This window comes from Lineus longissimus, chromosome 6 (assembly GCF_910592395.1).
Source record: "Lineus longissimus chromosome 6, tnLinLong1.2, whole genome shotgun sequence".
In the NCBI taxonomy this organism is placed as follows: domain Eukaryota; kingdom Metazoa; phylum Nemertea; class Pilidiophora; order Heteronemertea; family Lineidae; genus Lineus; species Lineus longissimus.
This window is the reverse complement of record NC_088313.1, coordinates 12256592-12317539: the sequence shown is the minus strand read 5'-3', so window position 1 is coordinate 12317539 and position 60948 is coordinate 12256592. Positions and strand designations below refer to the sequence as shown.

Below are 60948 nucleotides of genomic sequence, written 5' to 3'. Positions count from 1 at the left end.
ACAAGGAACCGTCCTAGGCCCTCTGATGTTCCTTGTGTACATCAATGACATAGGAGCAGACATCAGCAGCTACATCCGCCTCTTCGCAGACGACTGCCTACTCTACCGCAGGATCAATTCGCCGGAGGACGCCGAAAAGCTCCAAGAAGATCTAGACAAACTCATAAGCTGGGCCAACAAATGGTAGATGAGTTTTAATCCAACAAAATGTAACATCTTAAGAATATCTAGGAAAAAGAAAGTAACGAAAAACAGCTACACCATGCTAGGCCACACACTAGAGCTAATTGACAGGGGGAAATACCTGGGCGTACAGCTTGATAGTGACCTCAGCTGGGACCCCCACATCGCCCAAGTTACGCAAAAGGCAACAAGATCTATCAACTTCCTCCGGAGAAACATAGGGAAATGCTCCAGAACAACTAAAGATAAAGCATACACATCAATGGTCCGGCCACACCTCGAATACGCAAGCAGCGCATGGGATCCCCACAAACAGAAGCAAATAGATCAGCTCGAGAAAGTGCAATCCAAAGCAGCCAGATTCGTGACAGGGAACCATCGACGAGAGGCCAGCGTCACATCAATGAAAGAAGAACTAGGATGGCCGAGCCTCCAGCAACGCCGTTTCGTCAGCCGCACCTGCCTCTTCTACAAAGCCCTCAACAACAATGTAGCCCTGCCAATACCATCCGGCATCCACCACCTGAAACCATCAAGAGTAAACCACCAATTCTCCTTCACCATCCCAACAGCAAAAACAGATCTTTACAAAAACAGCTTCTTCCCTCGCACTATCAGAATATGGAACATCCTACCAGTTACACTTCTACAGCTACCAAACCCCAACCTCTTCAAGACACACCTTATTCAAGAATTCAAGACAGGACATCTAGTCATCGTACCACCGAGAGGGCATTACAACTGGCCGCGCCTGGGTAGCCCAACACGATCAGAGTTACCCCAGGCAGTCTACTAGACTTTTAAATCACTGTACATATGTTCCAAGTTTTCAAGTTCCAAGTTTACAAGTTGCAAGTTTCAAGTTTACAAGATTACAAGTTTCAAATTTACAAGTTTAAGTTCGATGAGGAACCGAACCCGCCACACACCGGGACCCTGGTTACAATGCTTTAGCCCAAACCAGTACAAGATAGATGTAGATGTTTCGCATCTGACATATCGGCGATTTCATGTTATCGCCTCGCGTTTGGCGGTCGAATTTCGGACAGATTTCGCAGGCGAAATACTGTAGGGTGAATTTCGCCGGGGCAAACGAACAGTGACATGGAAAAGGTGGTTGAAGTACAAGTTCATCTTGTCGGTGACAACCTGGCAATCTCTCCGGAAAAGCGCAAGCAATTTCAGGCAGCCACCCTCAATGACGCTGTATTGGTCAAGCTGATGGACTATATCAAAAACGACTGGCCCAAGTATCGTCGTATCTTGATCTGATCTTGATTCCGATCTACGATCTGTATTGTCATGACAGAGAGGAATTTCACATTCTAGATGACATGGTACTAAGATTCGCGCATAACAGTGCCTAAATCTATGCAGAGTGAAATGACTGAACTGGTCCATGACAGCCATCTAGGTCGTTAACTATGTAGCCGAAGGGTTAAAGAAGTTCTATTCTGGCCTGGAATAATCGCACAAATCGAGGACAAAGTAGACAAATGTGCTGTATGTCAGAAATACGCGCGAAAAAACCGCAAGGAGCCGCTGATGCCACGTGAAACGCCAACACGTCCATGGCAAGGATGTTTCATCCGATCTATTCTTCTTTCATTGCAAAGATCACTTGCTTGTCGTTGATGCATTCTCAGAATATTTCGAGGTGGAATTGCTTGAAAACACTTCCGCAAACACCGTAATCGCACTCATCAAGAAAATATTTGCGAGACATGGCATTCCAGAAACACTCCTATCTGACAACGGCCCGCATTACAGTAACAGACAATTTAAGGAATTCTCTGACAATAGGAACTTCACGCACAAAACATCCAGTCCTATGTATCTAAGGTCATACGGACTAGCCGAACGTACTGTTCAAACAGTGAAAAAACCTGCTGAAGAAAGCAAAGACAAACGGTAAAGACCCCTACTTTGCTCTTCTTGCCTACCACGACTCGCCACGTGATGGTTTGCCATCGCCAGCTCAATTGCTGTTCGGGAGGAAACTCAGGACACAGCTGCCCATCACTGCAAGAGCTTTAACTCCCAACATCCCGAACGATCGTGAAACTCGAAAAAAAACTCATTGAACGCAAAGACACTGCAAAACGCTATCATGACGCGCACGCCAACAAATCCGAATTCACCACGCTAAAACATGGGGATAATACATCCGCATTCAAAACCATCAAGGGAAGGACTGGTTACCCGGAGAAGTAGTCTCCACAACTCAATATCCACGGTCGTACAATGTTCGTACACAGAATGGAACAACACTACCGAGGAACCGATCGCAGCTGAGGAAAGTTCCTCAGGATAGTGAAAGAGAGGCGACCATGCCTAATCACAACCTGGAGGACTCTCCTGAACAAATCGCTGAACAATCTAATGATCAATTATTAATTTAATTTAATTTAATTTATTCGTGTAAAATACATGTACAATATTAAAATTAACATAACAAGACATTTACAATCCGCTACTAGCTCCGCTAACATGACTCAAACCGCTCTGTAGTGACCACCAGGTCTGGTCGGATCTCTATATATAGACCAAACCAAAAGTACAATGACTTTGTGTAGTTTTGAGATACAGTGGTAGACAATTTTTATGGACTAATCACAAGACTCAAAAGATTGATATTATTGACATCAAGGACGTCATTTCATGCAATCTAGTATAATCATTCACACTAACAGGACGAATAGATAACCATGTGTATCCAGGATTTTACTATGTCATTAGCAATGTAAACAATTACTCATCTAATTTTGCATCATGAACAGGTCACAGTAGCTTCAGACACAACACTGGTCAGCTGGTTTGAACTAATTCATATTCATGTATTTATTACTACCTATACTCAAGCGTGGGCAGGGGACGTCAGTCTGGGCTCATAAGGACACGGCTCCAGCAGTTCTAAAAGCAACTAATTGGTAGTTCCTATTGCAACAACTCTGAAATTAGTAAAAACTAACCAATAATTAGTTGTTCCAACTAAAACGGTAGTAAAACTACCATTAAAATGGTTAATAATTACCATGTTGATAGTTAAAACAACTAATTTCACAGTCAGTGGAATAGCAACTACATGTACCAGAGCAGTAAAACATAACTATAATTAGTCACTTCTCCTATTTAAGAGTACTGACCACTCTCCAACCGTATGATGATTGTGAGGATCAGCGCAAAACCATTCAACCTGTCAGCTGTCCAGATCTACGCGCCAACAAGCGATGGCTCCGAAGACAGGCTGAATGGCATTTATGAAGACTCCGTGGCTACCATGCAGTGTCTTCCAAAGCAGGATATAATCTGGTAGTATGAGCCTGTAACGCAAAAATCGGCATCGATGCCTCGGACCAATAGAAAGGCAACGTCACGAGATTTTGCTTAGGAGTAACAAACAAGAGGGGGCTCCGGCTACTTGAATTTGCTCGATTCCACGAACTAGTCATCGCCAACACCTCCCAGCCTCAAAAACTCTGTCGAAAGGCAACCTGGCATTCCCCTAGCGGTAACACATATGTTCCGAACTCCCCTGTGAGTTCAAGTGGGTTGTTGGTTCTATGCAAGATGCTACACTTCTGTGTATGAAGAAACTGAACGAGACTGATTTTAAATGTAAACAAATATAAGTTTAATACAAAATATATACAGGAATTCTATTCAAGAGTCACTTCAGAATGAGTTTCGGCGCTTGTCGTATTGCGTTTCGCGAAAGGGAGCAGACTTCGATACTGGCTATATTTTGGCGTTAAGTTCAGAATATTGAGTTACCTCAGCATACAGGCTAGACACGCCTCGTGGCTTCCAGAATCATTCGTGCACGCGCAGCTACATTCGGTTCCCTCGTGGACGTCTCGTAACACTCCCGAACGATTCTTTCTCGTACAGCATGCTTTTTCATTTCAACCGTTGGCGGCACTCGGCCTCAGCACTGAGCTGGCTTCCTTGTACGGTACCCAACCTAACTCCGGGGCAGTAGTAGGTATAATGTCCCTTTCAACGCCCGAAATACGAGGCCCAAAGTCCGAGGGTCCCGGGGCGTTGAAAGGTGCATCATTGACGCCCGCGACAAATGCCCTCCCGTGATATTGTGCTTGAAGAATTTTTTCCGCGCTTCGTGTAAGCGCTCAAAAATTCGGCGCTATCCGTCTGCGCTGTCCACGGGAGTGCATTCGTCGCGTAGCAGAGTACAAGCAGCCCGATGCCGCAACGAGCACAGATTAATGTGCACTCTTATTCGCGCTGCTCCTGAGGTTTTACGGGCTGCTGTCAAAAGCCGAGCGGAGCGAAGAATGTGGATCAATTAGGGTCTCCACCATCGGGGAAATCTGTTCGGGGCAAGTAGCCTACTGAAGCATTCTGTTGCTATAACTGGGATGTTATCAGTGTCTAGGCAATCCTTGTCATTGACTATGCATAGAGACTGCTCATCCTATCTAAAATTATGACGCGAATTGCCTCGACTCGTCGCCACATTTTAGGGGTCCCGTCTCCTCAATGTCCGTTTAGCTCCAAAGCAACGAGGTCTGTACATGTCCTCTAGCTTCGTCTCGCATGGTGGCCGGGTTCGTATAGCGCGGGAAGAGCAGGACAGGACAACTCTCCGATCCACCATCGGGAAAGTCTGTTCGGGGCAAATAGCCTACTGAAGCATTCTGTTGCTATAACTAGGATGTTATTCCTTGTCATTGACTCTGCATAGAGACTGCTCATCCTAGCTAAAATTATGACGCGAATTGCCTCGACTCGTCGCCACATTTTAGGGGTGCCGTCTCCTCAATGTCCGTTTAGCTCCCAAGCAACGAGGTCTGTACATGTCCTCTTCGTCTCGCATGGTGGCCGGGTTCGTATAGCGCGGGAAGAGCAGGACAGGACAACTCTCTTGCGCCACCCTTTTCCTGATGGAAGGGTGGATATTTTGACATGCACATGAAGAAAGAATAACTGATGGAAGGGTGGATATTTTGACATGCACATGAAGAAAGAATAACTCATATACGACGTATTTGTGATATGAAAAAACACTTTTATTTCTGTTGTCTTTTCACATCGTTTTGTTAGATTTTTCTTCATGCATAACATTTTTATATGCTCAAAGACCCAGGCGCGTCCGACCTCGTGACAAAAATGCAGTTTTAGACATGCTTATGCATTTTTATTCTGTTTCCCTGATTGGGTTTTTGATGACGACAACACATGTACATTGTATGTGTGCCCGGGCTGAGAGTTTGCCTAACTCACTATATAGAGGAATACATCTTATTCTTAATGCTCTTGGTCTACGTACATGTTCACCGCTCGAGTATACGCGTTTTATTTTTATAAACGCCCTATAGAATGTTTAATATATTCCGATTCTAAAATCAACACTCAATGGAAGATGCCTGCCGTACATGGCGCATTTTGCTATGTTTTTCGGGAGAAGCTCACCCGTCATGAAAATAGTTGTCTCAAGTTGGCTTTGCTTATAATATAAAGTTGGTCGGCATTTTCCATTGATCTTTGTTATACAAGAGTATACCTTTCTTATGAAGGTCTATAAGAGTATACAATGGCCTGTATATATTTGCATTCAATATTTTTGTGTTAAATAAGCACCATCATAATGAAACTGATGATGAAGCTACTGTTATTCTGAGTCTAGAATGCAGCAATGAAGGATGTCTGAAGCGGCGTTGCTTTTTCCTAATACGCTCCGATGTTTTGCGGGAACAATCTCCCGATCTTTAGCGTGACAATTTTAGCGTCTGATCGACTGCATCCTTCACAACAGCAAAGGTAAGAAACATTTCATTTTCTTCATCGGTCTTACTCTTTTGACATTTACATAAGTTGCATAGTAAGCAATGAAACCTATATCGGGGTTTCAGATGAGCTCTAAATAAACCGTTGTTGTGACGATCAGTGATCGTTTGTTATTGCGATCAGCTGACTTCTCCCTTGACCCGGTTTGACCCCGTTATTGTATTATTATTTCCGCGCCAAAAAATTGTTTACCGAGATTTTGCGAGATGTTGGCGAGACTTAGGTAACACCCATGGGCATGTGTGTTCAAGACAGCACTTCGACTCCGTCCGCGATTGAGTGAGGATCGCCGCCGGTTCTGTTCTATTCTATAGATGACAACGCCCAGAAGTTCGTAGCGAGATGGTTGAAATGGTTGAAGCAGCGTTGAAATGGTGGTAACGTTTTTATGATTGATTCACGCCGTACTTTACCGATAGAATGGAAAATGCCATAATTTTACCGGTGTGAAGCCTTTCACGCTTTACGTACATTTGTATACGGCCGATGCACTGACCGTGTGTATCGTGCTGTGTTTGTAAACGTATCACCAGTTTGTGTCTTCCTCTCGCTAATGTATAGCTATCTGTGCATTTAATTGACATGGTTTTCTATAGTTTGAGAAGGGGTCTAAAAGGGGGGTGTATTAATGTTTGAAGGTGCATTCTGGTCTTTGCGGACCAGGTGCTTCGAATAGGCTCGCGTAGATCAGGTCGACCTGAGCAACTTTCCACTCCACTCTTTTAGGCCTATTTTCGATGAATGGGCTGTAATGTTGTTGATTCTCGGTTAGAATGAATCGTTATCGTTTAGTATTTTAGTCCATTGGTGTTATTGGACATACTCGAACCTGTTATATAGACTTTAAAAATTATAGACCGTGCGAACGGATTTCTGGAAAACCATTATATAAAACCCAGTTGTATTTTGGGACTAAAAAGATGTTGTGTTAACCCACGTTTTAATCTGTGTATGTTGAATTCAGGTGACTGTTTGATAGTTATATAGTTAGAAGCCAGTGGGTGTGATTCCATCACTGTCTCTCCGCTTACGCCAGAAGCCGTGTTGACGATTTGGACGAATCCGCCCTGCAGAGATCGAGAAGGACGAGGCCTTGCTGTTGACGTCCCTCCCCGTTTATAGAATACCCGTGGCGGTATAGTATTCTTAATTTACTGGCTAGTTTATTGTTACGACCTGCCGGCTAGTTAGGACTAGTCTGTTGCCATCTGGGCAGAACCGGTTGAGTCAAAGTCATTTATATAGTCCTAGCTAGCGGTCAGATTGCTTCAGTCAGCCTGAGTCAATGTTACAGACTGTTTGTGTTGTAGCACGCTTTGAGTTGTGAGAAGCATTTTAGTATATATCCCTTAGCGGAAAAAACTTGTATTGATATATTCCCCTTGGTGGGAAGATAATTTGATATATATATATAATCTACTACGCCCTTCTACTGACGTTCCGGGCTGGAATACCGAAGTCTGCAATCGAACACGAGACGGAGGATAGCCTGTTGTAGATGCCGGAGAAGAGACACCGCAATCGTGTGTAAAACTAGTACGGAGCCGCTGGCTCTAGGCTGAAGCATTTACAGCTGTAGTGAATTGTAGGTATCTTATGATAGCTTGTACCATATAGATATACAGTCCTCTTCATAAAGTAATTAACCTCTGGCATAGTTCTTATCGTCATCTTGTCAATTCGTTGATCGCCAGAACATGGTCTCTCCGACCGGATTGTTTTGATTGCTCCTTTGTTATTCATTGATGATTGAGATACCTACAATTTACACTTTCTCTGTGAAGTCAGTAGTTGTTGGATGACCGTGGTGCTTTGATGCACTGTTACCAAGATATTGAGAGTATTACTGCCGTTATTTGAGGGTCAATTGTACATCCTAGTATTCCCAATACTGCATAGTATTAGCAGTGGAGTTCGTATATAGTGTGCATCCACGTATATTTGGTGTACATTGTGAATTTGCAGTTGGTATAAGCGATGTCTGGTGCTGTTCGGAGGTCGACGCGAATCAAGAAGAAGCCTGCATATCTTCAAGATTACGAGTGGGAAAATATCCGAGAAGATCAACCTGAGATGGAACCGAAGCAGCCACAAACATTGGATCTCCGTCCAGGTGAGGTACTTGAAACACAACCTTCGACCACGTCACAACCCGGTAGTAAGATGACCGCGGCAACTACGTCTGGAACCAGTAATAGAGGGCAGTTTGCTGCTGCTTTAGACCCTGAGAACTCGGACGCGATCGCTTGTTGGTTAGAAGATGAGCGGCAGTTGTTAGGTGCCAGAATTAATGACATGTCGTCTGAGTTGAGAAAGCTTTTAGGAGATCGTGGTAGTAGAACTAAGATGCAGAGATTGGTAGAACGCTTGAAGTCATCTTCTCGTGATGTTTATTCTGTAGTTGACAGACTGACACAGTTGACTACGAGCGTGGACCGGATGAAGCGCCTTGTAGACTGGGGCCGTCAGGCTAATAGCATCGTCGAGCAGTTAGAAGATGAGGTCATCGACCAGATTGAAGAGCGTGCAGACGAGGCTCCTTCAGTGACGCCGTCATTGCTTGCTCAGGGTGACCCAGACACCAGACACCAGAAACCAGAAGAAGATAATCTTCCTGAAGATGAAGAAGATGAAGACGACTTTGATGACGCGAAGAGTGACCAGTCACATCAGTCAACGCAGTCTAACCGTTCACAGTTGGCGAAAGTAAAGGCAGAGTTGGCGATGCTGAAGGTCAAACAAGAGAAGCAGAGGTACGTCGAACAGCTGCGCATCCAGGAAGCTCAACAGAAGTTGGCCTTGGCGAAGGCCGAGGATGAGGCTGAGAGCGCGAAGTTAGAGGCTCAGCTGCTGGCCGAGTTGGATGGCAGAGGCATCGCTAAGCCTACCATGCATACCAAGCCTGTCGTCTTCACGTTACCGCCTAGAAAGCAAAGAGCGACTCAATTTTTTCCTGTAGATTTCAGCTCAGCAGGGGAAAAGCACCAGATGACAGGGAAGAGACGGTCTGCATCCGCACACAATAGTTGGATCCAGCAGGTTCAAGCTCAGGACCTGGCGAGCTTGAAGTTTCCTATCCTATCCAGCAGTAATGAGAAGGTGGGTGAGAAGCCTGTTTTGCAGCCCTTTGGTGTCCTAGCAGCTTCAAAGTTGAACCCGATTGACGAGTTAGTGCAGTCGATTGAGGAATCTACACCGATGCCAAGACCACAGCATTCCTCCACTCCAGCCAAAGATGTTCCAGAAGTTACACCTGCCGAGACGAAAGAGATACAGCGTTTCTTCCAGGGTCTGGCAAAACCTCATCTACCGAAATTCGATGGCAACAGAGACCGATTCGAAGACTGGAGGGCGCAGTACGAAGTATTTGTTGAACAATCTCAGGTACCAGTAAAATTCAAGATGATAATGTTGAAAAATGCCTTGTCGGGTCATCCGCTTAGGTTAATCAGCAACCTGGGGTATACGGCAGCACAATATAAGATGGCTATTTTTAAACTTGACCAGCGCTATGGGGGGGAAACTCGTACACTAAAGAAATACTTAGATCGGTTGCTAACTTGGAAGGAGGTGTCCGAGGGTGACTTGCGAGCCTTAGAAGAATTGTCTAACCAGATGTGCGATGTAATCTCCAAACTCGATGACACTGACCATGCCCGGGAGTTAATTGGTAACACCGTCTTGTATACTTTAGTGAAGCAAAAGGTTCCACACTCTCTCCTAGTGAAGTATGCAGAGCAGCGCAGTACAAATGCCCAGGATGGTTTGGCTGTATTCACGAAGTGGTTCAACCGGCAAGTTTGCTTGATGTTGGAGATGTCCGAGCTGCGTGCTCCTCGTACCAAGGAAAAAACTGCTGAACAGCCACACAGTAAAAGAAAGTCTGAGAGTAATAAAAGCCATTCTTATGCCGTTTCAGCCACTGACTCTAAGAAGACAACTACTTCCCAGTCGAAGCCTGCCGAACAGAAGGATGACAAGCACCAGGGAACAGAGTTCGAATGCCCATTATGCAAGGGCAGTCATCATGTGGTGAGATGCCAGTTGTGGAAGCCAGCCTCCACCGAAGAGCGATGGAAAATAGCGAAGGAAAAAGCCTTATGTTACAAGTGCCTGTGTGGGAAACACCTGGCGAAGAATTGCACGAAGGAGCCCCGGAAGTGCGAGATAGACGGATGCCAGCGGACCCACCATCGACATCTGCACAAGAAAGAAACCAAGACAGAAGCTGCCAAGAAGAACACACCTGAGCCTGTTGGGTGTTTTGGAATTGCTGGGAATGGTCAGGTACGTCTGAATAAAGTATCATTAAGAGTTTTACCTGTTCTTGTTGCAGATGTTGATGGTCAGATGAGAAGATTGAACGCCTTCCTCGATGATGGGTCCGACTCCTCCTACGTTCGTCGATCCGTCCTGTCTGAGCTGGGGATTTCCAGAATTGAGGACCACACGATCACCATGTCAACTATGACGACGACTGGTACAAAGGTCAAGAGTGGTACAGTAACCCTGTCGGTGGAGAGTTTGAATGGCAACCTAAGGGTAAGACTGGGCTGTAGAATTTTGGATCGCCTATGCGAGGGGGTGCGTCCTCAGAATTGGGGCATGAACAAAAATAGATGGTCTCATTTGGCAGATATTGCCTTCCCGAGAATTGATGGTGCAGAGACTGTAGACATAGTAATAGGATCCGATCATCCCGAGCTGACGATGTCTTTAGAGGAGGTCGCAGGACAACCAGGAGAGCCGGTAGCACGTCTTACTCCCCTTGGTTGGACTTGCACTGGGATGCTAGGGACGTCTTCCCAGGACCAGGATGAGATAGGTGGCTATGCAGCCACTTGTTCAGTTATGTCAGATATTCACTTAGATAGCTGTTAACGTGCGTTATGGAACCAAGATTTGATGACCGATGGTAAAGAGACAGAGTTTACACCCGAAGAGCAGAGGATTATAGATGGTGTTGAAGCTTCAAAGGTGTACCACAGGGAGCAGGGATGTTACGAGGTTTCCATCCCATGGATAGATGGCAGTCCGGAACTTCCATGTAACTACGAGATCGCCCGTCGCCGCCTGGTGTCCTTGGAGAGAACCTTGATGAAGAAACCGAAACTGGCGGAGAAGTACAAAGACGGGATGAAGCAAAACATCGAGAAGGGATACCTGAAAAAGGTGCCAGATGCAGACATTGCTACTGGGTGGTATCTTCCGCACTTTCCGGTGGTTCGGGAGGACAAGGAGACTACGAAGGTGAGGATAGTGTTTGATTCTGCAGCCCAGTATCAAGGAGTCTCCTTGAATGATAAGATGCATGCTGGTCCCAAGCTTCAAAGAGAAATCTTCGACATCTTGGTGAGATTTCGCGTGGGTCAAGTTGGTCTGGCTGGAGACATCAAGGAGATGTTCTCCCAAGTTTTGCTGTCTGAGAGAGATCGCAAATTTCACAGAATCTTATGGAGAGATCTAAATGTCTCACAAGCCGTTGAAGTTTATGAGTCGACCAGACTAACTTTTGGGGATAAAGCGTCTCCTTTTCTTGCCATTCATGTCTTGCAGACTCACGCCAGAGATCACCAGGATGTGTGCCCAGCTGTTGCCTTTGTGTGCCTGTACTGCACATATATGGATGATGCGATTACCTCGATTGATGGGACTTGGGAGGCCAAACAGCTACGGAAAGATTTGGCTGCCATTTTGATTAAGGCCGGATTCTACATTCGGAGATGGTGCAGTAACGTCCTACTGGCATTGGAGGGAGTACCTGCCGAAGATAGAGCTAGTGGACAGTTGGAGGTGAGCGATTCCACTTTACCAAGCATCAAGACGTTGGGGATCAGGTGGGATGCCGAGCCCGACTGTTTTGGGTTTGCTGCCCAGAAGATTGTCGTCCCAGAGGTCGTTACCAAGAGGTCGCTCTTGAGTCGCATTGCTACACTGTTCGATCCCTTACAGTGGTTGGCACCTTTCACCATCCGTGTAAAGATGACGTTACAGCAGTCCTGGGTTTTGGGATTGGGCTGGGATGAACCTATGCCTGAGGCCCTGGTGATAGAAGCAACAGAATGGTTCGAGGAGTTACCGAGGATAGAACAGCTAGTCATCCCAAGGCGATACTTTACCCAGCCATCAAATGAGGGAGTTGTTACCATTCACACTTTTTCCGATGCCAGTTCGAAAGCATATGCCGCCGTGAGTTATGCCCGTTATGTCTCAGCTGGCGGAGAGATAGAGCTGTCATTGGTCGCAGCAAAAGCCAGAGTCGCGCCCTTGAGAGCAGTGAGTATTCCGCGACTTGAATTGATGGGAGCCGTGCTAGGCTATAGACTCACGCTGAAGATTACTACCTTGCTGAAGTGTCCCATAGAAAAGGCAACATTTTGGACCGACTCACTAGATGTGGTTCATTGGGTACGGAATCAGTCGAGGCGATTTAAGCCGTTTGTGGCCAATCGTATTGCTGAGTTGCAAACTGAATCTAATCCTCACCAATGGCGTTTTGTTCCAGGCAAAGAGAATCCTGCAGATGTAGCCACGAGAGGGATGTCGGTGGAGGATCTGACCAGTCCGAATGTATGGTTCCAGGGCCCGGAATTCTTACATAAGGAAGAGAGCCAGTGGCCGACGTGTAAGACTCTGATCAACCCTACAGACCAAGCTGTAATCGAGTCTTCCAAGTCGTGTGTGCAGACAAATGCCATGGTTGCAGTTTCAACACCAGAACTTCTCGAAAGAATGAACTACACCAAGTACTCCACATGGAATCGATTGGTCCGTGTGATGGCTTGGATGATAAGGTTTGTCCACATTGTTAGAAGAGGACCTCAGCAGAGGGTGAATCGACAGGAACCTGACAAGAATGGGTGCAATTCCAGCGAGTTAGATGGGTCTGATCGACAGTATGATGGTCACACTTCAAAATGTAAGAATTCCGGTGATAGACAAGCTGATACTGACGAAATTCCGAATGATGCCTTATCACGTGACGAGTACCAAGAATCTGAGCTCGCCATTGTGAGAATGGTACAGCGGGCCTGCCTGTTTGAAGACTACAACGCGTTGCTGGTAGGTAATAGTGCGAGGGTGATGAAGAAAAGCGCATTAAGAAGTCTTAACCCATTCCTAGATGCTGATGGTGTGATGAGAGTGGGAGGTCGTTTGCAGCATGCCGACCTACCATACGATGTTAGACATCCAATCATTCTTCCTAGTTCACATCACATTTCAGTACTGATTGTGAGAAGAGCCCACCTGTATGCCGGGCATTCACGTGGAGTGAATGCTACCCTGGCTGATATAAGGCTGCGATTTTGGATCTTGAATGGGCGAGAAGCCGTCAAAAAGGTGGCTTATTGCTGTTACCAGTGTAGAAAGATGAAGGAACAACCAGCAACCCAGATGATGGCTCCGCTACCAGCCTCCAGAGTTATGATGTCTCTCAGGGCCTTCTCCTACTGCGGTGTTGATTTTGCTGGCCCCTTTGTTACTAAGATCACTAGATTCAAATCTGCTAAGAGGTACATGTGTTTGTTTACTTGTTTGCAGACTAGAGGCGTTCACTTGGAGATGGCCTACTCGTTGGATACGGATGGATTCTTGATGGCCTTTTCAAGAATGGTAGCACGCAGAGGGAAACCGATAGAAGTCGTCAGTGATAACGGAGGGTGCTTGGTAAAAGGAGAGAGTACCCTGAGAGAATTCGTGGAGGGCATGGATCGGACGAAGATAGTCGACTCTGTGAGTAATCAGGGCATCCGTTGGAAGTTCAACCCTCCGTATGGCTCCCACCATGGTGGGGTGTTTGAGTCGCTCATTAAGTCTGCCAAGAAAGCCTTGTATTCGATTTTTGGAGAAGCCCGCCTGACTGACGAAGAGTTGCTGACAGGGATTGTCGAAGTAGAAGGTATGCTGAACTCCAGGCCGTTGACGTATGTTAGCTCCGACCCTAAAGATTTAGAAGTGTTGACGCCTAATCATTTCCTGGTAGGACAGTGCGGTGGACAGTTGGCTCCCCAGATCGTGGATGAGACTGACTACAACCCACGACATCGATGGCGCCTAGTCCAAGACATGTTGTACAGGTTCTGGGTTAGATGGCAGAAGGAGTATTTGACTCTCCAACAGCAGAGAGGAAAATGGAGAGAAGTCCATTCTGATTTGGCAGTCGATGATGTCGTTGTCCTGCAGGAGCAAGGTTGCCCCCGTTGGAGCTGGCCGATTGGAAAAGTCACTGAAGTAGAGAGAGGTTCTGATGGTCATATAAGAACAGCGACAGTCTTGTCCAGAGGAAAAACGTATCGACGTCCTATCACGCGCCTTGTTCCGTTGATTGCAGCCGATGGTGAGACGACTACCGAAAAAGCAGACGACAAGAAGTAGGTTAAGTTCTGAGGAACTACATGTATATATATATTGTGACATGGCTAACTCGGATCATGTCACGGGGAGGGGTGTTGTGACGATCAGTGATCGTTTGTTATTGCGATCAGCTGACTTCTCCCTTGACCCGGTTTGACCCCGTTATTGTATTATTATTTCCGCGCCAAAAAATTGTTTACCGAGATTTTGCGAGATGTTGGCGAGACTTAGGTAACACCCATGGGCATGTGTGTTCAAGACAGCACTTCGACTCCGTCCGCGATTGAGTGAGGATCGCCGCCGGTTCTGTTCTATTCTATAGATGACAACGCCCAGAAGTTCGTAGCGAGATGGTTGAAATGGTTGAAGCAGCGTTGAAATGGTGGTAACGTTTTTATGATTGATTCACGCCGTACTTTACCGATAGAATGGAAAATGCCATAATTTTACCGGTGTGAAGCCTTTCACGCTTTACGTACATTTGTATACGGCCGATGCACTGACCGTGTGTATCGTGCTGTGTTTGTAAACGTATCACCAGTTTGTGTCTTCCTCTCGCTAATGTATAGCTATCTGTGCATTTAATTGACATGGTTTTCTATAGTTTGAGAAGTGGTCTAAAAGGGGGGTGTATTAATGTTTGAAGGTGCATTCTGGTCTTTGCGGACCAGGTGCTTCGAATAGGCTCGCGTAGATCAGGTCGACCTGAGCAACTTTCCACTCCACTCTTTTAGGCCTATTTTCGATGAATGGGCTGTAATGTTGTTGATTCTCGGTTAGAATGAATCGTTATCGTTTAGTATTTTAGTCCATTGGTGTTATTGGACATACTCGAACCTGTTATATAGACTTTAAAAATTATAGACCGTGCGAACGGATTTCTGGAAAACCATTATATAAAACCCAGTTGTATTTTGGGACTAAAAAGATGTTGTGTTAACCCACGTTTTAATCTGTGTATGTTGAATTCAGGTGACTGTTTGATAGTTATATAGTTAGAAGCCAGTGGGTGTGATTCCATCACTGTCTCTCCGCTTACGCCAGAAGCCGTGTTGACGATTTGGACGAATCCGCCCTGCAGAGATCGAGAAGGACGAGGCCTTGCTGTTGACGTCCCTCCCCGTTTATAGAATACCCGTGGCGGTATAGTATTCTTAATTTACTGGCTAGTTTATTGTTACGACCTGCCGGCTAGTAAGGACTAGTCTGTTGCCATCTGGGCAGAACCGGTTGAGTCGAAGTCATTTATATAGTCCTAGCTAGCGGTCAGATTGCTTCAGTCAGCCTGAGTCAATGTTACAGACTGTTTGTGTTGTAGCACGCTTTGAGTTGTGAGAAGCATTTTAGTATATATCCCTTAGCGGAAAAAACTTGTATTGATATATTCCCCTTGGTGGGAAGATAATTTGATATATATATATAATCTACTACGCCCTTCTACTGACGTTCCGGGCTGGAATACCGAAGTCTGCAATCGAACACGAGACGGAGGATAGCCTGTTGTAGATGCCGGAGAAGAGACACCGCAATCGTGTGTAAAACTAGTACGGAGCCGCTGGCTCTAGGCTGAAGCATTTACAGCTGTAGTGAATTGTAGGTATCTTATGATAGCTTGTACCATATAGATATACAGTCCTCTTCATAAAGTAATTAACCTCTGGCATAGTTCTTATCGTCATCTTGTCAATTCGTTGATCGCCAGAACAACCGTTAAAAAGCACACGCGTGCATACGGTGGCTGGGAAAGGACATCGAAAAAAAAAATTCTCGGCGGGACGACTTATTATCTCGGGGGGACGACTTAGTAAGTCGGGGGGACGACTTATTATGTCGGGGGGACGACTTATTAAGTCGGGGGGGACGACTTATTAAGTCGGGGGGGACGACTTATTAAGTCGGGGGGACGACTTATTATGTCGGGGGGGACGACTTATTATCTCGGGGGGGGACGACTTAGTAAGTCGGGGGGACGATTTAGTAAGTCGGGGGGACGACTTATTATCTCGGGGGGGGGGCGACTTATTAAGTCGGGGGGACGACTTATTATGTCGGGGGGACGACTTATTATCTCGGGGGGACGACTTAGTAAGTCGGGGGGACGACTTAGTAAGTCGGGGGGACGACTTAGTAAGTCGGGGGGACGACTTAGTAAGTCGGGGGGATGACTTAGTAAGTCGGGGGGACGACTTATTATCTCGGGGGGACGACTTATTAAGTCCGGGGGACGACTTATGAAAGCGAGGGCGAGGCCTGGCTGTGACTGTCTCATCTCTCTCGCCATATCAATAACTAGGCAGTGCGGCGAAGACTGATGCGGCCTGGCTGTGACTGTCTCATCACTCTCATCATGTTGTCAACACGGTGGAGCAGCCAGGACTGATTCGGCCAGGCTGTGACTTCCTCATCACTCTCATCATGTTGTCAACACGGTGGAGCAGCTAGGACTGATTTGGCCTGGCTGTGACTTCCTCATCTCTCTCACCAGATCTACAGTGTTCACGACGCTAGACCTAACCAGCGCATACCATCAACTCGAGCTCGATCCAAAATCACGATACATTACGACCTTCAGCACTCACATGGGACTTTATCGATACAAGAGACTCCTGTTTGGTGTAAATGCCGCTTCGGAAGTGTTCCAGAGCTCCATTGCAGAGATTATTTGCGACATCAACGGTTCAATATCTCTGATGACATCACTGTTCACGGAAAAACCAAGAGCACGATATTAACTCTTTCAGACCCGGGTGATTTTTTCGCGCGCGACCGCCTGTGCCCGGGCGATTTTCTGAAAAAATGCTAATATTCAACAGAACATAAAAAAAATTCTACTCACCCTATTCTGGAAAACCATTGTAATCAGCTATCCAAGCCCTTTCTTTTGATGTATAATAAGTCTATATATCCTTTAGGGTTACTTTGTATGTTTTGTCCCAAAATCCTGTGAAATTGTGTCATTTGAATTTTTGGAAAAATTGCGGAAAACTGTTTTTAGTCAATAAAGTCACCAGATTATGAAAATAATTGTCTTTTGTAACTCCTAACTTGATTCCAATTGAAAAGGAACAATGTTCTAACATATTTACAAAGTTTGTTGGGGTTTTTGCCTCAAATTGACCTCTAAATCAAATGGTAGTTTTTCACTGTGTGAAACAGCCGGAAACATGGGACAGCGCAGAGGGCAACCCCACATTCCTCACACCAGTAGGATGTTTCTTTTCGTCTATTATCAGGTCTCCCTCTATTTTCTACTCTTCTCTGATGTTGGGCTTGAGCAAAACAGACTTTGCATTGCCTGGTGGGCTTTTGCTTCTTGTCTGTGGGGGGGATTTGGGATGGGAAATGACGAGCAACGAGTCTCGCGGCGTCCCCGTCATCAATGTCATCATCATCCCGGTCGACACCAGCAGATTCTACAAGTTGCTCACAGACATCCTCAAGAAAAGGTTTCAAAGCCACCTTGCCATCTCCCTTTGCAGCAAGCAGTTTGTTGTAGAAGCATCTTGCATTGACAAGAGCAAGGTATATCATATGGAAGAATAATTTCTTCCACCACTTTAGAGTTTTTCTTTTGAATGCATAGTACTGCATCATCTGGTCGCTAAGATCTACTCCTGACATGAAGTCGTTGTAGTTTTGAATGGCAACTGGCTTCTGTTTGGGTCTTCTACCCCCTTGAGCTCTTACCATGACCTGCTGGGTGGCATTGTTGTGCTGTGTTGAGAGAATCAACACATCTTTCCGGTCCTTCCACTTCAGACAAAGTAGAGAGCCCTCGCGCCAAGCAACGATATCTCCCTTGTTCCTCAGTTTGTCCTTCACATGAGGTGGAAGTCCCTTTCTGTTGGCCATCACAGTCCCAGTGGCAACAGTTCCCCTATTCCACAGTTCATCATATAGCTTTGGACTGCTGTAGTATCTGTCCATGTACAAAATATGCCCTTTGTCCAGATGGGGATCACAGAGACGCATCACTGTATGGTAAGTAATATCCTGGGTCTGCTGGTTTTCTCGTCCGGTGAACACCTCAAATTCGAAGCAATAACCACCTTTGGATTCACAGACTTCATAGAGTTTTATCCCCCATTTCTCTGGCTTATCTTTATTGTAAACACGAAATGACACTCTGCCCTTGAATGCACATGTTCCTTCATCTAGGCTGATCTCTCGGGTTGGAGACACAGCATCCCTGAATTTCTGCAGAAACATATCAGTTATTGGCCTCATTTTATAAAGAGGGTCATGTCCATCTTGCCCTCTAGGTATGTAGTGTGTGTTATCTGCCACATGAAGCATAGACAGGATAGAACACCACATATTCCTAGGCATAATGGATTTAGCAAATGTAGTTTTGTTCACCCCTTTCATAGACCAGTAATCTCGAATATGTGGTTTTTTTACAAGGCCCATGTGTATCAAAATAGCCAGGAAGATTTTCAGATCTGCTATGGTGACTGTCTGGTGAGTTTCCACATAGCTATTTACAGAATACCTTTTACCACTTTGTTTCTTTTGCCTATGAAATAGATTTGACTGTTCCTTGACATGACGGAAAAAATCCTGATCAAGAAATTTAGCAACAACTTCAAGAGCAGTAGGGAAGCCATCTCCAAAGTCAAGGTTCACTTTAGGATCTCCTGTAAATGCTGGCAAATCAGGTAGCTCAGCAGGATCACCATCCCAAGCTCTCTGAGGGGGTGCAATACGGCCAGCCCTCCCTCCCCCTACACCGCGTCCACGTCCACGTCCACGAACTCTAACACCACCGCCACGTGTTCGGACGCTGCCCCGCCCTCGGGCCTGCACTGGATCCCTAGGCTGGGGGGAAGGGCTTCTTGATGAAGGACTATCAGAAGATGGGGCAGGACTTGCATCCCGTTTACGTTTAGGGGCATTGGCAGGTATAGCAGTTACTGTATCACTTTCGTTATCACTAATGTCAGTAGATGCATGCTGATTACCTGAACCTGAAGCCTCAGGCTCATAATCTGAACCACTATCCCCATAATCTGGGGCCTGAGCATCGTCAGAGTCTTCCTCCTCACCTTCTGAATCAGAATTGACTTCCAATTCAGAACCAGAATCACCATCAAGCGCGTCTAAAACTTCTCTTGTCGAAAAAAATCGGGACCGATTTGCACTGGCCATGTTGGTTTTAACATGTGTCATTTGAGGCCCTCTATCCGACCGCCAAATAACTAAATATCGTCTGCAAGGCTGTCAAATGATTGGAATAGATCGTTAGTTTCATCAGCTGTGAGTAGGAGGCGTATAGAAGGCTCTAGGAAAGCAGAAACCAGTTTGAAATGGGCCAATATGCCATCACGAGTATACTCGTGCCTGGGCAATCCGCCATGTTTGACCATCACGAGTATACTCGTGCCTGGGCTTGAAAGCAGTCCTACAGCGACTCCAGGACTACGAAGCGCGCCTAAACCTCGAAAAATGCAAGTTCGCCCAACACCATGTGTCCTTCTATGGTCATGTTTTTGGCAAAGACGGTCTAGCTGCAGATCCGAAGAAAATCGACGCACTCGTAAATGCTCCACCGCCCAACAACGCATCTGCAGTCAAATCTCTTCTTGGCATGGCTCAATACGTTTCCAGATTCGTTCCCAACTACGCTTCGATAACCATACCACTTCGTGAGCTGACGCGCAAGGACACACCATGGATCTGGGACAGCCGCCACCAACAATCGTTCAAGGACATCCAACAAGCCCTAGCTGGTGCTCAGGTCATGGAGTATTTCGACGCCAAGAAACACTCAGAAATCATCGTCGATGCCAGCCCAACCGGTCTCGGAGCCATCCTCACCCAAAATAACAAGGTCGTTAGCTATGCCAGCCGTGCACTCTCAGATGTCGAATCACGATACTCGCAAACCGATCGCGAAATGCTAGCCGCAGTATGGGGAGCCGAGCACTTTTATTTGTAAATCTACGGCTCACATTTTACGATTATAAACGACCACAAACCGCTCCTTGGAATCGTAAACAGCACGAAGCCAGCCTCTGCCAGGATGGAAAGGTGGCGCCTCCGTCTCACTCCCTATAGCTTCGATCTTGCATACAAACCGGGACGAGATGAAAACAATCCTGCAGATTTCCTCAGCCGCCACCCAAGCACTCCAGCTGAAGAAGAAAATGTCGCAGAACAATACGTCAACTTCGTTCGCCAACACGCCGTACCAAATGCCATGTTAATGGATGAGATCAGAGAAGCGTCTCGTAGTGACCAAGTCATTCAAAAACTGCACACAGCACTACAGACAAACAGCTGGAAGGACAAGGACTTGATCCCATACAAACCAATTCGAGCAGAACTGCTATCTCATGACGACATGATCCTGCGACAAACCCGCTTGCTGATTCCTGAAAAACTCCAGCAGAAAGCAATTGACCTCGCCCACATTGGTCACCAAGGAATTGTCAAGACAAAACGGTTACTACGCTCGAAGATATGGTTTGCAGGTATCGACAAGATGACTGAGCAGACCATCAAGCAATGCATACCATGTCAGGCAACGACTCGAAATTCTACCCCTCCAGAACCACTCACTATGTCTCGCCTTCCTGCAGCTCCGTGGAGTGAAGTGTCTATGGACTTCGCCGGTCCACTGCCATCCAACGATATGTTGTTAACTGTAGTAGACGACTACAGTCGGTTTCCAGAGGTAGAAATCATCAACTCAACAGCAGCCAAAACCGTAATTCCAAAATTGGACAATATATTCGCTCGACAAGGAATTCCAGAAACCGCACGATCAGATAACGGTCCCCCGTTCAACAGCAAGGACTTTGATCAATTCGACAAACAACTCGGGTTTAAACATCGAAAAGTAACCCCACTGTGGCCACAAGCCAACGGTGAGGCGGAACGCTTCATGGATCCGATGATAAAAGCGATACGAGCAGCCGGGATCGAAAAGAAGAACTGGAAGCATGAACTCTGCCGTTTTTCGCGCCAATACAGGGCAACTCCTCACACGACCACAGGTGTCGCCCCAGCCGAAGCTTTGAACAATCGCCGCTTCCGCACTCAACTCCCGAAGATACCCGAACGTGATGCAAAACCATTCAAAGGGACGCGCTCCCGAGTTCAACAGAACGACAAGCTGAAGAAGCAAACTATGAAAAGCTATGCTGATACGAAACGACGCGCCAAAGTCTCTGACATCCGTCAAGGAGACACCGTCTTGGTACGTCAGAACCGTCAAAATAAACTCTCGCCCTACTTTGACCCCAAGCCTTTAACCGTGGATAGCAAGAAAGGCAGGCCGAGGATCATACACGATTACACGTAACTTCACCCATTTCAAACGGATCGACCCAACTCAACGCGACGAAACGACTGCCAATGACGAAGACGACACCATGGATTCCGCCGATGCAGCTCAGCAACTTCCGCCTAAAGATGGGAATAACGCCGCACTGCTCAAACCATGCCTACGTCCGCCGAGCACGCGCCCAGCACGCTCGCATAAGTTACCAGTCCGTTTCAACGATTACGATGTGAAATAACATGAAAGTGGCCTATGTCATGGACACTCCAATGGTAAAGATTGGATTCTTGAGGTGATGTACTGGTAACCTCTCCCTCACTTAAGTGTTCATAATGACTTTAGAATTAGATGTTTAGACTAGTGTTTTGCAGTTTAATTGATGTTCATTTACCAATTGGACATATCGCAGTGACAATCGCTCTCATATCCTAGATAGACATTTTGAACTTTCATTATCTCACAGATTCTGCTTGATGATAAGTTTTCATCCAGAAAGGGAGGAATGTAGTGTCCAAGCATACATGATCATGTTCAGTTCCCATTAACCCTTAGGTTCTCCTCTAGTGGATGTCAATGACACTAACAGGAACCGGCGGTATTCTGTATGTAGCCAATGTGATGATCTCAGTAATAAATGTTATGTTCTATTATCCAACGTGAATCTTCATGATCAGAGGACCATCAATCCTACAAATGCCATGTTGGCATTGCATCCAGCTATAGGCCCTATGTCGATTATTTGAGTTATATAGATGTTTTAAAATACACTGAAAGCCTATATAGAATTTGTTCATATAGGATCTTATAGTGTAAAGGTTGTCCTTAACAAACCATATACAGATGCTATACCAGTATAGATTCTATATAGCCATTTGGCCATTTTCTTTAAAGGGTTTTCTGTGGTATTATTTTGCGACGACACCATCAATATCTCGAGAAAGAAGGTCGTCCAATCTAGAATTCTATTGGTTGAGTTCGTAGACCGTGTAAATGCAATTCATAGCTGGGGATTATTGCACGTCCTGACCAACATGGACAGAGCTTTAGCAAGTTTAGTGTTTTCCTCATTCCATTTCATGACAATGCACATTAATGGAACTGATAATAATCTAACTTTCGCAACCTTACCAGTTCAGTCAATTCTTCGATGTAGTATGGCATGCTCGAATATTCAGATGTGCAATACCTTTTTCACCACCCCCCAGAACGGCCATGACGGCCACGTTCAAACGGGAACCTGTCATCTTCACAAGGATGCTGCTACCAATGACTGGACTTGCAGAGACGGGAAAACAGGACATTGGCTCTGGAAAAAGCAGGTAGCCAATATTTCGGTTTTTATATTCGCAACCCATTTTGCAATAAAGACATCGTTTGCTGCTGTTGCGTACGCAACCGGTTAGACACTAGGACGGCGGTGCTTGCCCTGACAAGCCCGCATTGACATGTTTGATATCGAAATTTTGTTAGTCCTAGACTGGTTGACTACCAGGGATAATGAGGCCAGTTTCCTCCAAACATCATATTTAGTATATTTAGTGTGTTAGGTTTAATTACAGCTTGTATGAATGACTCGTTCTCCGGAACGATCTCCATCATCCGCGCATTGCGCCCATCGTTGTTAGAATTTTCTTCGGCGTCATTCTCTGATGATCGGAGCGCCCGAGACTGGAATCTGCAAATTTATGCAGCTGTTGAAACAGAAACCGAATTCTCGTGAGAATGCATGGCGTACAGTCAACCGAGGAATAAGGAGTAAACCTACACTTCAACTTTGAATTACCGCCGTCTGATGATAACTTCGATTCAACTGAACTGATGGTAAACATTTCTCGTTAATATAATTATGGTAAATTACGTGAAACTGCACAAAACTACTTTGAAATCAAGTCCGGCCTGTGTCTTAGGTGTGCCTGTATATAATAACTTTACTGTAAAATATAAATCAAGATAGAATAGCACTTATTTATGAAAACGTTAGTCGATTAACTGAATATTAGATAACAGTACGTGATTCAACCGGAATCTGCAATAAACATTTGAAATGCTCCAAAAGTATCAAATTTTTCAAACCTCTATATTTATCCACTTAAAAAAAACCCCCAACATGCATGACAAAATGATCTGCATTATTCTTCTCGGACCACTTCTACATCAGCCGTGGTGGGGAGAAGGCGAAACGTCGCAATTTCTACAAAGAGGCGGTATCCGCCTATACGTTAATGATGGGTTTATATAATCAAGATGCGCGCATTACTTTTGAAGACGGTCTAATCAACAGAGAGAGACAGCCTTCCATTGCCTACAATGTAAGGTATTAAAATCTAATTTGAACATATTCATCCTTTAAAACCCGAACACTTCATTTAAAGATGTTATATCATAACTTTTTACGCCGAACTAGCAGGGGGGCACCTATCAGTCGTACCGTGATGTAAGGATCTACGGCCAGTTCCCAGCATGGGCGGCATCGTTATTTTACCACACAGGGCTAAGTGTCATAGTCACAGTGGCTCTTTTTCATTTCTCCTTGACACCTCATCGTAATGTCTACGTCTACAGCCAAGATGATATAAGAGGAGATTTTAAACTGATGTATCATTTTCATTTTCACGAGCTCACATACATTGCTGGCGAATATGGCAATGATGTCATAGGTGTTAGCACTCATCGTGGACGGAAATCTGTCTCTGAATAGTTACGAGCATTTCAATTCGATTTGAATGGAAGTGGCAATTGCCGAGAGTTGATTTTACCGCATGGTGAACTTGAGAAAAGTCTCCGTCCAAATAATTCCAGGTTCAAATATTTCAAAATGGTTTCATGTGGTGAGAATGTTTTCTTGGAGTTGACCTTTCGATGCAAATTTCAGAAGCACAAGAGCAGGGGAAAAGCCATGTCTGTGTCTTGGTTAGATTGGTATGAAATAGTAAACGTAGGATTCGTTCTAAAACTTCAGTATGTTATAAGCCTAAAAGAAGTGCACTACTATGTTATGTCTTGTAGTCGAAAGGGTTGAATCATTTGATATGAAGAACATTATGTTAGAGGATATCTGATGTGATTTAAATGGTTATCTCTATAAATCATCAGCCAGAACACACTCCATCACCATCTTAGAAAAACCGTACGAGTATAATAAATCGATGTCGATTATCTTTCGTGATGATTTGTTCAGAAAATTGGGAGACTCCGCAATTGTGTCTTTGCTCGGATCATATAATGTCGTCGTTGAGGTTCATCGGTCGAAGTTCGTTACCATGAATATAATGCAGACTCCTAAGGAGAGCTTCAAGCTGAATCCTAAGAATCACGCTCTATTTCTGTTCAGGTTGCAATTTGGGCCATGCCTGGATTAATCCGAGGTGGAAGCTAAGAAAACGTTATTGATGACCTTACGTGACCCTTTTGTCTCAAATCATTGGTTAATTGTTGGTGCGAATGAAAGACTTTTTGTCTGGCCAAAATTTGGTAGTGGTAAGCAAATGACCGCAAAGGTATTTACTCTGTAAAAAGGTACTCGGGTGTGCTTTGATATTTTTAAAGCTGAACTGCACGAACAAATCTCATAGTAGCTGATTAAGAAACTATCAGGTGAGACGGATACAGCACAGCTGTGGATGCAATATTTCAGACTGTTACTAGGTCTGATAATTCATTACTAGAGTTCATTTTTGGGAACTTGCACAAGAAAATCTTTGTTTAAACCCTTTTATTTATGCTAGATCGATACAGACATCGCAGCATTCCACTCTTGACCGTAAGGCATTGCTGTGTTGCATTAATAATTCATTGATATTCCGGCAGATATGATTGTCGCAATAAGTATTGTGAGGGAAATAACACATGTAGATCTGGCCAAATTTACTTGGCTGTCGTCTTATTACTAAACTGTAATAGTGTGATCACAAAAATTATAGTAATGTTACACAGCCTTTGGCAGCCGTCGTCATATAGTTGACCGGATTTAGTTGTCACCATAATGAAGCATTGGTTAGGCCAACCCCAAGAGTACCAAGTAATCTAGTTCTGTGCAACACCACTATCTTTTGGTGAATGTGATGTTGTCACATTCCGGAGTTCAACTGAGTCCCCTTAGCCATAACGATATATATGAAAAACACTATGAGCAAGTCAAAGACTCTTATTTTGAATGACGGTCGTCGTATTTTAGAGATCATCTTTTAAATGAGAGTCTGGAAAGAGTGAGTTGGACCACTAAACTGCTGCAATACTACGCAATAGTATGGAAATTGAAAGTGAAAGAAAGCGTTATTCGGAGGTTTCAGCTTGCATCTTCTTTTATTGACGGTCATGGCTTCTATGGACCATATATTACTATCCATCAGAATACAACACGACCGGAGACATTTTCCAGGGGGACATTTTCCACTTCTGCACTGGATTGTGTGACCCAGTTCATTTTTGTCATTGAATCCGCGTTGCAAAGATATATGGTCGATTATCTTCATCGAATTGGAGTTTACGTCCTCGTTTCAAAGATTTCTGGTCGATTGTCGTCACCGAGTCGGAGTTCACGTCCACGTTTCAACGATCGTCACATGGTCGGAGTTCATGCAAATCTTTTGATTGTTGTGTTTGTACGTTTTATGTTTATTTTAGACCTACTTCTCAATGCTGGCTAGATGCATGGCTTGATGTTATGTTATCATTAATCCTGATGGTTCTGGTCATCATTCAGACACGAGGCTTTCGAGCCTCCTCGGATCACTTGATGAGCATGATTGACTGGCGAGATAGAAGACACTTGCCAGTAACTCGAAATATGATTCTTAATCAGGAATGGATTTAATAACATGCCCGCCTTACATTCCGTTTCTTATTTTTGATGGTCCGCATGGTTTCGGCTGCAATTCTTCTTCTGTTGTTCTTGTCAGGAATTACGCATTCCTGAACCAAGTCATTTCCTGAATCAAGTTATTAGTTCGACAAGTCGCTGCAGCTGCATGGAGCCAGGAAGTCTGAGGAAATCCTTGCGGATTAAGCTAAGCTTAATCGTCTAAGCACCTTCTTTCATCTCTTAACATCTGTTAATTTGTAATCTTGTTTACTTAGTCAATAGTTTGTAGAAATAAAGTCAGTTGTAAAAAAGATACGATAGAGTCAAGTTCACCATCAATTTGTAGTCAGCAACTCCCCAGTAGAAAACCCGAAGTGCGGAGTTTTCGACATGGTGCCGTGACCAGGATCTGGGAAATTCACCGAGTAAATACACAACGCAATATACTAACGTAAAGGTCAAAATGGATAAAATCGATCAACTCAAGAAAAACAGAGACTTGTTACAGGAAGCCTTGGACACCGGTTTCGAACAGGCAAATGCCGTGATTGAAAAGGAGTCACCAACGAAATTCGAACTGTCAAAAGTTGAAGCATGTTCAACAGAAATCGACGAAACGTTCGTCAAGTTACAAAGTCTAAACGTGGAAATAGCGAAACTAGTTACAAAACAGAAGGAAGATGACCTAACCAAAGAGGAAATCTTACAAACGAAACAGAGGAATATAGACAATCGAACCAAACTAGTGCACGTGAGTAAGTTTGTAGAATTACAGTCCAAGAAAACGGTCGCAAAGCCAGCGACAGTCGACGCGCCAGCCGCGTCAGTACCCAAAACAGCGCAACTGCCAAAGTTGAAATTACCGACATTCGATGGGACTTACACATCATGGAAATCCTTTTGGGACACGATTGAAGCAGATGTTCTCAGTGCTAACTATGCGGATATCACGAAATACAATTATATCAAGGGACAGTTAACGGGCTCAGCGACAGACGCTGTTGCTGGTCTTCAAGCTTCAGGGGAAAACCTGAAAGTACTGGTAGAAATCTTGAAAGAACGTTTCGGACTACCCCGAAAAATCATTCGATCACATGTGAATAACCTCTTAGAAATGCCAGGGCCTGCAGGACATTATAATGCTCTCCGGGAATTCCACAACCGGGTAATGGGGGACATACGGTCCCTAGAAAACCTCAACGTCGATATCTACAAATGCGCTCCGTTTATTGTTCCAATCATCGAAAAGAAGTTACCGAAATTCTTCCGGGAAAAAATGGGAACCTCAGGGCAACAGGATGCTTTTGACTTAAAGCGATTCATGCAGTCTTTCTCGGAACAGCTTGAAAACGTTGGAGAACGCGCAGATGCTCCTCCACAGTCGGATATCAGTCATAGGAAAAGTTCGCAGAATCAGAATCGAAACCTGAACGGGAGTAAAGTTTCATTGGATTCGTTTGTAAGTGTGCCCGCAGCCAAACCCAAAATGTGTCAATTCTGCAACTCCGGTCACAGTTGTTTTGAATGCACTCTATCGCCAACAAACCGATACAATGCCGTTTTCAACAAACGCCTGTGCAGCAACTGTCTTCGAACATCTCATATCGCCAGGGAATGTAACAACCGCAGCAAATGCCACACGTGTGGTAAAAAGCACCACACCAGTCTTCACGAATACTTTGAACAGAAATACAGAAATTCAAGTAACACAGAAATGTGTGCCGTAACCCCCAAGTACTCCGATGTACAAAAAATCGATATCAATGATCACGTGGGATTTAAAACAACAAACGTGAACTCCAAAAAACGCGCAACCAATAGGCCGTCCACAGTTCTACTAGAAACAGGGTATGTTACCTTACAGAATAAAGGGAAGGAAGCCACAGCAGGAGTGCTGATTGATAGAGGAAGCATGTCCTCTTACATTCGCAAAGATACAGCACAAAAGCTTCAACTCAACCCGGTGCGTTCCCAATCCATAAGTGTTAATGGCTTCGGAGGCCACTCTTCAAAACGGCAATACGACATTGCAAATGTTGAAATTGCAACCACTGACGGCATCAAAATAATTGAAGTTCTCATCACCGATGAAATAGTCAACCCCATCAATCAACGAGGATGGAATACATGTAAGGAGTACCCATACATAGCGAACATTGAAAACAAGTTAGCAAATAACTTTAGTGCCGATGAATTCACCGTGGATATCATGATTGGATGTGAAAATCGTCTAGTGAAAGGGGACGGGCCGACAGTACAGTATTCAAATTTGGGATGTTTTGTGTCAGGACCACTGTTTCCCGTTAAAATCGAACACTCCGTTATTACATCAGCAGATCGAATCAACACAACCGCAAACGAACATATCATCGAGGACAATGATCCCGAGATACAATCACTTGAGGAATTCATCAACAGCAGCACTCTTCAGCCAACGGATGAAAATGACACTGATTTCGATGAACAGTTTAAATCGGACTTCATGCAAAAAATCGAGTTCAAGGATGGGAACTATTCGGTTCCGTTACCATGGAGACCAGACCACGCGGAACTACTCACTAACAGAAGGGAATGCGAAGCCAGGCTACGTCAAGTCATGGCAAGATTACGTAAGTTAAACCTTCTCAACAACTACACCCAAGTAATGCAGGAAAACCTGGACAAGGGTTTCATCTCAGAGGGCAGCCCAGATGACTGTGACACCGGCCACTATTTGCCTCATTTTCCCGTACTCCGTGACAGTGAAACAACCCCCCTGAGAATCGTTTTTGACGCCAGTAGTGGTAGCCCATCGCTCAACTCATGCCTTTATGAAGGACCTAATATGCTTCAGGACCTAACTGAACTGATCATACTCTTTCGGACCAAACGGATTGGTCTGTCCGCAGATATCGCTCGTGCCTTTTTAGCTGTGCATTTGTTAGAATCGGAGAGGAAGTGGGTTAGATTCCTCTGGTATAAAGACAATGATGTCTCGAAAGAACTGATTCCTTATCACTGTAACACTGTCATATTCGGAAATGTTTCCAGCCCATTCGCCCTCGCTATCACTCTGCACAAGCATCTGTCTAGTTACGATACCCCAGTTGCCAAGGATATGAAAACAAAATTCTACGTTGACAATCTGTTAACCGGAGTCGATTCAAATCAGGAAGCATTGGATTACTTCCAGGAGTCTCGTGAGATCATGAACCACGCGTCTTTCAATTTGCGCCAATGGAGTTCAAACTCGGAAACACTCGATGAAAGAATCAGATCGGAAGGAGTACAAACAAAATCTGACATTGTAGGGGTACTTGGACTGAAATGGGATACCAAATCTGATCAGATTTCAGTCGCGAAAAAGGATCTCAAATCATCAGGAGAACTTTCAAAACGTAAAGTAACATCTCAGACCGCATCAATCTTCGACCCGCTCGGAATTGTAGCACCGCTGACAGTCCCTGCTAAGTCTTACGTGAACAACCTGTGGAGAGGCCAAAAAACCTGGGATGAACACTTATCAATCACCGAACGGCAAGAATGGGAAACAATCAAACAGGAGTCCCTCTCTCTCACGCACATGCTATCTATACCCCGTTGGCTAGGGGGTGACACCAGCAAACCGTTACAAATCGTAGTATTCTGTGATGCATGTCCCACCACCGCCATTGGTTGTGTCGCTTACGCTAAACAGAACAATAAAGTCGCCCTCATCGGCTCTAAGAACAAAGTCATCTCAGAGAAAAATGTCAATTTCACAGTCCCTAAGCTTGAACTGATGGCCATGGTCTTGGGGGTAAATTATGCAGAGACCTTACGAAATACCTACATCAGTCAGTATCAGACAATCGAAGTGGTATACATCACTGATTCAGAGATAGCGCTTTATTGGCTCAGATCCAATAAAAAACTCAAACAGTTTGTTCACAACCGCGTGCAAACAATACGTCAGAAGTCAGACTTGACTTCTTGGTACCATGTGTCAACCAAACAAAACGCTGCAGACATCTTATCACGTGGTGCGACACATCAGGAATTGATGGACTCTTCATGGCTGCAGGGACCAAAATGGCTCAAGGATGATAAAACCACGTGGCCTTTAACCGCACTTTCCGACCTAACCTTGAACAGTTCCGTCTCTCTGACAGCCGCGTTTGAAATGCAAAATGACTTCGTTGTTACAAGCATGGTCGCAACAACACCTGTCGCAAGTATCAGCGACGTTATAGCACAGGACAAGTTCAGTTCATGGAATAGACTTCTGAGAATTACCGCCTTAGTATCACGCGCTTTCAAACCCGGACTCAAAAACAGGAATAAACTGTCTGCACAAGATATCGCTAACGCGGAAGAAAAATGGATTACAAATCTTCAAAACGAACACTATAAGCACGTTACGGATTACTTGAAGTTAGAACAAAGTGGAAGGCATAAGCTGCCTTCTCGACCCACAATCATCAGTCAATTAGGGCTCGTTCTTGACAAAAAAGGAACAATTCGTTGCGGCGGGAGGCTTACTAATTCAGACGTCAGCTCAGACAGGAAGTACCCAATTCTCCTGCCAAATCAATCCTACATAACAGCGTTAATCGTCCGGAACGCCCACCACAACGTGGTACACTACGGCTTAGGGTCCACCATGGCTTATCTTCGGGAGAAGTATTGGGTCACATCAATGCGCTCAACCGTTAAGAAAATCATCGGACATTGTGTAATCTGTAAGAAAGTGTCTGGGCGTCCATATCTGACTCCCATCGCACCACCACTGCCAGACTTTCGGATTAACGACTTGTCAGCTTTCAAGTCCACTGCTGTAGATTTTACATCACACCTCTACGTACGAATTAAGGACTCGATGCAAAAAGTGTACGTTTGTCTCTTTACGTGTTGCACCACGCGAGGCATACATCTTGAAATCACGCCGGACTTAACTGTTGAATCATTTCTAAGAGCTTTCAGACGTTTCACTTCAACACATTCAGTGCCTAGCCTCATTTACTGTGACAATGCCAAAACGTTTACAAGCGCCGACACCGAGCTGAAACGGCTGTACAACATTGTGGGAACAGAACAATTCCAAAACCACCTGTCTAAGAAAGGAATAACATTCAAATATGCACCCGTACAAGCCAGCTGGTTCGCTGGCGTTCATGAGAGACTGATTGGTGTGACGAAACTGGCACTTAAGAAAACCTTGCACAAATCACTCGTTCCAATTGATGAGTTTCAAACTCTCATCAAAGAAATTCAAGCAACGGTAAACAACAGACCACTCACATATTTGTCATCAGATCCAAATGAACTCAAAGCGATAACCCCGAATAATCTGATATACGGACATGATATGTCTTTGTTGCCACACGAAGGAGAAGATAACTTGGATGTAACATACGCCGGCAGAGATAAACTTGAGAAATTGGCGTACAAACGCGCAGAACGACTACAAACATTCAAGAAACGTTTCTATGACGAGTATCTCGCTAGGCTACGGGAACAACACCAGTACGAACTTAGCAAACAAAATGCCAAAGCTGACATCATTAAAATTGATGACGTCATTCTTGTACACGACAAGGATGCCAAGAGGAGACACTGGAAACTTCGGATCATAAAAGAACTCAACAGAGGCCAAGATGGGCTGACCCGATCTGCGCTTGTCAAAACTGCCACAGGGCAATCTAACCGAGCAATCGGAAAATTGTATCCGCTTGAGTTAACCGTTGACGAGAGCATCGAACGGTCTGCGCAAATCAAATCTGTTCAAAAAACAAAATCTCGACCAAAACGGTCAACCACTGACATTACGAGGCTCAAAATCAGAGAGCACTTGGATTACTACGGACAGTAGATATTGTGGCGTACGTGACATTCCGTTTTAATATTCACTTCGTCAAAGCTATACACTTGGGCAATGTATAGTAATGTGGATGCTCCCCTCCGTCGGGGTTACGACGCCTGTCGTCCATGAGAAACTGAAGAGACAATTAACATAATCGAATTGACATTTGAATTTCATCTATATTGAAATACTAGAACATTATCATGGAATATTAGTTAGTTGTAACATGTTTGACACCATCGTGCTATAGATATTCATCTTTTGATCATCACCATCTCGACATTTAGTTTAGAAACTTTAGAATCTCAATACGGATTAATCTCTTTAACGTACTTTGCATGTATTGAAGCTTATCTACCATCTCATGTTTACTTCAAGTATTTTGTGTAGTTAGCGGTTTCGAACACCGTTTAGTATCAGTCAGTCTGGATTGCAGACCACCGAGGATGATTAGCCAATCACTGTTTAACTATTCAGGGATTAAAATAATCATATGATCAAAGGATTAACCATGTGCTTGCGGGCGGCGGGAGGGGGGAATGTCAGGAATTACGCATTCCTGAACCAAGTCATTTCCTGAATCAAGTTATTAGTTCGACAAGTCGCTGCAGCTGCATGGAGCCAGGAAGTCTGAGGAAATCCTTGCGGATTAAGCTAAGCTTAATCGTCTAAGCACCTTCTTTCATCTCTTAACATCTGTTAATTTGTAATCTTGTTTACTTAGTCAATAGTTTGTAGAAATAAAGTCAGTTGTAAAAAAGATACGATAGAGTCAAGTTCACCATCAATTTGTAGTCAGCAACTCCCCAGTAGAAAACCCGAAGTGCGGAGTTTTCGACAGTTCTCCCCGCCGTACGCGTTCAAGTATATGTATATATAGCGTCAGCTATCTTATGTTATTACTCTATTCCCGATTGAGGGTCTCCCAGATTCGCAATGTACAGCTCAACTCTGCTTATTTATTACGTTTTTAAATTGTATGGCTTGCGATTTTGTCAGGTCCGGCCAATGGTCTGCCACTGTAGACCAGTGCAACCTGATCAGGGTCGGACAATCGGCGACTAAACCGGTACCCCAACCAGAGTCTTTGACTTTGGTGTGGAGGGTGGCCAGACACCCAGATGGAACTAAAACCAATATCCATCTTAAAGAGGTTGAATAGCGCCTCCAGAAGCAAGCAACAGCGCCACCCGTAGCAGAAATAAGAACTGCTTAGTGACGTCATGGTTTCCATATACGGCATCTCATTTGCATATTTTTACAACCTTATTTACTACGAGTTATAAATATGCCAGTAGCACGTGGATCATGCCGGGCGGCGCTGTCAGGTGTTTCCACTATGGGTTACATAATCAGTTACAAAGAGGCCAGTGTTCTAGTAAATGAAGTTAGCAATGATAGCGAAAGAATGTTAGTGTATGTTACGCAGTCAATAGCGATAGTAGTGAGTTGGAGAGAGGAGAAAATGGAAAATGGAGAGAATAGTAGTATGGATTTCGAGTCCCAAGAAGAAACTTTGCAAAGTTTTCATCAAACTGATAATCATATTCCTTCCTTCTCTGTCTCCAACAATTAAAAGTTGCTGCAGTCAATCTGATGCGTTTATCCGCGAGCGAATCGACGAGACGAAGCATTTTTCAAGCATCCGAATGGTTCCTTACAGATCCGCAAGGGGCGCGTTACCGAAAATGTTGCAAAAATCAATAACGTGATCGTAAATATTGTCATATTTTTCAAAATGAGAGTATGTAAATGATACGCAGACGGTAAACCAATGAAAGGCCAGTATCTATTGAACCTTACAAGTGATTTGGGGGCCTTGAAACTCCTTATATTTATCAATGAAACCTTATTCCCGCCTAAGGTTTTGACCGGGCCGTCCAAAACTCCCCATTTTTTGACGGGCCATTCCCTTTAAGAGCTGATGAGCTCATTGTTGATTCAACGGCCATCTGGCAACTCATGGAGAAGAGATGGGTTCCGCCAGGAGTTACACAGCGGAAGGTGGTGTTACAAATTTTAATTGCTTCAATGCTAACCCACTTTAAGTTCTTTTTACGTCTAATCATAATTATTATGATGTTATTGTCAGTGAACAACTTTCTTGGGCATCTCATAAAACACAACCCATGCTGGAATGCAAAAAAGATTTAAAAAGTAGGGAACAGAGGTTTAGAAGTTTATGCTATACCCGATTAAATAACTGATAAGACGACAGAGATAATGCATTTGCCTTCATTTAATTAGAGCAGGACTGTACATTCGTAAGAATATTCTTGCAAAATTCTTAATATAGTTAAGATCTTAACTAAGAAATCTTGCAACGAAATGTCCATGCACTTGTTCACAAAACTGAATAATATCTTTAAAATCACATACAAATCTTATCTCGAATTTGGACCGAAAGAGCTGCGATAATTGATTCTTGTCGCATGCAGATGCGATGACCACCGTAAACATGGTTAACGAGCGATTTTTGTCGCATGCAATCATGATCACAGGTCGTAGTGACAAAAAAGCACAAGTCTGCATTTAGGCTTAATGAAATAGCTACAATTACATTTTGTATATGTAAACATGCGTATGGGGCCTGATTCAATTCCGCGATATCAATTTTCAAAGCGATCGATGTCAAAATATAAAGGCCAAGCATTGTTTTCTTTGAATCAATTTTACCAAATACAGTTATTGACGCTGGTTGTGTTCTTATGATTAATCGTCGTCTTGTTAAAGCCACAGTTATCGTGTAATCAGGCTCTATTGCATCGGTTGTTTCTGTCGCTGCAGAACTAGGGACACCAGATCAGAGAGGTGACTAAACATGCCATTTTCGTAATTCACCTTTTTCCTGATCAGCACCTGTTGCAGCGGAGCTCTGTTGTTGGGGAAAAAATATTTCCTTCCGACATGATGTCGGCTGTTTTCCCCCGACAACAGAGCCATAACAGCAGAGCTCCGGCACGATAGGTGCTGCCGATCAGGAACTAAAGAGGCTAATATGGTGCTTCGGAATTGGATCCGAGGCTTAAGGTCAATGTTGAGATACCAATACCCTTTACGTTGTTGCCAAAAAATTCCGTCGAAACCCGCGCCGGTTTTCAATTCTAAAATAGTTTTTTTAAGGTAATTTTTTCAGTTGATGTGTCTGGCATTTGACCGACGAATGTTTGGGGTCACCGCTGACTGCAGCCTTAGCGTACATAATTTGTGCACAAATACAATTGCGATATACATGTACGCTCGTGCCATGCAAAATTCTTCTTTTTTTTCACATAACTCAGGAGGCTCTTGGTTGAGTTTCCTAAAACTCTCATTTCCACAAACAGAAAGAGGCTAACTTTGATTTGTGATACCATTGTATTTCAGAATGACACTTCGACAATCAAATCATCATTGAACCATTCCCGAAATATGCTTGTCTTAATAGAAAATTTCGCGTTCAGGATGTTTTCGCCAATTTCGCACGTAGGTCATGATCGCGAAAACATTCTGCCGCGAAAATCCTTGAAAGGTTTTTCCTTTAAAAGTTTATGAATATGATTTTAATTCGGAAGAATGGTCGCTCTAATGACGGGGATGATGATGATCATCATCAACATGCTGATGACCAGCTGGTGTTATCGTGCCATGTTGCGGAACCCGAACTGACATTTTGTCGCCTCATTTGCTGTTCGTGTTCTGCTAAATCACGGATGTAGAGCAAACGCACGCGTACCCCACATCAGACACAGGTTTTTAATCGGCGCGTATTTCAATCTAGTTGCACATAAAGATCCTTTTAAGCAGCACCATGCAGGAGCGCTAGCATCCTGGGTGCGGTGCTGTTAAGGTACACTCAGGTTGGTCCTTGGTACACTTAAGGTGCACCCATGACGACATTTGCCCTTTCAACGACACTGACTGTATTACATGTATTAGGTCGACAGAGATATTGTGAAGGATAGACAACTACATATAGATGTAGATGACACTAGTAAATTTGTTTTAGCTATATCGTGTATTCAAGAATGTTAAGAAACAATCACATGCAAATATTTTTCTGCAGAAAATCTTTTGAGAAACCCATTACTTTTCTCTAGGAAAAAAAACGTAAATGCAAAATCGTCTCAGAAATTTCTATTTTGAATTTCATTTATTCTAAATGAAATTTTAAAAGGTGCTATATAGGTTTTTCATGTATGATATAGAACGTTATTTAAGTTATATAGAATCTATATGTTTATAAAATACACTGAAAGTCTATATAGAATTTGTTCATACAATGTCACATAGGATCTTTGTGGCGACCGGAACTCGCACATACATCAGCACGCTGATTGACAGCTATTTAGCTTAATATGCATACACTCCTTTATACTATACGATCACCTTGAACCAATCAGATTTCTTTATCATTGTTTGTAACTTGTACTCTTTATGCTTGTGCTTCTTAAATTTGATATATTTAGTTGTTTTTATGGAACCACGGCGTTCGCTTCTTCTTTTACTCTCTCGGATAATTCAACTCATTTGTGCCACTGCGCACAATCTTACTTGCGCACGGAGTTTGTGGCAATAATACGTGGAGTGTTTGGTATAAACTGGTAGAAGGAATAACCAACAGAGGAAGACATTTCATTTTATATTGATTATAATTTGGCCGTTATTTGCCGCTTCAAATATGCTGATTAGATACATGTACCTTTAACTGAAACTTCAACATCTTCCTGAAGATTTAACGCTTAAAGTTTAAACCCGTGTTGTAGAGTCCTTTTGGGATGTCAAGATTCGGAGAAGGATGACAATTGAACCATATTTCAAGATGAGACGAATGGTTGCCGTCGGAGTCATTAAATTACATGTAAGAATTTCAATGAGATAATTGTCCTGTTGCGTTTCATCATCAGAAACTGGCCTGTCTGCACTCAAATACATTGTGGAGGAGCCCTGCAACTTGCTTATGAGTATGTCGTTGATTTCAAGGATCAATTCGTGTATTGGCGATTGTTTTCAGGTAGGCCTATGTCCGATCAAATCCCCGCAACAAATCTGTAATGACTGCATCGACAATCTTGACATTTTCTAGTATGATGTGACTTTCCTATGGGAGTTGAATAGAATCTGTGAACATGGTAAGACTATTTAGTTGCCATTATATTATATAATTAAGCCTACTTAAGTTCTTGTAGGCGTAAATATTAGTGTTGGTCAAGTCTCGGAATCCAACAGGCGACGCGCGACGCGCGCTGGTCATGTCGGCTTGGCTTTGTTGTTTTCTTCGTCTCGAAAGTAAATATTACATTGCGTCAAACTCATGTGCCGGGCTTAGCCTGGCCAGCTATTCATTATACGAAAAAAACACTGTTTATACGAAAAAGAAAAAAAATTTGCGCTGAAAACACGGATTGGAGACATAGTTGAATGGATTCAGGGGTAAAATCTACATGCGCATACAAAAATACGGAGATTCCATCCAGCGATAAAGGCGGTGGTAGACATAAACAGACTTTTACCAGTTCTACATGAAGAATTTTAATACTTCATGTAAACGACAACCTACATTACTATCTATATATTTTAATATATAGATAGTAATGTATCTATATTTTTTAATATATATATAGTAATGTAGGTTGTCGTTTAAAAACCCTAGCTATACCGGTATAGATTCTTTATAGCCCTTGGGCCGTTTTCTTGAAAGGTTTGTTACAGAGAGTTTTGTCTGTCGTGGTATTAATTTGCAATGACACCATCAATATCAAAGCAGGTCGTCCAATCGAGAATTCTATTGGTTGAGTTCGTAGACCGTGTAAATGCAATTCATACTTTTGATGCGGATTATTGCACGTCCTGACCAATATGGACAGAGCTTCAGCAAGTTTAGTGTTTTCCTCATTCCATTTCATGACAATGTACATTAACGGAAATGATAACAATTTAACTTTCGCAACCTTATCAGTTCAGTCAATTCTTCGATGTGGTTTGGCATGCTCGAATATTAAGATGTGCGTTGCCTTTTTCATTACCCACCAGAACGACCATGACGGCCATGATCAAACGGGAGCCTGTCATCTTCACAGTGATGCGGCTACCAAGGGCTGGAATTGCAGAAACCAGAAAACAGGACATCGGCTATGGAAAAAGGAGGTAGCCCATATTTCTGTTTTTATATTTGCAGCCTATTTTGCAATAGAGACATAATTTGCTGTTGATGCATGCGCAACCGGTTAGACGCCAGGACGGCGGTGCTTGCACTTCCCTGTTTGATATCCCAATTTCGTTAGTCCTAGACTGGTTGCCTACCAGGGCTAATGAGGCTAGTCTCCCGCAAACATAATACATCTACATGTATTTAGTATATTTAGTATGTTAGGTTTAATTACAGCTTGTATGAATGACTCGTTCAATGGAACGATCTCCATCATCCGCGCATTGCGCACATCGGTGTTAGAATTTTCTTCCCGGCGACAGTTTCTGATGACCGCGTACGTAATTCTACCTCAGAGTGGGACTCGGAACGGGCCATGGCTCCGATTTAGCGGAATCTGCAATAAATATTTGAAATGTTTCATAAGTATCAAATTGTTCAAACGCTATGGTTTTCGACTAAGGAAAAATCCAAAATGCATGACAAAAATGATCTGCATTGTTTTTCTCGGACCATTTCCACATCGACCGTGGTGGAGAGAAGAAAAAACGAAGCAATCTTTACAATTGAATATCATGTATTCAATATCGAACTTTTCATTTTCACTAGGGTGTTTGCGCCCATTTTTTCCAGATTCCGTAGTTTTCGTAGATTCCGCTTAATTGCCATGACCGTCTGGATGAGATGCGGAGTAGTGCTCAACCTCTCTAATATAATTATATACAGGGTGTTAAAAAATACTTTTACTTTTTGAAATCTTGATAACTTTTTTAAAAACAAAATTATAGGAAAACACCTTTAGATATGGAAAATAGAGGTTTCGAACATTTTGTTTGAACACCTGCATGAAACGGTCCAATAGTTATTACCTACAAGCTATTCAATTTACATGTAATTTTATTCAACCAGTTCCCGGTTGCTCAATCAGCGTTATGTTAACGTGGCGTTAGCAACATTTTTCAGCGTTAAATCCTTAACGTGGCGTTTGCTAACTTAGCGTTAAATTTGGGTTGCCCAAAGTCATTTTAACGCCAGCGTTAGCTAACATTGCCTAAATGCTGGCGTTAGTGCGTTGCTAGGAAAATTACCCACAATGCAATCAAGTTCCTCCCAAATTTTCCAAGATGGCAGCCTCAAGTACTGAGAGTTTTGTATCCGCACCAAAAATGAAAAAGAAGAGGGAAAGGGGGTCCAACTGGACCCCAGAAGTCACCATTCTACTTGTGGAATTGGTTGAGGTCCAGTTGGAGATGCTTAGGGCAAAGTTTAGTAACGAAGTCAGCAAAAGCCTAAAGATGAATGTCTGGGATGGTATTGCAATGAAGGTGTCAGCCCTGGGAACAACCAGAACTGCAACCCAGGTGAGGGAGAAGTGGAATTCGTTGGTTTCCAAGGCCAAGGAGGTGCATGGGCAGCGTCGACAACACATGGGCAAAACTGGTGGCGGGGCATGTATGGCGCCATTGAATGCCATCACAGAGAAGATCATTGACATATTCAAAGATGATGCTAGCTTCAATGGTGTTGTTGATGGTTTTGAAACAACAATTGGCCAGCCTCAACCCCTGGATATGCCTTGCAAGAAGAGGAAGACAGTTGTTGACCCACATCATCATGGGGTGCACGCCAGCACATCTGGTATGTGTTCATTATTTTACAACTTTTTTGATAAGTCAACCTTTATTTTGAGCTAGAAAGAAGTTTTCTAGTTCGTCTGCTTGTTTGGGAATCCCCAGCAAATGGGAAACTCCTCCAACTACGTCATTATTGGCACACTGCCAATGTACATGTTCAAAACACATGCTTGCCAAATCACACGATACCAAATATACCAACTTGCCACACCAAATATCCTCGTTTCCCCCGTAGAACACTGTTCAAACAAATGATCAACATCTTATAAACATACTAAAAGACAGACTTACTATAATGAACCATCTTTTTTTGTATCATATTACTGTGAATGAATACAGATTTCATTTGGAAATTTGTGCAACATTACCTAGCTTCTGGAAATGCTTGATGCGAACTGAGCATGCTCAGTGGGCACACATAAAATATGAAGTGCCATTTCAGCTAAACTTTTTTACAGTGCAATACAATAATAAACAACTATCAAAGTACAGATAGTATAACACTTAATTAGAAACATACAGAAATACCAGTTTACAATACAGTGAAAATGAAAGCTTAAAGGGAATAGTCAGCACATTTCACTGACGACTTTTATACAAAAATAGAAGTTTTGAAAATAGCATTATTTAGTGCTTAGCCTAATGTCGGTCATGTAGATCTAAAACATCTGAAAAATATTAACTACCCTTTAGAAAAGTTAATCTCTATAAATACTCAACTCTTAATATATTAATAGGTGGACACCTTGCAAAGAAATGAAATCATCTTCAACATGTTCAATTGTTGAAGAAGGACGAGTAGACTTTTTAAATAGTATTTACAATTTCTACAAAAAAAACCTCTCATTCCTGGAATACCTGCAGCAATTGGAGCAGGGCCAGGTAGAGTTTTCATACCACCACTTAAGCCCCATGAGGAGCAAGTACCAGCCTCTGCCATTGTCATTGCTGAAATAGGTATGATTTAAATTATTGTGTTTTATTGGCAAGTTAGACCAACTGATGCATTCACTGTTTGAATTCTTTGTACTACAGTATCAGACTTTTAAAGTAGTGACAGAATACAAATTTTGATAAAATACCAACTGTTTTAATGCAGACTAAAATCATCTAGCTTGCTAATTTTCTGGTCGAATTTCAGGTCTGCCAACTTCTGGATATCCCAATGACGACATTGAAGAAGTCAAAACAAGCATGACTTATGAATCAGGTAATTGCTACATACACTATACATAGGTTTCATGACATTATTTTTATGACATAAAACAAGCATTCATTTTCGAAATTAATTAACCAAGAATGAATAAAACCGTGTCTCTATTTAAACTTGCCAACTACCTGTATTTCAGATTATTTGGAACTGTGCTCAGCTGGCCCCACACCCCCAAAATGTGTCATGACAATGAAGACAAAGACTAAGAAGGTGGTACCAGCGAAATCAAAATCCTCCAGGTCAAAAGTGGGATCGGTAGGATCAGCATCAGGTTGGTATAGCTTTGCAAACCTTTACTGACAATATTCTATAGGCTATACTTCTCACTTGATTAATTGCTATGCCTTAATATCTTAGTACTTGGTCAAGGTTCAGGTAATGTCAAGAATAATATAGACTAGTCTTCATTGATTTTTGGTGCTATCAAAGAATGAATTACACATCAAGTAATATGATAATAATAAATGACTGAATTATAGGTAACAGCCATAGTATCACACAAATGTACTAAATGTTAGACAATGGTATGTGTACCTGATCGAAGATTCATATGTTGTCATTTTCAGGCTCTAAAGTCAGCAGCCAAGACATTCGCGACCTTCAGTTGAAGGTGTTGCAAGCCACTTTGGAGGCGCAGGTAGCTTTGGCAGAGACCCAAAAAGTGCAACGGGAGGAAGCCAACACCCATATTGCACTGATGAAGGTCAAGATGGACTACTTACGCGAGAAAATGGAAGAGGAGGCCCTTCACAAATTTGTGAATTTTTAACTTTAAGGACTGCCAGGACTGTGTTAATGTGTAAAATATTAACATGTACATATATTACATTGTACATTACATTATACATTACAGCATTATCATAAACGAAATTGTACATGTATTTATTATTAATGAAATGGTATTAAGATTCAAGCTGAGCTTGCGTTGATTAAATTGCCAATTACTAACTGGGGCTTAATTGAATTTAATCAGTTTACTCAAGATAGCATTTTAAAAAGGGAAACTATAGGCATTGGTTAGGGGGTTAAATTGGTCATCTTCAGGTGACTAATATACACAGCAAGGGCACTTGGTCATGTCAGATTCAGTATGAAGTATGGAATGGTTTTAACATACTGTGAGATATGAGAGACGATATAATTGGCTGCTTCATCTATTAACTTTATCTTGCCTATACCTAGCTGCTGCCTATAGTTTACCTTTAGAAGTATTTGGTTGCCAGGTAATCCCTGTAAAGTCGTCCATTTTCTGGCCCATCATAATCGTCTCCACCATCACTATCACTGTCGCTATCAATGTCGTTATTCTCAAGATCACTGTTGTCACTCTCGTCCTCTGGGGGCTCCCGTTCTCCCCTCATGACTGCAATATTGTGCAACACTGTGCACGCTGACACAATCTTTACCACACGTTCAGGTTGCATGCGAACTTCGCCATGCAACACATGGAATCGCCGTTTGAGGACACCAAAGGCATGTTCAATGCGAACTCTTGTGCCACAGAGGGACTTGTTAAAGTGCTGCTCACGAGGTGTTGTAGGGTTGGGGTAGGGGGTGATGAGGAATGGCCTGCAAGGATAGCCACTATCTCCTAACATCATCCCGTCCTCTCCCCTTGGGTTATTCGCTTCCATGTGGACGGAGAGGGCTGAGTTACGGAAAATGTAGCTGTCATGGGTAGCTCCAGGCCACTTTGCCACTATGTTTGTGAACTTTCCTGAAAATTTACACAACAATAAAGATACTACAGGAATCCTATTTCAAGTGGGAGTCAAAGTGGTTATAACATCACTGACTAGGAGAAAAATTCCCAACATACATTAAAATGCAGATAGTGCCCCCTTTAAACCATTGAATTAATACCAAGTTTGCACCCCCTATATCAGCACTGCATGAACTTGCATGACCTTCACCTCGGTCATAAACAAAGATGGCAGCTTCTGTCAAAACTTGTCAGAATTCAGGGTGAAAAATCGTAGTTATTTCATCAATTTCTGCAAGAAATAAAGGTTAGGTATGTTAATAAATACTTACCAGTGTGGTCACAGACTGCCTGGATGTTTAGGCTGTGGTAGCCCTTGCGATTAACGAATGACGCTTCATAGTTTGGGACCCTTCCCTGCTGCTGAGGCTGCTGTGGATCATCATCATGTGGATCTTCCTCTGGCCGTGCTGCATTTGGCATTGGCTGTGCCTGCTGTGGTAGCTGCTCTTCATCATCTGCTGGTGGTGGTGGTGGAGGTGGTGGTGCTTCTACTGGCAAGAGTGGCGCATTTGGGCATATAATCCTCACATGGGTGCCGTCTATGCAGCCGAGTACTCTTGGGAAGCCTGAGATGTTGTAGAAACCCATCTGTACTTTACGCCGCTCTTCGACTTGGATTGGCCATTTTATAAATTCATCCCTCCGGCGGTGTAACGCAGCACTTACATCACGCACAGCTCTTGATACTGATCCCTTGTCTACACCAAGGGTGTCTCCTATTGCCTCCAAAAATGCCCCCGAAGCAAAAAAACGCAAGGCAAGGAGCACTTGTATTTCCACTGTGAGGGCCATTGACCTACCACTTGCTCTTTCGAGGTCCTCTCTCACTAAATCACATATAAATTCAATCCCATCCAACTCAAAACGATACCTTTTAAATAGTTTCTTATCATTAAAGCGCTCAAGATGATTAAAAGTGCGATTATATTGTCGAATTGCCTGAATTTGTGGCTGAAGTGGAAAGATTGCAATGTTGGCGGCCATGTTGGATTTGCTGCTAACGCCAGAAATCTCCTAACGCTGGGTTTAACTGAGGCTGAGGAGGTACTTTAAATTTAACGCCAAATTTAACGCCGGTCTTTGCCTAACGCTAATTGAGCAACCCAAAAATATTTAACGCCACGTTAATGCAAACGCTGATTGAGCAACCGGGCCCAGGGCTGGAGTGTCAGTAAGCAACATATGGACAGTGCCATGTAAAATGAAGGGTAGATATTGCATAAGTCACCCATTAATGCATGACTTCACACAAAAGTCTTGCAACACGGCAAATTACATTCACGCCATGGTATTTACGGTGATGTTATCGGACTCCATTTCCGATCTCCTGGGGGTTTCTGCCTTGGGGAACTAACTCATGGATCGAACAAGGAAGAACATCCGCACGATAATATTGTTATACGTACTTGTTGTTTATTACTCTCATCTATTGGAGCCTTGACGAAACTTATCGAACTTAACATGGAACATGAACTGAACTGAACTCCACTCAACTAACTCCACTCTCTGAACTGCATTCTCTCACTCCAACTGCCAAGGGAGAGGCCGCTTATATCCAGGAACCAACCAGCCAGGATACAGGGAATGAACTACAATGCGCCACTGCGCCACCAATCATAATGCCAGCAGCGTACCTCAATGCGCCAGGCAATGCCGCAGTCAGTTCAAACCCTCTCACCTGTACCTATTTGGGTCCTGCATAGAGGCTACCTGTTCGTTAACAGGAATAGTGCAAGGTGAATACCTTGAAATACAATACGATTACAGTGACAAGATCCCCATTTTCTGCAAGGCAAAGCATTTTTGTAGGAATTTCATTTTTTCATATAACTGGAGTCTAATAGATCCCATGCGTTTATAATAGTAAACACTCGGACGCAATTTTCTCCCGACCCGCAAGTCAAATGGAAGTGCCCGGCTTCGCGGCAAAACGCAATGATTTTTTGTCAAAAAGCAATTTTAGTGTCTCTTTACCAGTGGTAAGTACTCCAACCAGTTTATTTTGTTATCTAAATACGCTGAATACCTTTAACATCCACATATTTTCCAATACCATACATATAATTTTGATAAAAAAATCGGCATTAAATGTAAAAAAACCTTAGCGAACGAAACAGTTTAGCGACATCACCGATCACGTGATGTCTGCAATCCGAAATGTTGGTCCTTATGATTTGATAATAGATTGATGCATGTATTGGTGTGGGCACGGCGAGGATTGGCCTGCAGTGCACACTTGATTGCAAATGGCGATCAGTCTTTGCTCGTCTGCTAAAAATATATTTCACTTATGTCAATTTTCTTCTACAGGGTAAAGGTTCGTACACTTTTAAGATGTTACACGTATATTGTGATGAATATATGACCGATAAGTCGGTGGAAATGATCACTCGCTAGGGAGCATAAAACAGAGATTTTCTGCATGCGCATTGACGAAAAATGAAAACGTTTTGCCGTGAAGCCGGGCATTTTCGGGTCGGGAGAAAATGGTGTCCTAGTGTTTACAATCATTAACACATAGGGTCTATTCAAACACAGAGAGCATTTCTAGAGAATATGGGGTACATAATCGCATTTCAATGATCAATACAGGACGTGTTTGAGGAGGTACGGAATAGCGCCAACTTCAGGGAGATGCTAAACCCAACCGCCCATACCGTCTTGTCCAGAATATGACGTTGCATTGCGATCGGAGGTCGCCAGGTGGAAAGCTATCGATAGTATGGGTTGGCCGTAGGTTCCGTCATTAATTGGCTAGACCTCAAAATCCTGAAGCAACTCTTTCCTAATGAATTGAATGCTCATTTAAAACCTGGGAGGCTGTTCTCTGTAAAACAAAAGAACCGACAGACTCTGGCCCTTGAAATGAGCATCACTCCGTTTGAATAAGTTCTAATTGCTTTAGGATTTCAAGTTCTAGCCAAAAATTGCAGTACCTGTCAACATTGTCAACCCTTAAACTGTGAGTTGAAAATCTGTTGTTTCAGAAACTGCCTATCTTTTCAGAGGTCCATTGCGTAACAACCACTCATCACAACAATACACATTATATCCCTAAAACATTCTCATAGACTCTACTTTCCACATCATCAGTTGTTTTCTCCATACAATAATTGATAAAAAAGTTATTGAGATTTAAAAAAAATAAAGATATATTTTAACACCCTGTTCATACAGGGTACCACAAAGAGGTGGCATCCGACTATACTTTAATAATGGGTTTATATAATCAAGATGCGTTCATTACGTATGACGCTTGTCTAATCGAGAGAGAGCGACAACCTTCCATCTCCCACAATGTAATGTAATAAAACCTTATAATTTGAACAAGTTCCTCCTTTAAAACCCGAACACTTAATTCTTAACTTTCAACCGAATCACCAAACTAGCAGATGGGCAACTATCGGTCGTACCGTGTTGTAAGGATCTATGGCCAGTTCCCAGCATGGGCGGCATCGGTATTTTACCACACAGGGCTAAGTGTCATAGTCACAGTGGCTCTTTTTCATTACTCCTTGACACCTCATCGTAATGTCTACGTCTTCAGCCAAGACGATATAAGCGGAGATTTTAAACTGATATATCATTTTCATTTCAACGCGCTCACATTCATTGCTGGCGAATACGGCAATGATGTCATCGGTGTTAGCATTCATCGTGGACGGAAATCTGTCTCTGAAAAGTTTCGGGCATATCAAGTCAATTTGAATGGAAATGGGAATTGCCGAGAGTTGATTCTACCGTATGGTGAACTTAGGAGAAGCCTCGGTCCAAAAAATCCGAGGTTCGAATATTTCAAAATGGTTTCATGTGGTGAGAATGTTTTCTTAGAGTTGACCTTTCGATGCGAATTTCAAAAGCACAAGAACAGTGTAAAAGGCCTTTTTATGTCTTGGTTAAATTGGTATAAAATAGTGAACGTAGGGTTTGTTCTAAAACTTCGGTATGTTTAAAGCCTAAAAGAGATAAAGTACTCTCTTATGTCTGTTGCCGAAAGGGTTGAATCATTTGATATGGATAACATTATGTTAAGGGATGTCCAATGTGATTCAACTGGTTATCTCTATAAATCGTCAGCTAGAACACACTCCACCACCATCTTAGAAAACCCGTACGAGTATAATAAATCCACGTCGATTATCTTTCTTCATGATTTGTTCAGAAAATTGGAAAATTCCGCAGTTGTGACTTTGCTCGGATCGTATAATGTCGTCGTTGAGGTTCATCGGTCGAAGTTAGTTACCATGAATATAATGCAGGCTCCTAAAGAGAGCTTCAGGCTGAATCCTAAGAATCACGCTCTATTTCTATTTAGGTTGCAATTGGGAACATGCCTGGATGAATCCGAGGTGGAAGCTAAGAATACCTTACTGATGACCTTACGTGACCCTTTTGTCTCAAATCATTGGTTAATTGTTGGTTTGAATGAAAGATTATTTGCCTGGCCCAAATTCGGTACTGGTAAGAAAATGAAGGCAAAGGTATTTACTCCATAGCAAAAGTACTCGGATGGACTTGTATTGTTTTTAAAGCTGAACGTTACGAACAAATCTCAGTGGCTGGTGAGACGGATACGGTACAGCTGCTACTAGGTCTTATAATTCATTACTAACGTTAATTTTTCGGAACTTGCACACCAGGATCTTTGTTTGAATCCTTATATCTATTCCAGATCAAACATACATCGTAGCATTCCAGTCTCCACCGTAAGGCATTGCCGTGTTGCATAAATAAATTCATTGATATTCCGGGAGATATGATAGTCGCAATAAGTATTGTGAGGGAAATTACACATGCAGTAAAGTATATTTCGGATTCATTTAGATCTGGCCATATTTACTTGGCTCTTCTCTTGTCACTAAACTGTAAAAGTGTGATCACCAAGGTTATAGTAATGTTACACAGCCTTGGGCAGCCGGTGTCATCTAGTTGACCGGGTTTAGTTGACACCATAATTGAGCATTGGTTAGGCCAGAGTCATTCAAATAAAATTTGAAAGCCTCTGAGACTGGTTGAAAGACTGGTTAGGCCAACCCCAAGGATTCTAAGTAATCTAGTTTAATTGTGCAAAACCGCTTCTTTTGATAAATGAGTCACATTCCGGAGTTCAACTAAGTGCCAGTGGCCAGAACGATATGAAAAACACTATGAGCAAGTCGAGGACTCTTATTTGAATGACGGTTGCTGTATTTGAGAGATCATCTTTCAAATGAGAGTCTGGAAAGAGTCAGTTCGACCACTAAACTGTTATTGCAATACAACTCAATTGTTGAAAATTGAAAGTGAAAGAAAGTGTTATTCGGAGGTTTCAGCTTGCATTTTCTTTTATTGACGGTCATGGCCTCCATGGACCATATAATACAATCCATCAGTCTAAGAATACAAAGACTTATTCGAGGGGGACATTTTTCACTTCTACACTGGATTGTGTGACCCAGTTCATTTTTGTCATTGAACAATTGAGTTCACCATCGCGTTGCAAAGATATCTGGTAGATTATCTTCATCGATCTCTGGTCGCATTCGTCACCGAGTTGGAGTTCACGTCCGTGTTTCAACGACCGCTGGTCGAGTGTAGTCACCGAGTCGGAGCTCACGACCACGTTTCAACGATCTCAGATTGATTATCGTCAGCGAGTCGGAGTTCACACAAATCTTTTGATCGTTGTGTTTGTATTTTTTATGTCTATTTTAGACTACTTCGCAATGCTGGCTAGATGCATGACTTGCTGTAATGTTATAATTAATCCTGTGGTTCTGGTCATCATTCAGACAAGAGGCTTCTAATCCTCCTCTGATCACTTGATATATATGGTCAGGTCAGCTAGCGTCTGCTATCTCATGTTATTACTCAATTCCCGATTGAGGGTCTCCTAGATTCGCAATGTACAGCTCAACTCTGCTTATTTATTACGTTTTTAAATTGTATGGCTTGCGATTTTGTCAGGTCCGGCCAATGGTCTGCCACTGTAGACCAGTGCACCCTGCTCAGGGTCGGACAATCGGCGACTAAACCGGTACCCCCAACTAGAGTCTTTGACTTTGGTGTGGAGGGTGGCCAGACACCCAGATGGAACTAAAACCAATATCCAACTTAAGAGCTGATGAGCTCATTGTTGAGCCAACGGCCATCTAGCAACTCCTGGAGTGGAGATGGGCTCTGCCAGGAGTTACCCAGCCCGTGATTCAACATGACAAGGAAAGCAACGGAACCAATACCGGATCGGACGTGTCCCGGGTTAAGAACGTCCGCGACACCCCCAAGCCAGGGTTGAGGTGATAAATGTGCTACTGGCACCCAGACACCCATAATCTGATTTCGATGAGAGAACGTCGTTATCGGAACATGGCATGTGCAAACCCTGAATACTGCGGGCAAGGTCGAACAGCTCGAGTATGAACTTAGGCGATACAGGTGGAACATTGTTTGTCTGGCTGAGGCAAGGCTCACTGGTACAGGTGAGAGGATAACAACTGATGGACACAGACTCTTCTAGAGTTGTCATGATTCCAAGCATGGGCATGGGACGTCAGTCTGGGTTCATAAGGACACGGCTCCAGCAGTTCTAAAAGCAACTAATTGGTAGTTCCTATTGCACCAACTGTGAAATTAGTAAAAACTAACCAATAATTAGTTGGACTAACTAAAAAAGGCAGTAAAACTCAAATTAAAATGGTTGAGAATTACCATTTCGATATTTAAAAAAACTAATTGCACAGTTAGTGCAATAGCAACTACCAGACTAGTAAAACATAACTATTATTAGGTACTTTTACTTTTTGATTTTAAAAAGAGTACTAACCAGTCTCCAACCGTATGATGACTGTGAGGATCAGCGCAAAACAATATAACCTGTAAGTTCTCTAGATCTACGCTCCAACAAGTGATGGATCCGAGGACAGGGTGAATGGTTTTTACGAAGACTTCATGGCTACTAAGCAGGACATTTTTCTGGTAGAATGAGGCTGTAACGCAAAAATCGGCGTCGATGCCTAGGACCAATGAAAAGGCAACGTCGGGAGATTTGGCTTAGGAGTAACAGCTCCGGCTACTTGAACTTGCTAGATTCCACGAACTAGCCATAGCCAACACCTTCCAGCCTCAAAAACTCAGTCGAAAGCAACATGGCATTCTCCTAGTGGTAACACACACAAAATGATCGACTGCAAAATGGTTACGAAATGGCGCTTCTATTATTCTCATGGCAAGCTGAATTCCACGACCGAGTTGTCCCTTTTAGTGACTTTATTCCTTAATGACCTTGAATGACGTGTACAGTGAGATTAGTCGTGGTTTGACTGATATTTCTGCACCTATGGCGGAATTTTAAATTTTGATTGCATAAGGAATGGGCGGCTTTTTATTCCAGCATGTTTGTTTTTCCTCTGGTTCATCACGGGTAAACTATTTTTCTGAACGTGTTTGATGCTTTTCCAATTTTGTTTCAGCTCTTAGATAGTAGAAAAACGCGTTATTCGTTATTTTTAGTACGCAGAAGTCTTGGCGCGAAATACATTTCCCGCCATGTGAGTGCACGCTGAGATCCGAGTTCACGTCACCCCACTATCAAGATGCAACGCCATTTCCATTTATCGCCGCAGTTGCGGGGTAATCCAGCGCCATCAACGTGACGTCGGAAAATCGATTGATCGCTATCACTCACCCAAAGTTTGTGCAGCTCGATAGTGGTGACGTACACGATTGAGAGTCAGGATGCACCAAGACGTCACAGGGTAGATAAATGGCTCCAGGAACGCCTTACTAGTGCATCGATCCACGTGGAAAGGGTCGGCGCATGGAGAGCTAACTGGGGTCAAATCGGAGTCAACATCGGAAAAGCGTGATAATTCAGTCAGATTTTAAATTTTTCCTCTTTTTGTGCAATTTGTAGATGGAAACTGCTTAATATATAGATTAAGAGGTGACTGGGCAGCCGACAGCTGAATAATATTGCCCTTAATAATGCCAATGGTCTTTTAATGCCAACCCGCTTTAAAGTCTTAATTTGGCATCTCAGAAAACATAACCCATGCTGGAATGTAAACAGGATTTTAAAAATAGGAAACAGAGGTTTAGAACTTTATGTTATACTTTATATTAATCAACTGATAATACGATAGTGATAATATATTTGCCTCAATTCAATAAGAGCTAGACTGTACGATCATAAGAATATTTTTGCAAAATTCTTAGTATAGTTAAGATCTTAACTAAGAAATCGTGCATCGAAATGCACATGCACTCGTCCACAAAACAGAATAAGGTCTTAAAAATCTTATTAAAATCTTATCTTAATTCTGGCTCGGGCGAGCTGCGATAACTGATTCCTGTCGCATGCGGTTCCTGCGATGACCACCGTACACATGGTAAAGGAGCGATTTTTGTTGCATGCAATCATGATCACAGGTCGCAGTGACAAAAAGCAATAGTCTGTTTTAGGTTCAATGATCAGGATCACAAGTAGCTACATAACTACATTTGGTATACATAAACATGCGTATGGGGACTGATTCTATTCTGCGATATCGATTTTCAAAGCAATCGATGTCAAAATATAAAGATCATGCATTGTTTTCTTTGAGTTAATTTTACCAAATACAATTATTGACGCTGGTTGTGTTGTTATTCATTAATCGTCGTCTTGTTAAAGCCACAGTTATCGTGTCATCAAGATTTATTGCATCGGTTGTTTCTGTCGCAGTAGAAATAGGGACACCGGAGAGGTGACTAAACATGCTATTTTCGGCCTTTTTCCTGATCAGCGCCTGTTGTTGTCAAGTCTGATGTTGTGGGGAAAAAAATGTATCCTTCCGTCATCATGTTGGCTGTTTTCCCCCGACAACAGAGCCGCAACAACAGAGCTCTTGCGCTATAGAGGCGCTGATCAGGAATTAAAGAGGCTAATTGTGGTTCGGAATTGGATCCGAGGATTAGGGTCTATGTTGAGATACCACTACCTTTTAGTTTGTTGATAAAATTCCGTCGAAACTCACGCCGGTTTTTAATTCTAAAATACCTTTTTTTAGTATATAACATTTTTGAGATCAAGATTTTCTTCCGGCGATTTTCCAGCTCTCTCTCCTCTTACCGGGAAAACTGCACAACGGCGTTCAGTAGACGCGGACGTCATCAATTACTTCGAAATTGATTTACTTTTGGCGAACTATTGACCAAACGAAGCCGGATATCTTTCTGCATGGTTAATGTGTGCTTTTACATTTGATATATGTTATTATGAATTACGTGTACGTACGCACTACAGGCTGGCCCATAATTATTTTCCTTTGGACAATAGAATTCTATTGTGTATCTATTGTGTGATGGAAAATAATTCTTGGCCACCCTGTATAAAACGTCCTTGGATTCAGTTGATGTGTCTGGCTCTTGATCGATGAATGTTTGGGGTCACCGCTGACTGCAGGGCCGCACGCGCGCTATATGAAGGAATCAACGTGCGTCTTCCCTGGTCCGAGAGGATTGGGTAACCCGTTGAACCTCCTTCGTGCTTGGGATTGGGGCTTGTAATTTTCCCCCATGAGCGAGGAATTCCCAATAAGTCTTAGCGTATGTAATTTGTGCACAAATGCATTTGAGATATACATGTACGCTCGTCGTGCCATGCAAAATTCTGCATTTTAAAATAACCGGCCAGGAGACTCAAAGGTTCAGTTTCCAAATACGCTCAGTTCCGCAAACGGGAAGATGGTACTATGATTTGTGATACCAATGTATTTGTCATTGATTCATTCCGAAATATGCTTGTCTTAACAGATAATTTCATGTTCAGGAAGTTTTCCCAAATTTCGCCAGTATGTCATGACCGCGAAAATCCTTTCCTTTTCAGCAAGAATTCCATGTCATTGTTGGCATTGCATCCAGCTATAGGCCCTATGCCGATCGAGGTGTTTAAAGAGACTGCGTATACCCTTCGCAATTAGCACGTATCGTAATTACACCTAAAAATACCCGTCTTGAATAGTGCTCAACAATCGTTGGTCCTAGGTGCACCTTATGTTAAACCAGGACCAATCTGGGTGTACCTTAACTGCAATAAGGTTCTTTATGTAAACCAGGTTTGAAATTCGCACAAATTAAAAATCTGTGTCCGAGGTTGAAAATGGCATGAAGCAAATCCGAAAATGTTCTCTTTTTCCCCGCCTTAAAATCTTACGAGTTCAGTCAACTCTTCGATGTGGAGTAGCATGCTGGACGATATTCAGATGTGCGTTGCCTTTTTCTCTACATAAAATACACTAAAATCCTATATAGAATTTGTTCATCTTATAGTATATAGGTTGTCCTTTACAAACCCTATACAGGTGCTATACCGGTATAGATTCTATATAGCCTTTGGAGCCCTATAAGATTTGCTACGGAGAGTTTTGTCTGTGGCATTAATTTGCGATGACACCATCAATATCTCGAGAAAGAAGGTCGTCCAATCAAGAATTCTATTGGTTGAGTTCGTAGACCCTGTAAATACAATTCATGACTATATGGGAGTTATTGCACGTCCTGACCAACATGGACAGAGCTTCAGCAAGTTTAGTGTTTTCCTCATTTCAATTTATGACAATGCACATTAACGGAACTGATAGCAATTTAACTTTCGCAACCTTACCAGTTCAGTCAATTCTTCGATGTGGTATGGCATGCTCGAATATTCAGATGTGCGATGCCTTTTTCACCAACCCCCAGAACGGCCATGACAGTCATGATCAAACGGGAACCTGTCATCTTCACAAGGATGCTGCTACCAAGGACTGGTCTTGCAGAGACGGGAAAACAGAACATTGGCTTTGGAAAAAACAGGTAGCCAATGGGTGATATGAATAAAGACTAGCAAATGCTTTTACTTCAGTTTTGTACAGAAAGGTCCAGTGTAAATGTACATGGAGATTTGGATAAAATCATATGCTAGTCTTTATTCATATCACCACTTATGTCGGTTTTTATATTCGCAACCTATTTAGCAATAAATACATGATTTGCTATCTGTTGTTGCGTACGCAACCGGTTAGACGCCAGGACGGCGGTGCTTTCCGTCTTCGGTCAGGTTTTGTTCTCTTCTCTGTGTTTTTGCCCTACTGACAAGCCCGCAATGCCCTGTTTGATGTAGGAATTTAGTTAGTCCTGGACTGGTTGGTTGCCTACCAGGGCTAATAAGGCCAGTCCCCCAAACATTTAGTTTATTTAGTATGTTATGTTTAATTACAGCTTGTATGAATGACTCGTTCTATGGAACGGTCTCCATCATCCACGCATTCCGCCACTCGTTGTTGGAATTTTCTTCGGCGATCGTGTGACCAATATGACTCGTACATTTTGTCGATGTGATGGAACTATCAACACTATGTGCGAAGTTCGAATTCATGAAATTATCAGCGGTATATACCATTGGAGGAATATGCTCAACTGGTGTATTCCTGTTTCGCCTATTCCTGTTCCGCCTATTCCTGTTTCGCCTTTTCCTGTTTCGCCTAATTCCTGTTTCGCCTAATTCCTGTTTCGCCTATTCCTGTTTCGCCTAATTCCTGTTTCGCCTATTCCTGTTTCGCCTATTCAAATGTATTGCTAACCTCCCCACAGACGTAGGAATATGAACCGTCCCTTACTATAGTGTTAAAGGCTACAATACGTCAATGGAGAGAGGGACATAATGAGTTACGTTGATGCCATCAGTTACCTTGTCTGACATAATATCATGATATGTATTTTCCACCTTTTTTGACTTTATATGTGCTGTACCTACATGTATATTATGACATGGGTTTTACAGTTGATTTTGATCAAATAATTATGATAATGTACAGTATTATGTATTTTTATCAAAAACTCATGAATTCAGTTTTTATAAAATAAACGACTGCTTTACTCTACTTAAAGGGAACTGCCCGGGAAAAAAGGGGAGTTTTGCACGGCCCGGTCAAAACCTTAGGCGGGAATAAGGTTTCATTGATAAATATAAGGAGTTTCAAGGCCCCCAAATCACTTGTAAGGTTCAATAGATACTGGCCTTTCATTGGTTTACCGTTTGCGTTTCATTTACATACTCTCATCTTGAAAAATATGACAATATTTACGATCACGTTATTGATTTTTGCAACATTTTCGGTAACGCGCCCCTTGCGGATCTGTAAGGTACCATTCGGATGCTTGAAAAATGCCTCGTCTCGTCGATTCGCTCGCGGATAAACGCATCAGGTTGACTGCAGCAACTTTTAATTGTTGGAGACAGAGAAGGAAGGAATATGATTATCAGTTTGATGAAAACTTTGCAAAGTTTCTTCTTGGGACTCGAAATCCATACTAGTATTCTCTCCATTTTCCATTTTCTCCTTTCTCCAACTCACTACTATCGCTATTGACTGCGTAACATACACTAACATTCTTTCGCTATCATTGCTAACTTCATTTACTAGAACACTGGCCTCTTTGTAGCCGATTATGTAACCCATAGTGGAAACACCTGACAGCCCCCCCCGGCATGATCCACGTGCTACTGGCATATTTATAACTCGTAGTAAATAAGGTTGTAAAAATATGCAATGAGATGCCGTATATGGAAACCATGACGTCACTAAGCAGTTCTTATTTCTGCTACAGGTGGCGCTGTTGCTTGCTTCTGGAGGCGCTATTCAACCTCTTTAATCTATTAGTTTTTACTGTGTGTCAGTATGGTCCTATGGTCCTATGGTCAAATAAGTCCCGGACTGTCCCCGCTTTCAAGGTGACTCTTTCAAAACGGTCATGGCATGGTTTATTAACAAAGTTGATGGCATTTGATTCGCCAAATTGTCATCACATCGTTAACATCATCTAATTGTCCCCTCACATTTTCCCCATAAAATGGACATGCATCCCTAAGGTTCCCCTGGGAGAGTCGATTTGTAGGGGTACTGGAAAGTAGGCGAAACAGGAAGTAGGCGAAACAGGAATAGGCGAAACAGGAATAGGCGAAACAGGCATAAACCGCTCAACTAGGCGAAATCGGGCTGAAATCGAACTGGAAAATGGAATATACACATATACGCACATATGTACATACTTACGCACATACATACATAATAATAATTCCAGGCTGTCTGTCCGCTAAAAGCGCTGTACATTTATCAACTGAAGGCCCTCCCACAAAGATGGGTTTTGAGAAGGGCCTTGAAGATTTTGAGGCCAGTGCAAGATTTCAGTCCCATCGATAGCTCATTAACTCTGGACCGGCCACCGAAAATTGCCGGCCACCACAGGTCAGCGTAATTCAATAGGAATACGTAATTCTACCTCGGAGTGGGACTCGGAACGGGCCATGGCTCCGATTTAGCGGAATCTGTAATAAATATTTGAAATGTTCCATAAGTATCATATTGTTCAAACCTCTCTATTTTTCGACCGAGGAAAAAACCCACCATGCATGACAAAATGATCTGCATTATTCCTCTCCGACCATTTTCACATCGGCCGTGGTAGGGAGAAGGCAAAACGTAGCAATTCTTACAAATAATTATTATATACATATTCAATATCGATCTTTTCATGTGTCATGTTTTAGGGTGTTTCCGCCCAGTTTTCCCAGATTCCGCTATTTTCGTAGATTCCGCTTAATTGCCCTGGCCGTCAGGATGAGATGCATCCATCATCTCATCTCATCAGTTATTGTCATCTCTCTCTCATCGCATCTCATCCGTTATTGTTGCCAACCTCTCTTATAATATATACAGGGTATACCAAAGAGGCGGTATCCGCCTATACGCTGATAATAGATTTATATAGTCGAGATGCGCGCATTACTTATGAAGGTTGTCTAATCAACAGAGAGCGACAGCCTTCCATCTCCCACAATGTAATGTATTAAAACCTAATTTGAACATATTCATCCTTTAAAACCCGAACGCTTCATTTAAAGATGTCATATCTTAACTTTTAACCCAAACACCGAACTAGCAGAGGGGCACCTATCGGTCGTACCGTAATGTAAACATCTATGGCCAGTTCCCAGCATGGGCGGCATCGGTATTTTACCACACGGGGCTAAGTGTCATAGTCACAGTGGCTCTTTTTCATTACTCCTTGACAGCTCATCGTAATGTCTATGTCTACAGCCAAGATGATATAAGCGGAGATTTTAAACCGAAGTATCAATTTCATTTTCACGAGCTCACATACATTGCTGGCGAATTTGGCAATGATGTCATAGGTGTTAGCACTCATCGTGGACGGAAATCTGTCTCTAGAAAGTTGCGAGCATTTCAAGTTGATTTGAATGGAAATGGCAATCGCAGAGAGTTGATTCTACCGTATGGTGAACTTAAGAAAAGCCTCGGTCCAAAGAATTCGAGGTTCCAATATTTCAGAATCGTTTCATGTGGTGAGAATGTTTTCTTGGAGTTGACCTTTAGATGCAAATTTCAGAAGCGCAAAAACAGGGGAAAGGCCCCGTCTATGTCTTGGTTAAATTGGTATAAAATAGTAAACGTGGGATTCGTTCTTAAACTTCGGTATGTTAAAAGCCTAAAAGAAATAAACTACTCTCTTATGCCTGAAGCCGAAAGTATCTTATCATTTGATATGGATAACATCATATTAGAGAATATCCGATGTGATTTAAATGGTTATCTCTATAAATCATCAGCCAGAACACACTCCATCACCATCTTAGAAAAACCGTACGAGTATAATAAATCCACGTTGATTATCTTTCGTCATGATTTGTTCAGAAAATTGGGAGACTCCGCAATTGTGTCTTTGCTCGGATCATATAATGTCGTCGCTGAGGTTCATCGGTCGAAGTTCGTTACCATGAACGTAATGCAGACTCCTAAGCAGAGCTTCAGGCTGAATTCTAAGAATCACGCTCTATTTCTATTCAGGTTGAAATTGGGGCCATGCCTGGATGAAACCGAGGTGGAAGCTAAGAATACGTTATTGATGACCTTACGTGACCCTTTTGTCTCAAATCATTGGTTAATTGTTGGTGCGAATAAAAGATTATTTGCCTGGCCCAAATTCGGTACTGGTCAGAGAATGACCGCAAAGGTATTTACTCTGTAAAAAGTACTCGGGTGGACTTGTATTATTTTTAAAGCTGAACTGTACGAACAAATCTAACAGTGGCTGGTGAGACGGATACGGCACAGCTGTGGATGCAATATTACAGACTGCCACTAGGTCTTATAATTCATTACTAACGTTCATTTTTCGGAACTTGCACACCAGGACCTTTGTTTAAATCCTTATATCTATTCAAAATCAAACATACATAGTAGCATTCCACTCCCCACCGTAAGGCACTGCCGTGTTGCATAAATAAATTCATTGACATTCTGGGAGATGTGATTGTCACAATAAGTATTGTGAGGGAAATTACACATGCAGTGAAGTGTATTTCGGATTCATTTAGATCTTGCCTTATTTACTTGGGTCTTCTTTTGTCACTAAACTGTAATTATGTGATCACCAAGATTGCAGTTATGTTACACAGCCTTGGGCAGCCGGTGTCATATTATAGTTGACCGGGTTTAATTGACGCCATAAAGGAGCATTGGTTAGGCCAGAGTCTTTCAAATAAGATTTAAAAGCCTCTGAGACTGGTTGAAAGACCAGTTAGGCCAACTTGGTTGAAAGACCAGTTAGGCCAACCCCAGGGATTCTAAGTAATCTAGCTTTTGCAAAACCGCTTCTTTTGATAAATGAGATGTTGTCACATTCCGGAGTTCAACTAAATGCCCTTGGCCAGAACGATATGAAAAACACTATGAGCAAGTCGAGGACTTTTATTTGAATGACGGTCGCTGTATTTTAGAGATCATCTTTCAAATGAGAGTCTGGGAAGAGTCAGTTCGACAGCTAAACTGTTGTTACAATACAACGCAATAGTTGTAAATTGAAAGTGAAAGAAAGCGTTATTCGGAGGTTTCAGCTTGCATCTTCTTTTATTGACGGTCATGGCCTCTATGGACCATATAATACAATCCATCAGTCTGAGAATACAATGACTCATTCGAGGGGGACATTTTTCACTTCTACACTGGATTGTGTGACCCAGTTCAATTTTATCATTAATAAATTGAGTTCAACATCGCGTTGCAAAGGTATCTGGTCGATTATCTTCATTCATCTCTGGTCGCCGTCGTCACCGAGTTGGAGTTCACGTCCGTGTTTCGACGATCGCTTGTCGAGTGTAGTCACCGAGTAGGAGCTTACGACCACGTTTCAACGATCTCAGGTTGATTATCGTCACCGAGTTGGAGTTCATGCAAATCTTTAGATCGTTGTTTTGTATTTTTTGATGTTTCTGGCGGAATTCCAAATTTTAATTGCTTAAAGGAATTTCTACAAAAAACTGACAGAAGCGCCTGTCTTGGCGTACTTTAATCCAGCGAAACCGATTGTGGTCACCGCCGATGCCAGTAAGGACGGGTTCGGTGTAGCCATCTTACAATCAGAGCATCCAATAGCGTTCGCATCACGGGCTTTAACAACAGCCGAACAGAACTTTACGAAGATAGAGAAAGAGATACTTGCAATAACGTACGCGTGCGAACGTTTTCACCAATTTCTCTACGCTCATTCTGAATTCTGAATTCACTCCGACCATAAACCACTCGAGGCAATTGTGAATAAGCCAATGCACAAAGCGCCACCAAGGATACAGAGATTCCTACTGAGACTTCAGAAATACCGCTTCAAGCTAGTACACGTTCCAGGCAATGACATGTATGTATCAGATGCATTATCTCGTGCCAACCATTTTTATTTAAGAGATCACGTCCAAAGTCCGCACGCGAATAGTCGCTGCGCGAATTGGGGCGAAAGTTCGCCTGGTCGAATATCGCCACACTCATTCGCCTCCAAATCGCTCCCTGTTTCGGCGATTCTATTATGATCAGGCGAAAATTCAGACTGAATGAAAATCGCAGGCGAAAATCTATCAATAATCGCGTCTAATTCGCTCTCACCAACCATCGGAACGGCGCGAATATTACATGTGTTGTAGTATGCGAATTCCGACATCAGCTGATAGCAGACCAAACAAAAACACAAACTGGAATTCCCGGTCAACCTGACTCCAGTAATCAAATACATCGCATCTATCCACGAGGAGCTACACACAATTGGCATAGAGGTTTGGGGTTGTTAGTATTATGGTATGCATTCCGAAGGATTGTGGCGGAATGTACCGAATCATACAGCTAATCATAGTTAGGCTTATGTTTCCGAGTCTCAGCCAACCAATCAAGATCGTTGTTGTATCCGGTCATCCTATAAAAACGTCCATCAGCGCCCACCAGCGTCCACCAGGTTTAAAGTCGGGTATAAAGTCACCCAAATAAAATTTAGTGGCCATAAAATAATAATAAGTACACCATAAAAAACACATTTCCTGAAAATTTCAAGACCATTAGATTTTTACTTTGATGGCTTTAAGTATGTTTTTAAACCTGGTGGACGCTGTTTAGTGTGACCCGATTTGTTTACGTCACGTGACTGCACTTATACGCCGATAAAACAAGGCGAAAGTCGTTGCAAAATCGTTACCGAATATCGGACAAGCATGCAAGAGCCACCAATTTCGTAAAATCGCTCCAGACAATTTTTAGGGCGAGATCGAAGAATAGGCGCGATTGTGGGCGAATTTCGCGATCAGGAAGAGCATTAGAAGAAAGAACAAGCTGCACAAGAAAGCAAAGAAAAAGAACAATCAGCGAGTCTGGGAGAGGTATAAGAAGGTACAGAAGAACTGCCAAGCAGCTATCAGACAAGCCCATGACGACTACCTCCTTAGCCTCTTTGAAGAAGACGGTAAACCATCTAAGAATTTCTGGAAGATGATCAAAGCGAGGAAGAAAGACAACACCGGCATACCAGCACTCAAGGACAACAGAACAGGGTCCATACTGACAGCAGCGAAAGACAAAGCTGAAGCCCTAAGCAGACAATACAAGAAGGTCTTCACCCGGGA

The 60948-nt window shown here is 42.9% G+C and overlaps 6 protein-coding genes and 1 long non-coding RNA gene across 7 annotated transcripts; 5 read left to right on the top strand and 2 right to left on the bottom strand.

The window, feature by feature from the left end:
- The first annotated feature begins 7749 nt into the window (after nucleotides 1-7749).
- On the top strand, nucleotides 7750-12730 carry LOC135489221 (uncharacterized). Its single transcript, XM_064774471.1, has 3 exons — nucleotides 7750-8104; nucleotides 10328-10533; nucleotides 12497-12730. Exons 1-3 carry the CDS (start codon nucleotides 7969-7971, stop codon nucleotides 12518-12520), a joined length of 366 nt encoding a protein of 121 aa, XP_064630541.1. The 5' UTR covers nucleotides 7750-7968; the 3' UTR covers nucleotides 12521-12730.
- Nucleotides 12532-14367, top strand: LOC135489977 (uncharacterized). Its single transcript, XM_064775616.1, has one exon. The coding sequence runs from the start codon at nucleotides 12532-12534 to the stop codon at nucleotides 14365-14367; it is 1836 nt and encodes a 611-aa protein (XP_064631686.1).
- A 3099-nt stretch (nucleotides 14368-17466) lies between these two features.
- Nucleotides 17467-19494, bottom strand: LOC135489976 (piggyBac transposable element-derived protein 4-like). Its single transcript, XM_064775615.1, has one exon. It carries the CDS (start codon nucleotides 19492-19494, stop codon nucleotides 17467-17469), a length of 2028 nt encoding a protein of 675 aa, XP_064631685.1.
- Nucleotides 19495-20368: 874 nt separating this feature from the next.
- LOC135489975 (uncharacterized protein K02A2.6-like) lies at nucleotides 20369-21652 on the top strand. Its single transcript, XM_064775614.1, has one exon. The coding sequence runs from the start codon at nucleotides 20369-20371 to the stop codon at nucleotides 21650-21652; it is 1284 nt and encodes a 427-aa protein (XP_064631684.1).
- A 5243-nt stretch (nucleotides 21653-26895) lies between these two features.
- LOC135489973 (uncharacterized) lies at nucleotides 26896-32262 on the top strand. Its single transcript, XM_064775613.1, has one exon. The coding sequence runs from the start codon at nucleotides 26896-26898 to the stop codon at nucleotides 32260-32262; it is 5367 nt and encodes a 1788-aa protein (XP_064631683.1).
- Nucleotides 32263-40926: 8664 nt separating this feature from the next.
- Nucleotides 40927-41423, top strand: LOC135489906 (uncharacterized). The gene is made up of 3 exons (XR_010447257.1): nucleotides 40927-40971; nucleotides 41156-41224; nucleotides 41364-41423. It is a non-coding gene; the product is annotated as an uncharacterized LOC135489906 (long non-coding RNA).
- Nucleotides 41424-42429: 1006 nt separating this feature from the next.
- On the bottom strand, nucleotides 42430-44070 carry LOC135489972 (putative nuclease HARBI1). The gene is made up of 2 exons (XM_064775612.1): nucleotides 43262-44070; nucleotides 42430-42944 (listed from the first exon to the last, which is right to left on the bottom strand). Exons 1-2 carry the CDS (start codon nucleotides 43974-43976, stop codon nucleotides 42430-42432), a joined length of 1230 nt encoding a protein of 409 aa, XP_064631682.1. The 5' UTR covers nucleotides 43977-44070.
- Between the last annotated feature and the right edge of the window lie 16878 nt (nucleotides 44071-60948).

Excerpts from the sequence above, each read along its gene's own strand:
- LOC135489221 (XM_064774471.1), top strand. The coding sequence starts at position 7,969 with ATGTCTGGTGCTGTTCGGAGGTCGACGCGAATCAAGAAGAAGCCTGCA. Across the intron at positions 8,105-10,327 it reads AACATTGGATCTCCGTCCAG|ATGTTGATGGTCAGATGAGA; the intron begins GTGAGGTACTTG and ends TTCTTGTTGCAG. Across the intron at positions 10,534-12,496 it reads GTTTGAATGGCAACCTAAGG|GCAAAGAGAATCCTGCAGAT; the intron begins GTAAGACTGGGC and ends GTTTTGTTCCAG.
- LOC135489977 (XM_064775616.1), top strand. The coding sequence starts at position 12,532 with ATGTCGGTGGAGGATCTGACCAGTCCGAATGTATGGTTCCAGGGCCCG.
- LOC135489976 (XM_064775615.1), bottom strand. The coding sequence starts at position 19,494 with ATGGCCAGTGCAAATCGGTCCCGATTTTTTTCGACAAGAGAAGTTTTA.
- LOC135489975 (XM_064775614.1), top strand. The coding sequence starts at position 20,369 with ATGGAAAGGTGGCGCCTCCGTCTCACTCCCTATAGCTTCGATCTTGCA.
- LOC135489973 (XM_064775613.1), top strand. The coding sequence starts at position 26,896 with ATGGATAAAATCGATCAACTCAAGAAAAACAGAGACTTGTTACAGGAA.
- LOC135489972 (XM_064775612.1), bottom strand. The coding sequence starts at position 43,976 with ATGGCCGCCAACATTGCAATCTTTCCACTTCAGCCACAAATTCAGGCA. Across the intron at positions 42,945-43,261 it reads GGCAGTCTGTGACCACACTG|GAAAGTTCACAAACATAGTG; the intron begins GTAAGTATTTAT and ends GTAAATTTTCAG.